This window comes from Podarcis tiliguerta, assembly GCF_965153285.1.
Source record: "Podarcis tiliguerta genome assembly, chromosome: 13".
Taxonomy (NCBI): Eukaryota; Metazoa; Chordata; class Lepidosauria; order Squamata; family Lacertidae; genus Podarcis; species Podarcis tiliguerta.
The window spans coordinates 49,758,423-49,829,335 of record NC_139546.1 but is presented as its reverse complement, the minus strand read 5'-3'; the positions used below and the strand labels follow the sequence as shown (position 1 = coordinate 49,829,335).

At 50.3% G+C, this 70,913-nt stretch overlaps 1 protein-coding gene across 1 annotated transcript; it reads left to right on the top strand.

The window, feature by feature from the left end:
• The first annotated feature begins 20,399 nt into the window (after positions 1–20,399).
• On the top strand, positions 20,400–52,032 carry EFNB3 (ephrin B3). The gene is made up of 5 exons (XM_083410796.1): positions 20,400–20,659; positions 26,313–26,605; positions 40,221–40,313; positions 43,421–43,525; positions 48,516–52,032. The coding sequence occupies exons 2-5, from the start codon at positions 26,521–26,523 to the stop codon at positions 48,914–48,916; spliced, it is 684 nt and encodes a 227-aa protein (XP_083266922.1). The 5' UTR covers positions 20,400–20,659; positions 26,313–26,520; the 3' UTR covers positions 48,917–52,032.
• Positions 52,033–70,913: the final 18,881 nt, after the last annotated feature.

Sequence of the window (70,913 nt, the reverse complement as noted above, 5' to 3'; positions counted from 1 at the left end):
TGATTGATGTTTTATCGTGTTTTTAATATCCTGTTGGAAGCCACCCAGAGCGGCTGGGGAGGCCTGGCCAGATGGGCGGGGTTACAAGTAAATAATAATAATAATAATAATTAGTGCTATTTTGTTTTATTCATCAAATGTGTATTCTGCCTTTCCACCAAATGGTGATCAAGGCAGCAGACAGCAATTAAGGTGCATGCAAGGAAAGAGTGACATAATGCAAAAGGGCGTTTGTATCCAGCATTAAAGGTAAAGGGTAAAGGTCCAGTCGTGGCCGACTCTGGGGTTGTGGTGCTCATCTTGCTTTATTGGCCAAGGGAGCCGGCGTACAGCCTCCGGGTCATGTGGCCAGCAGGACTAAGCCGCTTCTGGCGAACCAGACCAGTGCACTGAAACGCCATTGACCTTCCCGCCGGAGTGGTACCTATCTATCTACTTGCACTTTGACGTGCTTTCGAACTGCTAGGTGGGCAGGAGCAGGGACCGAGCAACAGGAGCTCACCCCGTCGCGGGGATTCGATCCGCCGACCTTCAGATCGGCAAGTCCTAGGCTCTGTGGTTTAACCCACAGCGCCACCCGCGTCCCTTGTATCCAGCATTGGCCCTGTGCAAAACAGACCCACTGAAGTTAACAGACTTGACTGTTGCAGGCTCATTCATTTCGGTGGGCTTACTCAGAGTAGGACTTCGCTGAATACAACCAAAAATTGGGGGGGGGGGGGGGAGGCGCAAGATTCTTCCTGGCCCTCAAGGTCCTCAAGATGGCAAATCATATTAATTCTTAAGCTTCTACGATGCAAGAAAGGGAGTGGGATTTATTTATTTTGGTTTCTGTTCCAGGACCAGACTGGTGGCCTGATTCGAATCCGCCTCCCCAATGACCCGTGTGGGCTAGTTTATGATGGTATGATGGCAAAGCAGAATTTGGGGGGGGGGGGTGAGAGAGACAGAGTCGGGACAGGACTGCAGACATTGGAATTCACCAACCCGCTCTTTTAAACCGAGCTCTGAATTCGGATTACAGATTTGAAACGGTCCATTTATTTCCACTCTGAAAGGCATCTCGCTCGCGCTCCGCCACCCCCCGCAACCTATCTTAAATGGGCAGGCGGTAACCAATAATTTTCCTGCGGAATCGATAGGGATCTGCGCTCTCGGTTACCTCCGATGGCAGCCCCATTTTGGCAAATGTGTTTGCAGAGGGGGCGGGTGGTTGGCGGGTGAAGAGAAATTACCTTTTCTAGGTTACCAAAAAAAAAAAATAGGAGGAGGAGGAGGGACGAGAGAAGAGTACGTCTACGGTAGCCCTCGGTTTTTGTTCCAGGGCTGAACCGGCATTCCTCCACCCTGGAATTTGGCAGAGTTTGAATAGTTCAGAAGATCTCAGGAGGAAGAAGGAGGTTTGTGCGCAGCCGGGAGGGAGAGTCTGAGGAGGAATGACTGCTGTATTTTGTTATATATCTAGTAAGCATCTCCCTTCCAGAAGCCAGCTAATTAATAAGTCGATACAGCAATAAGAGACGCCGCAGAAATCACTAAGAACACAATTTTAAAATACAAATCGGAGCAATTCCAGCTGTAAACCTAAGTAGCAGGGTAACAGCAGGTTTAAAAACTTTCCAGCCTCTTTTGTGCAATAAACACAGACTTGAAGGTGTCTGTCAGAGGCCTCTTTGGCACCATGCATTTATTTATTTTTTTTCAAATAAATTTTTATTGTTTTCAACATGTAATACTTTTCCCAACAATCCTTATTGTCAGATTATAATCCCTTTGACTCTGCCGAGTCCTGACTTCACCCCCCGACCGCTGGTATATACCTCACATATTTTTTGCGTATATTATTGTCATAACTCTACTGTTTTACGTTGGAGGTGTTATTCCAGTCCTGCTAGTGTCTTAATATTTTTGTTGTTCTCCTTTTTATATTCAATAAATTTATTCCAATTGTTATTGTATCTCTGGTCCTCTTGGTCCCGGATCCTTCCTGTCAATTTGGCAAGTTCCGCAAAATCTATCATCTTCACCTGCCACTCCTGGATGGTTAGTAAATCTAGAAGGTTTTCCATCTTTGGGCCAGTAAAGTTCTTGCGGCGGCTGTGGCATACATGAACAAGTTCTGATCTTTTATTTTAATTTCTTTTCCCACCAGACCTAGCAAAAATGCCTCTGGTCTTTTAGGAAAAGTATACTTAAATATCTTTTTAAGTTCATCATAGATTAACTCCCAGAATCTTTTTACCTTGTCTTTGGCACCATGCATTTCATAGAATCATAGAATCGGAAGAGACCACAAGGGCCATCGAGTCCAACCCCCTGCCAAGCAGGAAACACCACCAGAGCACTCCTGACATATGGTTGTCAAGCCTCTGCTTAAAGACCTCCAAAGAAGGAGACTCCACCACACTCCTTGGCAGCAAATTCCACTGTCGAACAGCTCTTACTGTCAGGAAGTTCTTCCTAAGGTTTAGGTGGAATCTTCTTTCTTGTAGTTTGGATCCATTGCTCCGTGTCCGCTTCTCTGGAGCAGCAGAAAACAACCTTTCTCCCTCCTCTATGTGACATCCTTTTATATATTTGAACATGGCTATCCTATCACCCCTTAACCTCCTCTTCTCCAGGCTGAACATGCCCAGCTCCCTTAGCCGTTCCTCATAAGGCATCGTTTCCAGGCCTTTGACCATTTTGGTTGCCCTCCTCTGGACACGTTCCAGTTTGTCAGTGTCCTTCTTGAACTGTGGTGCCCAGAACTGGCATTTAAAGCGCTATGAAACCACATGAGACAGTTGCGGCAGCCCCCCCCCCCCAAAAAATCTGGGTGCTGTAGTTTAGGGTGCTGACAGTTGTTTGTTTAGGGTGCTGAGACCCCCTTGAGCTATAGTTCCCAGAATGGTTTAACAATCCAGCCCCTCTTCACGGGGAACTCTGGGAATTGTAGTTCTGGGAGGGGAACACGGGGGTCTCTGAGTGACCCCTGGCACCCTAACAAAACTACAGCTCCCAGAATCCTTTGGGGGAAGCTCACAGGTGGGAACTGGGTTCTGCTACTTCCCATCTATGGAGACGAATACCAAAGCTGAGCACATGAGAAGAAAAAGGATTGCGAAGAATGGAAGCCACTAAGAATGGTCCCTGGGAATCCTCATAGAACTATATTTCACCCTCAGAAATCGATAGAAGGGACATGTTTGGTCAGACATGATTGCACAACGTCGCTGCGGAAGATGACCTAGATGGTGTATGTGCAAAAAGCTGGCGCAAATGGCGCGTGCTCAGGATTCTGCAGGCGAGCATATTCTACAACGTTGATTTCATCCGGTGATGAAATAAGAATGTGTAATAATAAACGCGAGCAAGGCGCAACCTAGGACTAAGCAAAGCTTAGCTTTTGTGTGCTCTGCGATACGCTCGCTTTCTAAGTTAAGTGCGTAGGATCGGGGCTGTGATTTGCGTTGACTACCATTTTGTGAAATAGAAGCAATCGGAGAGACAATGAATCAATAGCTCACAGTATAATAAGGCAATTTCCTCACTGATTTGTGACTTGTAGTCTGGGAATATGTGGAAATTTGTGAAAAGCTGAAATCGGCCCCTGTTCGAAACTTGATAATGGTTGTGCCGCTGATAATGGTAGTTTGTGTTGGTTGGCTTCATTTTTATTATGTATTTTGTGTTCTCATTTTGTACTTTTATGTCGCGAACCGCCCTGCGATGAAGGGTGCTATACAAATTTAATAAGATAAATAAGTGGCTGTTTAAAGGGCTGTCAAAACGCTTTGAGTGTGTGGCGCAGACGTGGCCTGCGACGGACCCCCTCAAGTCTGCGTTTATTGCAAATAGGCTGGAATGTGAACATGGCCGTCGATCGTCCTTTGTGAATTGCCAACTTGCCACTCCTAGAGAGAGGCGGCCAGCTGCCCAGCTCTAAACACGTTTCTGGGTTTGGGGCCGGTTCTGCCATTAGACAGGTGGCTGCCTCAGGCGGCCACATTCTGGGAGGCGGTGGTGCCCTTTAGCTCTTCCTCCTGAGCTCCCCGACCCTCTCCTTGCAGAAGAGAGCTGTGTCTCACACCCTTAGTCCTCCACATTTATAGCTAACATGGATTTGCCACGTTATCTAGAATGGGTACGTGTGTTTGTCCCATCGTTTGTCCTTTGCCTCAGGCAGCAAAATGCGTTGGGCTGGCCTTGACTTTCTTTGCACAGCACCTTGTCGGGTCTGGTAACGGGCGCAGAATTAGCAATTATTTCGCACCCAGAGACTCTTCCTCTCCACCCACTCCCCCCCCCCTTTTAAAACGAGTTTCTAGACATTTTCGCTCGCAGGGATGGCCTTGAGGACTTGCAAATATATGCAACGGGGGGAGCGTTCACGTTCCGTTAAATGCTAAATTCAGCTTTCGGTTCGGAATCTAGATATCTTAGTGGAGCGTTTTAGCCGCCTGCCAGTCTGCTGGGCATTTCGTGGTGGCATACGTCGCCACGCTCCGTGCCACGTTCTGATTCCCAAGGGAGAAACGCCGTGGGTGATTTCACTGCGATTCCTGCCAGGGTTGGACTAGACGATTCTGCGATTTGCTGGTTTTAGTAGCAAGCGGACTTACATCCTTATTTATTTCTCAAAGGAAAACTCTGATGCCCCGGAGAGTTACTGGAAAATTAGCTATTTTTATTTTTATTAAGGAGAAACCTTCCATTATTCTGCGCTCAGCTACATTTTGGGAGCCGGCCTGAAGTTTCCTCCAAGTGTTTTTGAGCTTTTCTGCTTTGCAAAGTGTCATTTCTGCCTCTGGGCAATGTTACCCCATTTTCCTTCTCTCCCGACTCCCCCGCCCAGTTGCCGGGAGAACTAACTGCCTTATTTTTTTCCTCCCCTCCCAGCCTGACACTATCTGTACGTTTTGCAAAGTGTTATCATCGCATCTCGGCCCCTGAGATGTGCTTGCTGCTACTGCTGCTGCTGCTGCTGCTCACAAGACCCGGCTTGCCTGCCTTCCCACCCCCAGTCTTGCCTCCGCAAAGGCCTTCATCATCGCTTTTAACCTCTTAAGGGCTTAAAACCACACAGAAAGTGAGGAATGGTGCAGGCAGGGCTTGCCACCCAAGCAGCCTCCAGCCACCTCCATCTTAGGTTTGGTCCCTGGGGCTCAAAATTGCCAGAATTTTTATTTTTATTTTTATTATTTTCGCAAGGGGGAAATCTCCGAAACCTGAATCTGGGCCCATTTTTGTTCAGCAAAGATTTCCCTCAAGCCGCCCTGATTGCTTCCTGCCGCCTGGCGCCTCTCCCAGCTGCTTGTCCGAAGGCTCCTTTGCCTTTCCTTTCAATTGGGACCCAGGCCAAGACACCTCAGTGCTTTCTGGCTTTTATTTATTTACTGCCTTGGTATAGGCTGCCCTCCATCCCTTGTGCGCACCGGGCAGGGCTCGCGGGAATTGAAAGAGCAAGTTGCCACGTCGAAACACAAAATGGAACACAATTGCAGAGTGAAATCTTCAACCCCTCACAGCAAGAGATAAAAACCCACGGCAGGTGTTCAAACACTCCGATTTTGAGACTGCAAATTATTGGGAGGATAGAAAGGTCTTTCACCTGCTTGCTACAAAGGCCAGGCGAGCCTATTTGGGGAGCCTATTCCATCATTCGGGAGCCACCACTAAAAGGGCCCTTTCTTTAGTTGCTACCGGCGTTGTTTCACTGGACAAAAGGCATGCAGAGCAAAGACTTAGAAGGTTTGCACAGGGTAGGCATTTATGTGAGAAGGCAATAATAATAATAATAATAATACAGTGGTACCTTGGTTTATGAACTTAATCCGTTCCAGAAGTCCGTTCTTAAACCAAAACCATTCTTAAACCGAGGCGTGCTTTCCCTAATGAGGACTTCCACCGTTCGGCTTCCGTTCTTAGACCAAGGTAAAGTTCGCAAACCAGGACACTCTTTCTGACTCGTTCGTAAACAGGACTGTTCTTAAACCGAGATACCACACCACCCCGTCTATCTGGCTGAGTTGCCCCAGCCACCGTGGGTAGCTTCCAACAAAATATAAAAAACACAGTAACACGTCAAATGTTAAAAAAACCTCCCTATACAGGGCTGCCTTCAGATGTCTTCTGAATGTTGTAGAGTGGTACCTCTGGATACAAACAGGATCCGTTCCGGAGCCCCTTCGCATCCTGAAGTAAACGCAACCCGCATCTGCGTCACGATTTGTCACTTCTGCACATGCGTGTGACGTCTGCGCATGCCCGAGCGGTGAAACGCATTACTTTTGGGTCACCACGGAGCGCAACCCGAAAGTGCTCAACCTGAAGCAACTTCAACCTGAGGTGTGACCGTATAGCCATTTAGCTCCTTGACATCTGATGGGAAGGCCTGTTTCACAGGGCAGGAGCCACTACTGAGAAGGCCCTCTGCCTGGTTCCCTGTAACTTCACTGCCCAGAATCTGGGCAGGGCTCACAAGAATTATAAGAACAACCGTACCATATTCAGGGGAAGCCCCATGCACCGCAGTAGCCCAGATCTGGCAGTAATTGGAGCACGGGGAACGGTATCCAATCTGGCCTATTGGCTGAAGCTGCCAGAAGGTTCATCGAGGCTCAGAGACCACCTGAGCCTCTGTCGCGTGTGCTGGATCAATAATACTGGTGATACTGGTCTCGCCTCGGTAGACAGACCACCCGACAACTGTACCTCTGTTTTATTTTATTTTTAGAAAATAAATGTGAGGCTCAGTTTTATTACCCCTCACCTGGTCCAGTGCCATGCCCAGGCTCTGAGTCAGGACACCCATAGCCGCGTCTGGAGAGCAACAGCTGCCAGCCAGTGTCGACAATACTGCGCCGTCAGAGTGCCAGCAGTCAGACTTGGTGCCAGGCCGATTCCTGATGCCCCGGTGGACGTTGTGCCCGCAAGAATTCTGGCCAGCCTGCTGCCTTTGATGATAATAATAATAATAAATTTTATTTATACCCCGCCCTCCCCAGCCAAGGCCGGGCTCAGGGCGGCTAACAAGCAATAATAAAAACAAGTTTAATGAATACAACTTAAAACCAAGATTAAAATACAACATGGAAACATTTGAGCAGGTGCCAGTCTCTTCGCCATCCCTACCTACACCTTGGGGCCGGATCCAGGCCACGCCCGCCTTCGTTAAATAATGCACCTTGCCCTGCCGGAGTTTTACAGATGTTGAATAATGCTTGCCAAAGAGTTTGCGCTTCCGAGATGGGGCAGAGGGTGCGTATCTGTGGGGAATATGCAAGGACAAGTCCCGCGCGGCTTCCAGACGCACCCTTGTTTTGGGTTGGGTGGTCCGGCGATTTTTCTTTTTTTCCCTTTTCCCAGAGCGCCGAAGGGAGAAGGCTGAGGAGACCTTGGGAAGCTGCCTAGCTGGGTGTGTTTCGCATGCTTTGGAGAAGAAAGTGCAACCGGGGTGTAAGAGGGGAGGGTGGCAGCGATGGTGGAGGCGTGGGTTGAGGGGAGGGGGAAAAAACTTTGCGCTGCTGTGCGCCAGAGCAGGACGCACCAGCTAAGCGCATCTGCCTTTCCCATCCGAAGGCTCTGTGGAATAAGGGAACTGCACATCAGAAATGTTGGGAATGTAGCCCGAGGAGTCGGGAGCGGAGGTGGGGAAGGCAAGTTCGGGCTAGGGAAATCCCAGGGATTTAGCGCAGGTGTGAACGTTGGTGCGTGTGTGAGAGAGAGACACAGAGGATATGAAAATATGCAAAAGAACAAAGCAAGAAAGGGGGTGATGCTATCTTGCTATACGCCACCCCCCCCTCTTTATTCACTGGCCTGCGCAAGAAAAGTTGGCAACGAAACTGCTGAAGTGTCATGTTTCCGACTTCATAACGAGTCCTCTAAGTGCAGATTATATACCGTGTATATTTTTTTCCCAGTCAGTGCTTCTGAATTTATTTGGAATTGTTTTTTTAAATCTATGCAATCGGGGTTTTCTTTACAAAAAATAAATCTGTAGCTTTTGAAATCTGTGCAATTGTTTTTTATGGGTGCCATCGCTGTAGCTGTACAGTGGTACCTCGGGTTACATACGCTTCAGGTTACATACGCTTCAGGTTACAGACTCCCCTAACCCAGAAATATTACCTCAGGTTAAGAACTTTGCTTCAGGATGAGAACAGAAATCGGGACTTCCGGAGGCGGCGCGAAACCGTGATGGCGGACCTCTTCGAGCTCTGAAGAGGGGCACCGCAGAAAAGGGTTGTTTCGCTACGGCGCAGCGGCAACCCATCAAGAAAAACCACGGACAGAGAGAGTCCGTGGCCGTGGGACTCGGCGGGCACCTGGAGCGACCCCAAATTCGCGGAAGGGACCCCGTAAGGGGCTCCGGAGTGAAGGAGGGGGAGCGGTGCTGTGAGTTCATCGCTCTATCTGCGGAGGCGAAGCCGCGCGGCTGTCACGGATGAGCGCTGACCTTTCTTCCAAAAAATACTACTCTGAAACAGCAAACCCGTGAGTAAGGACTTAAGATTTGTTACAATAACTTGAAGAAATTTGGCTGAAACCGGGAGACGAGAAAGAGGAAGTCCGTCTTCCGGCACTGCTTATAAGATCAAAGCAGACTGTTTAAAGAGCGGAAAGCGCTGTGAACAGGGAAGCTTTAAGGCTTTAAAGTGGGACTTTCGTGCACACTTGAAATTCTATTCTTAAAGGAAGAAAAAATACAGTTTAAATTGGACTTGGAGCGGTCCCCCATGGGGCGAGGGAAGACTCTAACCCCAAATCTTCGGGTGGCCGGGTGAAGTTGCTTGACTGCGGAACTGTTACAAACTTCCAGATACTTTTGTAACTGAAGTGCAACTTTTGGGCTTACTTAGTTTGAGTGGATACAATTGCAGGCACCTTGTTGGAACATTGTTAAACGTTTTAAAGTGCTCTGCAGGACTTTTTTCTTAGTGTTTTGGAACTAACTTGCTTTTAAAATTGTTTTTGAAAACGGAAACTTTAATGGCGGAAAAGTTACCTTCTTCTTACTAACTTTTGGTGGCACTCCCCCTAGAGGACATTGGATAACAAAGGCCTGGGAAAAGTTTTTTTGCTTACTTTCTTTCTCCAGACTGTTTATAAATTTGGACTTGTCTTTCCCATGGGATTACAACATCTGACCTTGAACATTGACTGATGAGTGGTACAGGAAAGACAAGAGCAGCCAAAGCTAAGGAAGCTAAGGAAAAAGAAAAAGCAAAAAAGCAGGCACAGCTTTTGCAAACAACTTTAACTCAGGGACGTAGACTATCAGTGCCTGCTGTGCTTGCAACACAAAAAGTAGAAAGTGAAAAGCCTGAAAAATCTGAAGAGGAAGATATGGCATCAGGAGGAGCAGAGGCAGCACTGAAACAAGTTTTGGAACAATTGTCAACATTAAATCAAAAAATTGATAACCAATCAACAAAAATTGACCAAGCTACATCCTCGATCCAGAAATTGACAGATCAGGTTTCCCAACACACCCAAGCAATTGAAAAATTGCAAGGAGCAACGGAAGAGAACCGTAAATTGGCAGGGGAAGCCGTTGAAATTGCAACATCAGCTAAAAAAGAGGTTGAGGAAGTTAAAGCAGAAGTCAAGCCTCTGCATAAACAGATAGGGGACCAACAAACCTATCTCTCTTTGGTGGAACTGAAAAACCGGGAGACTAATCTTAGGCTTAGGGCGGTCCCAGAAATCGAACAAGAAGATTTGATTGGATTTTTGACAACAGAATTTTCAAAGTTCTGGGGCTTAAAAGAAGAAAGTGATTTTAAAATAGTATCGGCTTTTCGACTGGGAAGATTGGTAAGAAAAGATAGATCTAGAGACTGTCTAATAGCTTTGAGATCAAGAGAGGAGAGAGACAAAATATTAGGCCTACACTTCAAAAACTCAATTGAGATACAAGAGAAAAGGGTGGAAATCTACCGAGATATTCCTAAACAGCTATTGGATCTGAGAGCCACCTATTCAGAATTGGCTAAGTTGTTGAGACTTAACTCAATCCCTTATAGGTGGGAGTTCCCACAAGGACTATCATTTACTTACAAACAGAAGAAGGTTAAAATAAGATTACCAGAGGATCTACAAAAGTTCCAGCACGACCACGGAGAAGATCTCCAAAAAGAAGCAGCAGCCCTTTGGCCTATACTTAAACCAGGACCCACTCTGCCAGCAGGCGGAGGGACGCCTAAACCCTCGGAATTAGAGGAAAAAGAAGATACACCGCTCTAGGTGTAACAGAATAGTTCAGGATGTCTCTGCAGCTACTCAGTTGGAATATAAATGGCGGAAATTCCCCGGAGAAAAGAAGGAAACTGTTTCATATATTGAAGAAAGAACAATTGGATATTATTTGTTTACAAGAAACCCATGTGACCAGGCTCCACAGGAAAGTTTTGGTCAACAAAAGACTAGGCCAAGAGTTTATTTCCTCAGACAAGGTAAAGAAAAGAGGAGTGGTGATTTATGCTAAGGAGAGCCTGATACCTAAATTTTTATTCAAAGATGAATATGGAAGAATTCTGGCAATTGAAATCCAGACCCAAGGAGAAAAAATATTGATACTAGGAATTTATGCTCCAAACGACGGGAAATCAGAATTTTTCAAGAAGCTGCATGAGACGCTGCTGGACTATCTGGACTATGCTAACATCATAATGATGGGAGACATGAATGGAGTGGTGTCTACACATATGGATAAGTCTTATAACCAAAATCTAACATCAGACGGCAGACTGCCTAAAACTTTTTTTGAAATGACTGACAATCTGGATTTGATTGATATATGGAGGACAAAGAACCCCCTAGGTAAAGAAGGAACTTTCTTCTCTGAGGCCCACCTGTCCTGGTCAAGGATCGACCAAATCTGGACCTCCAGGGGGCTGGCACCCAAGACTAAAAAGGTGGAAATCTGCCCAAAAACATGCTCCGACCACAACGCTCTGAAATTAGATCTCAGACTTACTCAAACCGGTTCCTTCAGATGGAGAATGAATGACACTCTTTTAAGAGATCAAGAGATTGTGAAAAAGGCCCAAAAAACATTAAAGGACTATTTTGAGATAAATTTGAATACTACAGTAGAAAAAAGAACGATCTGGGACGCAAGCAAAGCTGTCATGAGGGGGTTTCTGATACAACAGAATACAATTAAGAAGAAGCTCTGGAATGGAAAGAAAGATAAAATACTGGAGAAAATACATCAAGGAGAGAAAAAATTGAGAACTAAACCAAAGTCAAAGGATCTGTTGAGAGAAATTAAATTCCATCAAGCAGAATATTCAAAATTGATTAATCAGGAGATTGAATGGAAAATAAAACAGATGAAGCAAAGATCCTTTGAATCAGCAAATAAATGTGGAAAGCTGCTAGCTTGGCAGCTGAAAAAAAGACAAAAGTTGAATACAGTTACAAATCTAGAGATTGAAGGAAGAACGGTGCAGAAACCAGAGGAAATTAGGAAGTGCTTCCACAGATATTTTAAAGAACTTTATGTACAGGGGCCTCAGAAAGAATCAGAGATAGATCATTTTTTAAAGACAAATGGACTATCAAAAATAACTCAAGATAAAAGATCAATCTTGAACTCTACAATAACCACCCAGGAAATTGAAAGTGCCATTCAGAACATGCAACTAGGCAAATCTCCAGGCCCGGATGGGCTTACCTCCAAATACTACAAGACTTTGAAAGACTATTTAACACAACCCTTGTTGGAGGTATGCAACCAGATCATGGATGGGAAGAGGGCACCAGAAACGTGGAAAGAAGCGTTCATCACATTGATACCTAAGATAGAATCTGAAAAGACTCAACTCAAGAACTACCGCCCCATCTCACTCCTGAATGTGGATTACAAAATATTTGCAGACATTTTGGCAAGTAGACTTAAAAAAGTTTTAATTGAAGTAATTCACAAAGACCAAACAGGCTTTCTCCCTGGTAGACATTTATATGAGAATACCAGAAACATCATCGATATTTTGGAACTTTTACAAACTAACAGGAACACAAGGGCGGTGTTAATTTTTGTTGATGCGGAGAAAGCATTTGACAATATATCTTGGATGTTCATGAAGAAAAACTTGGAAGGGATGGGAGTGGGGCGGGGGTTTGAAAATGGGTTACGAGCAATTTATTCAGAGCAAAAGGCCAAATTAATAGTGAACAATGTGGTGACGGAGGAGTTCAAAATTGAAAAAGGGACACGACAAGGGTGCCCTCTATCCCCTCTTTTATTCATTTCAGTCCTGGAGGTGCTATTGAACATGATAAGGGAGGACCGGCTGGTACAAGGGATAGAGGTCGGAGTGAAACAATATAAACTTAAAGCTTTTGCAGATGACCTAGTTTTGACATTGCAGGAGCCAGAATCCAGTACAAAAAGAGTTCTTGAACTTATATCTGAGTTTGGTCAGGTGGCGGGGTTTAAGTTGAACAAACAAAAAACCAAGGTTTTGACCAAGAATTTGACACTTACAGAAACAGAGGGGTTTCAGAGAGAAACAGAATTAAATGTGGTAAAGAAAGTGAAATACCTAGGGATCTATTTGTCTTCCAAAAATTTGAATTTATTTAAGGACAATTATGAAAAATGCTGGTTGGAAGTAAAGAAGGATTTAGAAATTTGGTCAAGATTGAAACTTTCCTTGTTGGGAAGGATTGCAGCAATTAAAATGAATGTATTGCCGAAAATGTTATTCTTGTTTCAAACCCTACAGATCGTGGACAGAGAGGAATGTTTTGGAAAATGGCAGAAGGATATATCTAAGTTTGTCTGGCAGGGCAAAAAGCCCCGAATAAAGTATAAAATATTAACTGATTCAAAAGAAAGAGGGGGGTTTGCCCTGCCGGATTTGAGGTTGTACTATGAAGCTGCAGCCTTCTGCTGGCTGAAAGATTGGTTTTTGCTAGAAAACACCGACGTCCTAGATCTGGAAGGTTTTGATAATGCATTTGGTTGGCATGCATATCTATGGTATGACAAGGTTAAAGTTCACAAATTGTTTAAAAGCCATATTGTCAGAAAAGCGATTTTTGCAGTCTGGATGAAATATAAAGACTTATTAGAGAGTAAAACACCGAGGTGGCTATCACCGGTGGAGGCCAAAGCTCGAAAAAGACCCAATATGGAGGCCTATTGGCCGAAATATTGGGAATTAATTGAAAAAATTGGAGACGGTTGGAAGTTGCAGAGCCAGGACAAATTAAAAAACAAGGTGCGAGATTGGTTACATTATGCTCAAATTCAAGAGGTTTTTAAAATGGATAAAAAGGTTGGTTTCCAGGAGGGGAAATCGAAACTAGAGACAGAATTGTTAGAACCAAAGACCAAGATTTTATCTAGAATGTATAACTTGCTGCTTATGTGGAACACACAGGATGAGACAGTTAAATCTGCTATGATAAAATGGGCACAGGATGTTGGACATAATATTATGTTTGAAGACTGGGAAAGGTTATGGAACACCGGAATGAAATTCACGGCATCTAGTGCCTTGAAGGAAAACATTATGAAAATGATATACCGGTGGTACATGACCCCAGTCAGGCTAGCCAAGATGCATCACCTGTCTGACAACAAATGTTGGAAGTGTAAGGAAGCAGAGGGGACTTTCTTCCATCTCTGGTGGACCTGCCCAAAAGTGAAGGCCTTCTGGGAAATGATTTATAATGAATTGAAAAAGGTATTTAGGTATACCTTTCCTAAGAAACCAGAGGCCTTCCTGTTGGGCATGGTGGACCAGAAAATGTCAAAGAAAGATAGAACTTTGTTTATGTACGCTAGCACAGCAGCAAGAATACTCATTGCAAAGAGTTGGAAGACACAAGATTTGCCCACGCTGGAGGACTGGCAGACGCAGTTGATGGACTACATGGAGATAGCTGAACTGACCGGCAGAATCCGAGATTTGGATAAAGAAACAATTGAGGAGGACTGGGGAAAATTTAAAGATTATTTGAAAAAATATTATAAGCTGTATGAATCCTAAGAAAGTGCATGATTAGGAAACGTTAAGCTTCTGCGAATATGATTAAGTAAATGGTAAAATTAGTGACAAAAGAGAAAAGGAGACAATTTAAATTGAATATGTTATGTTTATTTTAAAGGTATTGAAATTGAGATATAATATATTGTATTTGGATACATAACATTCGAAAGTTACAACAAGGTATGAAATAAGGTAACAAAATGCTGACATTGTTAATGCAAAGAACGCAGAATCGGAAGGGGTGGGGAAGTCCAAGTTTTATTTTGTTTTTGTTGTTAAAAAAGAGAAAATTTGTTTCTTGTAACTACTTTATTTGTTTATAAACCTATAAAATTATGGAAAGAAACGCAATAAAAAAAATTTATAAAAAATAATAAAAAAATAAAAAATAAAAAAATAAAAAAAAAAAAAGAGAACAGAAATCGTGCTCTGGCGGCGCGGCGGCAGCAGGAGGCCCCATTAGCTAAAGTGGTGCTTCAGGTTAAGAACAGTTTCAGGTTAAGAACGGACCTCCGGAACGAATTAAGTACTTAACCCGAGGTACCACTGTATATATATATATATATATATATATATATATATATATATTATATACACGCACACACAAGAGTCTTTCCATTGTATTGTGAAATCGCTTTGAGACGCTTCATAGGAAGCGATCCATAAATAATAATTGGAAGAGGAAGCACAGTGTGCGGCCTAGAGAATTAAGCCAGGCTGGGGGAGGCAGGAGGTTCATGCCAAGAATTTTAGGGTTCTCTGTGACAGCCATTGGGATTTGCCTGTGTCTTGAGGGTCCCGGCGGCTTCCAGGGGTTATTTATTGCTTCTTCCTTCATCCACCCTGCCTTTCCTCATTTTCTCCTTACAACAAACTTGTGAGGCAGGTTAGGCTGAGAGGGAGAATTTGAACGCAAGACTCGTCGCTCATAGCCCTGGTGCAATCGCTAACCACGACAGGGAATAATGCAGACGAGTTCTCAAGCAGAGTGGCACCAATACTGGGTTTATGCTGGGGAAAAGGCCAAGATTCTTGTTACAGCGCTTTTAAGACAGCTTGCAGTTAACTTGGGGGTTCCTTTGGGACGTTGGTTCCTGCCTTTCAGGTGCGAAGAGATGCATATATTCCCTTTTGTCCCTTGGATTAAAAACAGGGAGTCCTCCCTCTTCTCCTCTCTCTCCCCACATTCAGCCCAGACGCTTGTCAATTCTTCTCCTCCCACCCAGGGAAAAAGGAGGGCCAAGGACCCGGGTCTTTCTCTGCCTTCCCACCCCCACCAACCCCGTTAATTATTGCCAGAAGATGCAAACCTCACCAAGGCCCAAAGTCAGTGGCTTGGAAGAGAGTTGAAAGCAGCTTGGAGAAAACTCCAGCTCCGAGGACCCAGGAGTCCTGGAAAAAATGCACACATACACACTCACACGGCCACCCTCCCTTCCCTCCTTTTTCAAACACTTATGTGCTCCTCTCCAGAGGCAGCTGTAGCAGAGCCTCCGGCAAGGAATCACATATCCTCAGCTGCCCGCCTTCAGGACTCTTACCAAATTTTAACTGTCTTTTAACTGCCTTTGCCCACGACTTCCAGCCTCTTCCTTTGTCCGCTCCCACCCCTGCTGGCGATTGTAAGCGCCTGGCAGCAGAGACCTGACTTTTTTTTACCTATCGGGCTCTGCAAACCCGGCCACGCACATGGATGGCGCTGTATAAACACACCTGTGGTGTCAGCAAATAGCTGCCTTCGCAAGCCTATCTGTCGGCATCCGAAGCCACTCTATTGAGCCCTGGGAACATTAATAATAATAATAATAATAATAATAATAATAATAATAATAATAAATTTTATTTATACCCTGCCTTCCCCAGTCAAGACCGGGCTCAGGGCGGCTAACATCCGATATAAAAACAAATGGATTGAAATACAATTTAAAAACAAGATTAAAATACAAGCAGTAAGGGTGCCTCTGAGCACGTGCAGTGTGCCCTCTGGCTCACAGCAACCAGCCCACACACATCTCGGACAGCGTTCCGGGGAAAAGACTGCTGGTTCCTCCAGACTTTCTTTTGTGCTGTGCTTCTAGGCATAGGTCTGACCTTTAAATTGCTGCGTTTGACCACTTTAAAATTTTTTTGAAAAAATTGCCCCTGCGAAAACCCGCTCTTTCACGCTGAATCGGAACAAGTGGCAGTTCAGGTTTTCAAAATAGCGAAAGCTCTTCTCCGCCTTTCCCCAGAAGCGGCTGCAATCTCAGGGTCTGCACATCACCAACTGTTCCACCCCAGAGGCAGCTGCAACTTTTTGCGGGTGCCTCCGCTTTGTGGCAGCTGTGTATCCCCTCTGAACAAGGGGGGCTCTGTGTGTGATGTGGGTCTTTTTCTGTATTGGGGCAGGGGAGGTCAGGAGGAGTTAATTATTTCATTAAGGGCAAGGTGGCTGAGGCAATCAGGGTTGGCCACCCCCTCAACCCCACAGCCGATAGGAATCAGAAAGCTTCTCCCTCCAACGAGCTGGAACAGGGCATGCAGTGTAAGCCGCAGGGGTCACACAGGCAGAGAAGGAGAGCGGAGAGCAGTGGGGTCTCTAATATTTAACCAGGAGTACAGAGATTACATTCCTGCTTGACGAAGAAACAAGGAGCGGGGCTGAAGAGGGGCATGCTGGGTGATGGGGCACCATACATTGAAAGCAGATTCCAAAACCCCCCCAAAAAATATATCCTGGGAACTGTAGTTTGTTAATGGCTCTTTGCATTGTAGGGCACAAACTGCCTTTCCCAAGATTCTTTGGGGTGGTGTGGAGAATGCGCTTTTAAATATATGATGTGTACACAGCCCTGGGCTCTCTTGAATTAAAGGTAAAGGTAAAGGTACCCCTGCCCGTACAGGCCAGTCTTGACAGACTCTAGGGTTGTGCGCCCATCTCACTCAAGAGGCCGGGGGCCAGCGCTGTCCGAAGACACTTCTGGGTCACGTGGCCAGTGTGACATCGCTGCTCTGGCGAGCCAGAGCCGCACACGGAAACGCCGTTTACCTTCCCGCTAGTAAGCGGTCCCTATTTATCTACTTGCACCCAGGTTGCTTTCGAACTGCTAGGTTGGCAGGCGCTGGGACCGAACAGCGGGAGCGCACCCCGCCGCGGGGATTCGAACCGCCGACCTTTCAATCGGCAAGCCCTAGGCGCTGAGGCTTTTACCCACAGCGCCACCCGCCTCTCTTGAATTGGGGGTTCCCAATTGGAGCAGCCAAGCAAGAAGGGGAGAGTTGGTTTCTGCAAAGGGTGGGGTGGGAGAAAGAGATTATTGCCTAATAGTTGGGAGCCAAGAATCCTGGGTTTTCTGGAAACTGGATCATAATGAGTTTGACCAGGAAGAGGTTGGGGAAAAGGGAGACTTTATAGCCTAGACTGCTGTGAGCCAGAACTCCTGGGTTCCCTCCAGTGGCGGAGGGGGGGAGGGGAGGCCCGGTGGGTCAACGCAGACATGGAATTATATTCCAGGACTCCTGAGTTCCCAGCGATGGGTGGAGGATCTCCTCTCTCTCTCCCTTTCGCTCCCTCCCTCTCTTTCTCCCCCTTTTTTCCATTTTCTCGTTAGCTCCTTTCCTGAGCTGTCACTTTCCATTTCATCTCCTCGCCCTCGCCCTCCCCAATTCCAGCTGAGCCCATGACCCCGTTACAGGAGGGGAGGAGGGGCAGCGGGAAAGGGGAGGGGGGTGCGAGGAGAAGGGGGGGCAAGAAGAAGCAACAGGTCCTGCTGCCCCCCCCAAAATGGTTCCAGACCCATTTCCATGGGCGAGGCAGAGAGAGACCCGCTAAGTTTTGCTCTGCACCACAAAAGAGTGACATCTGGTTGGAAAGAATAAGGAGCCCCCCCCCCCAAAAAAAATTAATGCATGCACACTCATGGACACACACACACAAACACACACACACACACACTTTGCCCCCTCTTGTGACCCCAGAGAGGTACCCACCCGCTTCCTGCTAGGCCCCTCCATCACCAGTTGGCATGCGTTGCCGCGGCAACGGTAGCCATTGTACCCTTCCTACCAGGAACATCCCTGGGGGAAAAGGATTGGGGCTTGGTTTTTGCATGGGGGGGGGGATCTAGGATGAGGGGCACATGGCCGCCGTTCTTGGGCTCCCTGAGTGGAGCATCTTGCACTGGGGGCCCCAATGCCTGAGCTTGTTTTTCAAGGGATGGGGGGCACCTCTGGAAAAGAGTTGGGCGATGTGGCCTACCATAGGCCGCTGTTGTTGTTTTGGAGGTGTGGGGCAGGAAAGGATCCCTCTTGGATCCTCTGGGGCGGGGGGCGGATTAGGCCTGTGCTTGGGGCAGGCCTCGCAGCCAGGACTTAGGGGTTCTGTGTTCGGGAGGGCGAAGGGGACGGCACTTTTTGTGTCAGGACGCCTGGGTTCCTTCGGAAGCGATTGCGGCTGAGCCAGGTTCATTCTCTTAGGGAGCTGGTTTCCCTGGGGTGTGGGAGAGAGGGGGCTGAGGAGGGCCCGGATGCCTGGGTCCCACTCTGGGTGAGGGCGGAGCGGGGTGTGTGTGTGTGCTGCGTTTGTTTTTGTGTCCTTGTTTCTTTAACGTTTTGGAACAGAAAGTACTCGGGCGCCAGGAATGAGAGCCAGGTTTCCCCCTAATGAAGTCATCCGTACACCCCCCTTCAGTTCTATAAAAGGAAAACAAGGTGTGTACTGATTGTAGCCCCAGAGCTAGGACTCCCGGGTTCTCTCCTCTCCAGCTCCGTTGCCCTGTGCCAAGTCAAATCCTGGAGCCATCTAACCCCATAATGTCTACACTGACTGGCAGAGGCTCGCCGGGATTTCAGGCAGGGCTTCCGGCCATACCTGGAGCTGCTGGGTTTTGAACCCGGGAACTTTTGCATGCAGAGAGCAGCTGCTCTGCTCTTGCCCTCCAGGAACAAGGCGGCTGGGGTAAGAGGCTGGTATGCAGGGCTGCTAGATCAGCTGTTTCCGAAGTTTGCCTTTCTCTGTGCGATGGACTTGTGCGTTTTGAGTATCCGTTTGGTCAAAGGTCCAAGTGTGTGTGGTTATACTGGCAGGTCAGGGTGTGTCTGTTAACACGTGTAAGTGACTTTGCGATATCCCTGTTTTGTCATTTTTCCCGTCAAGGCCCCTATTTCATCGTGTGTTTCCCGGCGACTTTCCGCGCAGCGAAATAAAATGACTTTTATTTTTAGTGCTCTGTCGGCGCTAGATCGAGGCAACCCATCCCCAAGCGAGAAAAATAAATGAGCTTTGAAAGAACTACTTTAAAAAAAAGAAAAGCTTTCTCCAACCTAGGTTGTTTTGGACTACAATTCCCATCAGCGGGTCCAAAGAGCAGCCCGGGTTGGAGAAGGCTGACTTTAAAGTACAGTGGTACCTCGGGTTACATACGCTTCAGGTTACAGACTCCGCTAACCCAGAAATAGTGCTTCAGGTTAAGAACTTTGCTTCAGGGTGAGAACAGAAATCGTGCAGCGGCAGCAGGAGGCCCCATTAGCTAAAGTGGTGCTTCAGGTTAAGAACAGTTTCAGGTTAAGAATGGACCTCCGGAACGAATTAAGTACTTAACCTGAGGTACCACTGTATGGGAGAAGGAAAAGTTGTGGGCATTGTTGATACAGAAAGGGCAGCCGTGCGGGTATTTCCTGTTGATTCGTTCCAAAAGTTGTGTGAGGAGTGCTATGCTTTTGAGGAAGCAAAAACAAAATTGAAGCAACGCGGTGGCATTGGCACTGGCCAGTAGGTGCCAGCCCCATACAATTCACGAACTGCATTCTGCATTATTTGGGGAAATCACATTTTTCTAGGAGGGAGAATATGATTTTTCTTTCCAGGGGAATGCTTGGAAACTCGGGAAACCGCCTTGGTCCATCTAGCTCTGTATTTTCCACAGTATTTACTCTAGTTGCATTGCTCTGTTCAGCTTGTGGAATTGAAGATGGGGGATTAGTGGAACTGACTGGGCTCTGTAGACGTATGTTTGATTTGGGATGTTGGGGGAACGGAGTCAGGGGGCTTTAAATAATGCCATCCCTTAAGCAAGCCTGAGAAGGCCTGTACTGTAACTGCTGCCTGTGAGCTACATGGCAACACAACCCCGAGGCCTTGTGTGATGTAGCCCTTCTCAGTGTGAATTACCGTATTTTTCGCTCTATAAGACGCACCAGACCACAAGACGCACCTAGTTTTTGGAGGAGGAAAACAAGAAACAAAATATTCTGAATCTCAGAAGCCAGAACAGCAAGAGGGATCGCTGCGCAGTGAAAGCAGCAATCCCTCTTGCTGTTCTGGCTTCTGGGATAGCTGCGCAGCCTGCATTCGCTCCGTAAGACGCACACACATTTCCCCTTACTTTTTAGGAGGGAAAAAGTGAGTCTTACAGAGCAAAAAATACGGTATACCCAGCTGCAAGCCAACTTTGGCTCTTGCCTTACTGCTGTTTTGCGGCAGTTATCCTGCCCCTCTTAAAGCACTGCTGCCCAGTTAATATTCACAGTTTTTTTGCAGATTTTGGTGAAGCTCTGGCTCAGACTGAGCTGCCCGTGTCCCAGGTCACCCCTCGGCCGAGGCTTTTGCAGGGCCAAATGACTTAAGGCTACAGGATAGACCCCAGGAATCCCCACGACCTCCACTCCCCTCCTTTTCTGAGCAAGGGGTAGGGCCCAGGAGTCTTTTATCCGCTGCTCTGCTAACCACACCACCACCCCTGGCCAGGCCTCAGTCATGCCTCTCCTTCTCCTGGGCTATTATCTCATTTGGCAGCTGATCTGTCCCTGGGGGCTGGGGACAGGCGGCTCTGGGGTCAAATGTCAACAGGTTTGAATACAGGGTTGGAATTCTTTGTCGGTTCTCTGATGGTTCCTTGCATGGGTTTGGGGGGCGGCGCATGATGCTCCCAGGGCATGTGGGACCAACTGATGGAGCAGGGAGAGTGGGGGGGTGCCCTGCTTTTTTCGGGAAGGATGGCGCGGGGGAGACCAAGAAACGCAAATTAAAGACAGATGCAAAGAACTTCACCCGGGAGGTGGAAGAACACAGAACTTCTGGGCTTTATATTTTGGGGTCTTTGAGGCAACTTCAATCAGTTGCTTTTTAAATAGGATTTTGCGTGATTATTAATAATATTATTATTATTTAAAGGGATGTGCTAAACGCCTCCAAATGTCAGGACATTTATAAGTAGGGCTGCCAACCCAGTTGAAGAAACCTTCGTTTTTCAATCGCGGGAGTTTTTGTCAGTTAATCAGTTGATTAAATTTGCATAATTTGCATATGGGCAAAAACAGCCGTTCTGAAGCGAGGAAACACGGTCTCTTGTCTGTGTTTTACGATTCCTGCATTTTGTATTTTAATATTCTGCTGAAAGCTGCCCAGAGTGGCTGGGGAAACCCAGCCAGATGGGCGGGGTATAAATAATAAATTATTATTATATTATTATTATTATTGTCATAGCAGACATTATCTTAGAGACTTCTGGTCATAGAATCATAGAATCATAGAGTTGGAAGAGACCACAAGGGCCATCGAGTCCAACCCCCTGCCAAGCAGGAAACACCATCAGAGCACTCCTGACATATGGTTGTCAAGCCTCTGCTTAAAGACCTCCAAAGAAGGAGACTCCACCACACTCCTTGGCAGCAAATTCCACTCTCGAACAGCTCTTACTGTCAGGAAGTTCTTCCTAATGTTTAGGTGGAATCTTCTTTCTTGTAGTTTGGATCCATTGCTCCGTGTCCGCTTCTCTGGAGCAGCAGAAAACAACCTTTCTCCCCCCTCTATGTGACATCCTTTTATATATTGGAACATGGCTATCATCTCACCCCTTAACCTCCTCTTCTCCAGGCTAAACATGCCCAGCTCCCTTAGCCGTTCCTCATAAGGCATCGTTTCCAGGCCTTTGACCATTTTGGTTGCCCTCCTCTGGACACGTTCCAGTTTGTCAGTGTCCTTCTTGAACTGTGGTGCCCAGAACTGGACACAGGACTCCAGGTCTGATACCTGAAATGTCTGGTGGTAGTTGCCTTTGTAGAGAAGGTGCTCACTATCCACAGTTTTTGTCTGATTTTGGCAGGTGAGCCAAAATGACTTGTCAAATATGGGCGTTATTTTCAGTTGATTGCAAAATACAAACAGTTTTGGCAGGCGGGGGCAATCTAGGAAGACGTGGCAAAAGGTTACAACACTCCAAACTACACCAAAAACAACAAAAAGCTCTCGTGATGACTTTTAGTCAAAATGCTACGCATATTTAATTTTTTTTTCCACCACCAGCAACCCTAAAGCAGCCCAGCTCCTTACACTTTCACTAGGGACGAATGGTTCCCTCATGTTGTGGAGACGTTCTTCCCGGGCAAACTTTTAAAAGGCTTCTGAAATTGATTAGCCGAACCAATCAGTGAATTAAAATTTGCAGCCCTGATTTATAAACCTAGAAGGAGATTTGCAAAAACACAATGTGGGCCAGGGTCGGAGGTCCTCGTGGTGTATTCACCGGTCGTGCCTGTTTCTCTGGTGAACGGAGTCAGTATAGGGCTCTTGTTCTTTTGAGAAAGAGCACCTGTTTGTCCTGGGGTGAGAGTGAAGCAAAAAGTATTGTGTGTGTGTGTAGACCTGCCTCCCAAAACCTGGGACCAACTGCGAGTTGTAGTACAAAGCACCTGGAAGGTGCCGACGTCTGCAAATGTTGCATAAGGTAAAGGTAAAGGGACCCCTGACCATTAGGTCCACTCGTGGCCGACTCTGGGATTGCGGCGCTCATCTCGCTTTATTGGCCGAGGGAGCCGGTGTACAGCTTCCGGGTCATGTGGCCAGCAGGACTAAGCCGCTTCTGGCGAACCAGAGCAGCGCACGGAAACGCCGTTTACCTTCCTGCCGGAGTGGTACCTATTTATCTACTTGCAATTTGATGTGCTTTTGAACTGCTAGGTTGGCAGGAGCAGGGACCGAGCAACGGGAGCTCACCCCGTCATTGCGGGGATTCGAACCGCCGACCTTCTGATCGGCAAGTCCTAGGCTCTGTGGTTTAACCCACAGCACCACCCGCGTCCCTCTCAAATGTTGCATACACCAATATAAACAATGCTTCTCTCAAGCCCCATTTTAGCATCGCAAAAGCCCTGTGAGGTAGGATAGGCCAAGAGACACGGTTCATCCAGCAAGCTCCATATGGCTGGATGGGGTCTGGAGCCCTAGTCTTTCCCAGTTGCTAGTCCAAGACTCTTAACCATCTCACCCCACTGCTTGCCATGAGAGGCTGTTTGCAGCTGGGCGTGTGATGGGGAAACTGACATGTTTCCAATGATATTGGAAGGTGTCCACCAAATTTCCGGTTACAGAGAGCCTTAAATCTTCCTGGCTTAATTTAATACCAGTAGTTTCTTCCAAGGGACACGGGTGGCGCTGTGGGCAAAACCTCAGTGCCTAGGGCTTGCCGATTGCATGGTCGGCGGTTCGAATCCCCGCGGTGGGATGAGCTCCCGTTGCTCGGTCCCTGCTCCTGCCAACCTAGCAGTTCGAAAGCACCCCTAAGTGCAAGTAGATAAATAGGTACCGCTTTATAGCGGGAAGGTAAACGGCGTTCCATGTGCTGCGCTGGTGCTGGCTCGCCAGAGCAGCTTCGTCACGCTGGCCACGTGACCCGGAAGTGTCTCCGGACAGCGCTGGCCCCCGGCCTCTTGGGTGAGATGGGCGCACAACCCTAGAGTCGGACATGACTGGCCCGTACGGGCAGGGGTACCTTTACCTCTAGTTTCTTCCAACGTCTGGGCTCAGCCCGTTGAGCGTTAAAAGGCTGGTGTCTCTGAGCATCTGCAGAAAGCCTTTCTGCAGAGAAATGTCCCTTCCACAAACCAGCCCCGACACAACTGTGTTTTCAACCTTGCTCCTCACTGCTATCAACACCTGTTGCTTTGGTTTCGTAATTACACCAATAACTCAGGCCAATATAAGTTTCAATACTGAGAGTGGTCTCTAATCACAAATCAGTAGCCAGTTGTAACAAAAACTAACCCATTCAAAAGTATGTATTCTGACAAGGATTACAAACTCAAACGGAGATTACAAACTCATAAGGAACCATAACACAATAATTCGTTACAGAATTATAGATAAGAGTTTATGAGTAGAGATAAGTTCATCTTAGTCCTTAGTTAGATTTGACGTGAAGGTCTTAGTTTCAATCATTTGAGCAGAAGTCAGTGATTTGAGTTTGTAATCTTTGTCAGAATACATACTTTTGAATGGATTAGTTTTTCATAGAATCATAGAATCATAGAGTTGGAAGAGACCACCAGGGCCATTGAGTCCAACCCCCTGCCAAGCAGGAAACACCATCAGAGCACTCCTGACATATGGTTGTCAAGCCTCTGCTTAAAGACCTCCAAAGAAGGAGACTCCACCACACTCCTTGGCAGCAAATTCCACTGTCGAACAGCTCTTACTGTCAGGAAGTTCTTCCTAATGTTGAGGTGGAATCTTCTTTCTTGTAGTTGACTTCTAGATCCTTTTCACATGTACTGCTCTCAAGCCAGGTGTCACCCATCTTGTATTTGTGCCTCTCATTTTTTTTGCCCAAGTGCAGTACTTTACATTTCTCCCTGTTAAAATTCATCTTCTTTGTTTTTGCCCAGTTCTCTAATCTGTCAAAGTCGTTTTGAAGTGTGATCCTGTCCTCTGGGGTGTTAGCCACCCCTCCCAGTTTGGTGTCATCTGCAAATTTGATCAGGATGCCCTTGAGTCCTTCATCCAATTGACTATTGATTTGCGAGTAGGGACCACTCCCACTACTGAAACTTATATTGGCCTGAGTTCTTGGTGTGCTTTTTTCTTGGTATATTTAATAACAAGAACTCCAACTTATTTAACGTTGGTTTCGTAATTAAGCACCGCGGGGTCCCCTTCTGCCTAGGGCACCCTGGTTCTTTGCATCCTTTCACCCAGGGTGCTAGGCCACTCTTTTACTAGAGAACAAGCTCCCAGGTGCTTTGAGGGGAACCTGGCTGGACCTTCGAACCGTCCTGGAAATGGACATCAAGCAAACTTCCCCAGGCGCTGGGGCCGCTGGGTTTTGTTGTTATGAGGGAGGCTGGTTGAAAGAATGCAGGGTCCTATGTATGGGACAAGTGGCAAAACTTGCTGGAAATGTAAGGAAAAGGATGGCGATTTTTACCATGAGTTTTGGGAATCGATCTATAATGAGTTAAAAAAGATGTTTAAATATACTTTTCCAAAAAAGTCGGAAGAATTTTTGCTAGGCTTGGTGGGAGAAGATATTAAGAAGACAGACCAAAGATTACTGTATTTTTTGCTCTATAAGATTCACTTTTTCCCTCCTAAAAAGTAAGGGGAAATGTGTGTGCGTCTTATGGAGCAAATGCAGGCTGCGCAGCTATCCCAGAAGCCAGAACAGCAAGAGGGATCACTGCTTTCACTGCGCAGCGATCCCTCTTGCTGTTCTGGCTTCTGAGATTCAGAATATTTTTTTTTTTTCTTGTTTTCCTCCTCCAAACACTAGGTGCATCTTATGGTCTGGTGCGTCTTATAGGGCAAAAAATACGGTATATTTGTATGCAACAACAGCAGCTAGAGTTTTGATAGCCCAAAAGTGGAAGTCACAGGAGATTCCGACTGTAAGGGAATGGCAGATAAAGTTGGTTGAATACGCTGAAATGGCAAAATTGACACACAGAATTCGCAATCAGGAGGAGACGAAGTACCAAAAAGAATGGAGTAAATTCATGGTTTATATAAGTGAGAATTGTAGAAATATGAAAACGTTGGCAGGATTGAATTAATTCTTACGTCATGGTGTAATTTTTAATCAGTGAAACTGTGAATTATAGACTGGAATAAGAAAACTTGCGGAAGGGAAGGAGGGAAGTCAACGGCTCTATGGAGCATAAAGTAGGGTGTATGTAACAAGATTTGATGTTTTTGTTGGTTGGTGGTGGTGTTCTTAAATCTCAATAAAAAGCGCCGTATTTTTCGCTCTATAAGACGCACCAGACCACAAGACGCACCTAGTTTTTGGAGGAGAAAAACAAGGAAAAAAATATTCTGAATCTCAGAAGCCAGAACAGCAAGAGGGATCTGGCTTCTGGGATAGCCTCTTGCTTTTCTGGCTTCTGGGATAGCTGCGCAGCCTGCATTCGCTCCATAAGACGCACACACATTCCCCCTTACTTTCTAGGAGGGAAAAAGTGAGTCTTGTAGAGCAAAAAATACGGTACTTGAACTAGAAAGAAAGAATGCAGAGTCCTGGCTCCCAGGTGCGCTCCGCTGAGCTGATTTTATCCGTTGCTCCCCTGCAGGTTCCAGAACGAGGAGGGCTACGTCTTGTACCCCCAGATTGGCGACCGCCTGGACCTCATCTGCCCCCGCTCTGTGCCGCTGGGCCCCTTTTCCACAGAGGACTATGAATATTACAAGCTGTACTTGGTCCAGACGGAGCAGGCCGAGCGCTGCGAGATCCTCCGCACCCCCAACCTGCTGCTCACCTGCGACCGGCCCGAGCAAGACATGCGCTTCACAATCAAGTTCCAGGAGTACAGCCCCAACCTCTGGGGCCACGAGTTCAAGACCAACCAAGACTATTACATCATCAGTAAGTTTTAACACCCTGGGGAAGGGGGGGGGGATTTCCTTTTCTTTCTGCACGTCCCCTCCGCAGACCAAATCCCGCGCTTGCACAGAACTGCAAGGCCTTGAGATGTCTGTAGGTGCCGCCGCCAGTCTGGCAGGCTGTAGATGCGGCTGAAGGAACAGGAAATCGTGGTTAAAACCCATGCACCACACAGGATATTGAGAAAGAGAGAGAGAGAGTGTAAGAGATCCTTAAAAAATAATGTTCAGATCAGAGGTAGCTGAGATGGATTGCGGCTGCATACACATTGTGCCTTTAAAGCAAGGTTTCGCAAACTTGGGTCCCTAGCTGTTCTTGGACTACAACTCCCATCATCCCCAGTTAGTAGGACCAGTGGTTAGGGATGATGGGAACTGTAGTCCAAAAACAGCTGGAGGCCCAATTTTGGGAAACCCTGCTTTAAAGCATATCCGGAGCATATTATTTACCGAAAGGAATTAATTCTGGGCACTGTAGTTTGAGGGTTGCTAGGGATTGGAACTCTTGAGGCATAAACTATAATCCCCAGAATCCTTTGAGGGTAAGAATGTGTTTCCAATGTTCTTTAAGGGTATACCTGTGGGAGCAGGGCTTGTGTGCTTCTACCTAATGCGTAGTATATAGGTAAAGGGACCTCTGACCGTTGGGTCCAGTCACGGACGACTCTGGGGTTGCGGTGCTCATCTCGCTTTATTGGCTGAGGGAACCGGCGTCCAGCTTCCGGGTCATGTGACCAGCATGACTAAGCCGCTTCTGGCGAACCAGAGCAGTGCGTGGAAACGCCGTTTACCTCCCCGCCGGAGCGGTACCAATTTATCTACTTGCACTTCATGCTTTCGAATTGCTAGGTTGGCAGGAGCAGGGACTGAGCAACGGGAGCTCACCCCGTTGCGGGGATTTGAACCGCCAACCTTCTGATCGGCAAGCCCTAGTCTCTGTGGTTTAACCCACAGCGCCACCCGCACCCCCCGCGTAGTATATGGAATGCACCTATTCATCATTGCAACTTTCCAATAGACTAAAGAGGAAGGCAGTCAGCAAAAATTAAAAACAATCAGAATGAAACAAGAAAACCAAATTAAAGCACAACATGGGTGCCTGTTTAAAAACAACACTAAAGAGATTGATGTTGTTGCATCTTGTGGCATCTTTGTATTTGCACTGCTGCTGGTGGAAAGATGGGATACAAATCAACCAGAGATAGATCTCAGTTATACGGGGAGACAAGAGATGGTGACCATCCTTCAGATATTCTTGTCCCTGGCCACATAGGGCTGTTTTTAGGGCACAACCAGTCCGTTGAATTGCACCCAGAAGTCAATGACGTTGGTGGCTAGGGATGAATGAGCAGCCCTTTATTTGTTCCGAAAGGGCCTCAATTCCTTTGCATGTATGCCCTAAGAACAGATGGGGAATAATAATAATAATAATAATAACAACAACAACAACAACAACTTTTATTTATATCCCGCCTTCCCCAGCCGAAGCCGGGCTCAGGGCGGCTAACAACAATCAAATAATAAAACAATCAAATAATCCAACATTCTAAAAACATTTCATTATAAAATTAATTAAAATCAAATTAATGGCAACCGTTAAGCAAAATTCTGTGCAGGTTGCCAGAGGAGGGAGTCAGGCTGTGCCCTGACCAAAGGCCTGGTGGAACAACTCTGTCTTGCAAGCCCTGTGGAAAGATGTCAAGTCCTGCAGGGCCCTAGTCTCTTGTGACAGAGCATTCCACCAGATTGGAGCCGCAGCCGAGAAAGCCCTGGCTCTAGTTGAGGCCAGCCTAACCTCTCTGAGGCCTGGGACCTTCAGGATGTTTTTATTTGCAGACCGTAGGTTCCTCTGTGGGGCATACCAGGAGAGGCGGTCCCGTAGGTACGAGGGTCCTAGGCCGTATAGGGCTTTAAAGGTTAAAACCAGCACCTTAAACCTGATCCTATACTCCACCGGGAGCCAGTGCAGCTGGTATAGTACCGGATGAATGTGATCTCGCAGTGAAGACTGGATTGCATTCGAAAGTGAATTTACTTACCATATTTTTTTGCTCTATAAGACTCACTTTTTCCCTCCTAAAAAGTAAGGGGAAATGTGTGTGCGTCTTATGGAGCGAATGCAGGCTGCGCAGCTATCCCAGAAGCCAGAACAGCAAGAGGGATTGCTGCTTTCACTGCGCAGCGATCCCTCTTGCTGTTCTGGCTTCTGAGATTCAGAATATTTTTTTTTCTTGTTTTCCTCCTCCAAAAACTAGGTGCGTCTTATGGTCTGGTGCGTCTTATAGAACGAAAAACACGGTAATTCACACTGCCCGGGCCAATAAGCAAACCCAAACATCCTTAAAAGCTGTGCACGTCTCTGGATGTCGCGACGCTGTTCTCCAGCCACCCAAAAATGTGCTCCAAAGTCTTAGAAGAAGAAAAAAGGTGTACCAAAATGGAGATGTATCGGGAAATGTGAAAACGCAGATATTTGTGTGAACCATTTGCAAAGAAAAATGTACAAATGGGGGGAGAAATTGGATGCATTGAATACAAGGTTGGAAAACGGGGGGGAACAGCACTGAGACATTCTTCCATCTCGACAGGATCAATGTTTTTGCACAAGGTCCAAGTGGCACGTCCACAAAACACAGCTGGGGGTGCTTTAACTGCCTGCTTCCCGTGGCCCCCCAGGCATACCTGGGGCAGGAGAAGTGGGAGGCAGGAAAAGCGGGAACGTGTGCTTCTTGGCCAAGGAAGGCGGAAGGCGCCTATTCCCTGGCACAGCGGTGGAGAGCAGAACATTAAATGCGCCCATTGCTGCCAAGGAGCGCCCACACCTCCTCCGTGAATAATCAGTCACCTTTTCCTCAACGACTTGCAACATCCGTAGCTGCTGCTGCCGCTGTTGGTGATCTGATGTAGCGCCATCCGTGTACGCGGCGAATTACAAAGAAGGAAAGCTCGGGTCTCTGCCCCCAAGGGGAGACAAACAGAAGGGAAACAAAGGGAGAGAGGTGGGCAGGGGAAATAGCAGGGTGAGGGCACAGAAGGATGTTTGTGTTTGTTTCGGATACTGGGTTTCGTTGCGGCTGGTTGGGACCGACGGGAGTTGTAGTTCGAAACGCCTGGAGGGCACCTATTGGGCACAGAGGCGAGCTGATTCTGTTGGTGGCTTCGCAGAAAGGCCAGGCTTTGCGCCTCTGCCAAGAAAGTAGGGAAATGTGGCAACCACAGTAGTTTCACCGCCATACAGTGGTGCCCCGCAAGACGAATGCCTCGCAAGACGGAAAACCCGCAAGACGAAAGGGTTTTCCGTCTGCAGAGGCGCTTCGCAATACGAATTTCCCTATGGGCTTACTTCGCAAGACGAAAATTGGCGAAAAATGTTGAGGTTTTTTTTTTTTGCTCCAAAACCCCTTATTCTGAATCGCTAAGCTGCTAAAAGCATTTTAGCAGCAAAACCGCTAATCCCCCACCCCTTAAAAAGCCGTTTTTAGCCCTTAAAGTGCTAATAGCGCTAATCTGCTAATGGGCTTGCTTCGCAAGACGAAAAAACCGCAAGACGAAAAGACTCCCGGAACGGATTCTTTTCGTCTTGCGAGGCACCACTGTATTTTTTTTCTTTTCATGGGCAGCCCCACCTGCAATGCGTGGCCGTTGCCCAGGGTTTATCTTGTTGGAAACCAATGATACCGTGTGAGGGAGGCTGGGAGTTCGGCATTGAAAGGGACTAGGCCTTTGGAGGGAATTTGAGGCTGACTAGGCCGTCCTAAGGCCTATTCTAGCCCATCTCAGTCCTCGGGGCAAAGGGAGAGGGATACATTTTGGGGCACGGCTGGTGAGCGTCCCCTGATCTTTTAAGGAAGAGGAGAGGGACCAAGTCCTTTAACCACCCCCTCCCCTTTCCTCTCCCCACCCTTCAGCATCCCTGTCTCATCAGCTCCGGCTGCCTGGGGTGGCCCTTCAGCCATCGCCATGGCAACTGTCTCCTGGCAAACCTGTATGAGCCAGCCACTTGGCTGTACCACAGCAGCCACTTTGGGGTAACCAGCCAATCTCCACCTCCCAGCCCGGACACACACACACACACACACACCAATTTGTCTGCTCTTTCCATGGTGTGTGTGTGGGGGGGGCTAACTCAACTCCCCCCTTCCTCTTGCGAGCATAAAGCGCCCTCCCCACTCCTGTGTCAACCATTTCTGAGATGCTACTGTTTCTGAAGGGGGGGGGGGTGTGCACCAGGGACCCCGTTTAATGCAAAGTCCCTTTTCCCGCCCCAGGGCGTGCAAGTGATATCTGTGGGGTTGTTGTTTAGGGCCACGCGGGCCCAGATATACGGGGTTTGCGTGGCTGCCAAGGGTGGTGGATAGCAGTTTTCCGTTCCCTCTCCTCTCAAAGACACACACACACAATCTATATAGATACAGATATATATATATATATCTTCCTCTTTCTGCCTTTTCTTCCCTTCTCTCTGCTTTGCAGCCTGGGTTGCGCCCCTGGGCAAGCAGACGAACGTTGAAAGAAACCCACTTGTGACCACCCTGTGTCTCCCCCTCCTCTTCCGCCCAACCAGGGGGGGGCAAGCGAGGGAATCCAGATCTCTACAGTCGCCGTCGTTTTCACCTTATTTTTTATATTTATATATTTACAAATCAAGGTCATTGCTCTACCCACCGGGCAAGACAGCCACCAGCTTTTCCACCACTTTCCCCCACCCCAGACACTGACACTTCCCGCCGCCCCCCTCCCTCAAAGCCAGGTGATGGGAGCATCAGGGCGGACATAGTGGGGGTTTTTTTTTTCCGGTGGTGGTGGCAAGGCGTCGTTGACCCAGTTTTTCCTCCCCCTTCAAATGAATTTATGCCCAGCCAAGCATGAGGTAGAGCGCGAGACAGCTGAGTGGAAGGAGGGAAGGGAAGAAGGAAATCGGCTGGCTGGGGGCAGGGGAGGTGGTGGCACCATCTAGGACAGGAAGTGATGGAAGAGGAAACGGCAAGCCACTCATTTAAAGCCCCCCCACCCAAAAAGTGGCTGCATCTCAGCATGTTTTGCCTGCCTTAATTGGCACCACAAAGCCCAGCCACCGTAGAATCACAGAGCTGGAAGGGACCCCAGGGGTCATCAAGACCAACCCCCCCAAAATGCAGGAGCCTCGACATTTTTTCCATCTCCCTAGAAAGCTTGGGCAGAAATAATCAAACGGTGATGGCCGCGTTTCCAGTGCCATGAGGAAATGGGGCGCATCGCTATCGCGGGTGCCGGGGGGGGGGGCTGCCACAAATCTCCTCCCTCTGAGGACTAACAAGTCCGAGGGCACAGCTTCAGGTTGGTGCCAGCCCCCAGCCCCCTCCACCCCGGGCAGCCCTTGTAAATCATTCCATTCGCTCAGATATTATATCCCTGGCGAGTATCGGGGAAAGCAATTTAATATTTTTAAATGCATATCCAAGCTGGCCACACATCCAATATACCTAAGGTTAGATAACGGCTTGTCTTTTTAGTTATTTCTTTTTTGAAACTTTTAATTTCGGAGAGTGCAGCTGTAAAAAGTCAAAACGATGTTGTTGTTGTTTAGTTGTTTAGTCATGTCCGACTCTTCGTGACCCCCTGGACCAGAGCATGCCAGGCACTCCTGTCTTCCACTGCCTCCCACAGTTTGGTCAAACTCATGCTGGTAGCTTTGAGAACACTGTCCAACCATCTCGTCCTCCGTTGTCCCCTTCTCCTTGTGCCCTCCATCTTTCCCAACATCAGGGTCTTTTCCAGGGAATCTTCTCATGAGATGGCCAAAGTCTTGGAGCCTCAGCTTCAGGATCTGTCCTTCCAGTGAGCACTCAGGGCTGGTTTCCTTCAGAATGGAGAGGTTTGATCTTCTTGCAGTCCATGGGACTCTCAAGAGTCTCCTCCAGCACCATAATTCAAAAGCATCAATTCTTCGGCGATCAGCCTTCTTTATTAAAACTTCTTTATTAAAACTCATGGACAAAGACAACAAAACGGTGTGTTGTCCTTTTAAAGAAATCGCAGGATGCCCTCAATTGCCAGGAGCCCGTGGACTAGCTTGTGTCTCCCTCCGGAGAGGGGCTTGGGCAAGCATGCAGGCCCCGGCCTTTTGGCGGGGAGGTGGGCACCGAGAGGGGGGTGGGCACGGCCGTCTCTCATGCCTGCCCTGCGTCTGCAGCCTCGCAAAGGGTGGCCCCCCACCGGCCAGGCATGTTCTTTGTGAGGGCTCAGCCGAGCGAGTCTAAACTGAACCGACGGGCCCAGCTTCCCAGAGCCCCCGGCAGCTGCCAGCGAGAGAGAGTCCCGCGCCGTGTGCTGCACGCGAACCCCCCCCCCCCAAATCTCTCTCTTTTAAAAAATCCATTAGGGTCCCCCGTTTCCCTCGCAGAAGTGGAACGAAAGAACCCAAAGGCTTCGGGATGCCGCGTGGCATCGCCAGCTTGGAACCTTCCGGAAAAGCACCCGCTGGACGAAGGGGGTCAGAGTCCCCGCTTCAGCAGGTCTCAGTAGGGTGGGCAAAGTCCCACCCTGTGAACACGTGAGGGTGCCCAGTCCAGGAGTAACGGATCAGCGTGTGGCGGACTTGAGCCTGTGGCCTTATAGCAGTTGCTGGAAACCGCAGGACTGGGGAAGAGAGCATAATGTGGCGCAATAGAGCGCCGGACTAGGGCCTGAGAGAGCAGGGTTCGAATGAAGCGCCCTGAGTGACCTTGGCATTGCCGGATTTACGTACAGTGGTACCTGGGGTTACATACACTTCAGGTTACAGACTCCGCTAACCCAGAAATATTACCTCAGGTTAAGAACTTTGCTTCAGGATAAGAACAGAAATCGTGCTCCGGCGGCACGGCAGCAGCAGGAGGCCCCATTAGCTAAAGTGGTGCTTCAGGTTCAGAACAGTTTCAGGTTAAGTACGGACCTCCAAAACGAATTAAATACTAAACCCGAGGTACCACTGTATAAGCTAAACAAGCTGTATCTTAGGGCCCCACTCTCTTGGGCCCCCCCAAAAAAATTAAACGGAAAAAACCTTGGATATGCAGGTGAATCTCGAAAAATTCGAATATCGTGGAAAAGTTCCTTTATTTCACTAATTCAACTTCAAAGGTGAAACTAATATATGAGATAGATTCGTGACATGCAAAGCGAGATATGTCAAGCCTTGATTTGTTCTACAGGTGAAACTCGAAACATTAGAATCTCGTAGAAAAGTTCCTTTATTTTCATAATTCAGCTTGAAAGGTGAAACTGATATATGAGATAACTCGCGACATGCAAAGCAAGATATGTCAAGCCTTGATTTGTTATCGTTGCGATGATCATGGCGTTCCGGCTTATGGAAACCCCAAATTAACAATCTCAGAAAATTAGAATATTCAAGGAAATCAGCAAAACAAGGATTGCAAATCGAGCAAGATTGGACCTCTGAGAAGTAGAAGCATATCTCACTTTGCATGTCATGAGTCAATCTCATATATTAGTTTCACCTTTGAAGTTGAATTCCTGAAATTCCACGATATTCTAATTTTTCGAGTTTCACCTGTACATTTCCAAAATATAAGATACAAAACAAATGAAATATAACCTACCTACAGCAATAGTGTTTTGTGTTGTGTTGTGTAGGCTCCTAGGATGTAAGTCACGGGCCCCGCCTGCTAGCCTGCTCCCTAAAATGTCACAGGTTTGCTCCTTTCAATATATAGGGTGCCTACATTCTGCATGGACTGGTTGCCTGGCAACAGGGGCAAATGGCTTGAGATACCTATGAGGTCCACAAATGACCATATAACATATATTCATCACAACAAACAGCGACAATTTGTTGTTGACAAAGGACAGCTGGACATATAAAGGGCCCCAATACCTTGCTTAGGGCCTTATCAAACCTAAATCCAACCCTGGACCTTGTAGTCAGTCACCATCTCTTAGCTTAAATGGGAAGAACCTTGGAAGGCAAAGGTGATCTAGAAATGTAACAAACAAATTTTTTATTATTATTATTTTGCCGGCCCCAACATCCAAAGCGTGACATCTTTTGTGCGACTGATGTGCGCCCCCCCCCCCCCCGCAGCCAGGGGCCACTGAGACAGCCGCCTTGCTACACTTTTAAATTTCATTTTTGTTGCTGCAGGTAGCACCAGGTAACAGGGCTGTGGGGGTCTCCTAGCTCCAGCCACCATTTTACTTTCCCGCAGGGCTTTGGAGTGATGCTCTGTTGGGGTCATGTTGGGAAATCAAAATGGCGGCTCCTGGGCCCAACTATTATTTGTACCCAGCCACTCCGGGCGGCTTCCAGCACATACCGTAAAACCTTAAACACCGTAAAACTTTAAACCTTAAAAAACCTCCCTATACGGGGCTGCCTTCAGACGTTTACTAAATGTTATATTATTTAAAAAGGTAAAGGGACCCCTGACCATTAGGTCCAGTCATGGCCAACTCTGGGGTTGCGGTGCTCATCTCGCTTTATTGACCGAGGGAGCCAGTGTACAGCTTCCGGGTCATAGAATCATAGAATCATAGAATCATAGAGTTGGAAGAGACCACAAGGGCCATCGAGTCCAACCCCCTGCCAAGCAGGAAACACCATCAGAGCACTCCTGACATATGGTTGTCAAGCCTCTGCTTAAAGACCTCCAAAGAAGGAGACTCCACCACACTCCTTGGCAGCAAATTCCACTGTCAAACAGCTCTTACTGTCAGGAAGTTCTTCCTAAGGTTTAGGTGGAATCTTCTTTCTTGTAGTTTGGATCCATTGCTCCGTGTCCGCTTCTCTGGAGCAGCAGAAAACAACCTTTCTCCCTCCTCCATGTGACATCCCTTCATATATTTGAACATGGCTATCATATCACCCCTTAACCTCCTCTTCTCCAGGCTAAACATGCCCAGCTCCCTTAGCCGTTCCTCATAAGGCATCGTTTCCAGGCCTTTGACCATTTTGGTTGCCCTCCTCTGGACACGTTCCAGTTTGTCAGTGTCCTTCTTGAACTGTGGTGCCCAGAACTGGACACAGTACTCCAGGTGAGGTCTGACCAGAGCAGAATACAGTGGCACTATTACTTCCCTTGATCTAGATGCTATACTCCTATTGATGCAGCCCAGAATTGCATTGGCTTTTTTAGCTGCCGCGTCACACTGTTGGCTCATGTCAAGTTTGTGGTCAACCAAGACTCCTAGATCCTTTTCACATGTACTGCTCTCAAGCCAGGTGTCACCCATCTTGTATTTGTGCCTCTCAATTTTTTTGCCCAAGTGCAATACTTTACATTTCTCCCTGTTAAAATTCATCTTGTTTGTTTTGGCCCAGTTCTCTAATCTGTCAAGGTCGTTTTGAAGTGTGATCCTGTCCTCTGGGGTGTTAGCCACCCCTCCCAGTTTGGTGTCATCTGCAAATTTGATCAGGATGCCCTTGAGTCCATCCTCCAAGTCGTTGATAAAGATGTTGAATAAGACCGGGCCCAAGACAGAACCCTGTGGCACCCCATGTGGGGTGGTCATGTGGCCAGCGGGACTAAGCCGCTTCTGGCGAACCAGAGCAGCGCACGGAAACACCGTTTACCTTTCCGCTGGAGCGGTACCTATTTATCTACTTGTACTTTGACGTGCTTTCAAACTGCTAGGTTGGCAGGAGCAGGGACCGAGCAACGGGAGCTCACCCCGTCGCGGGGATTTGAACCACCGACCTTCCGATCAGCAAGTCCTAGGCTCTGTGGTTTAACCCACAGCGCCACCTGCATCATGGGGAGGCATTCCACAGGGTAGGGGCCACTACCGAGAACGCCCTGTTGTTGTTGTTGTTGATAATATTTGCATATCATCCTTCATCCGTAGATCTCAGGGCTGTTCACAGCATTAAAACACAAGCTAAAAAACACAAAATACATAATGAAAACTCGAACAGCCCTCCACCCGTACCAACGACACGTTTAAAACGGTATCGGATGTCAATCAGCCCAAGGCCTGGTTGAAAAGGAATGTTTTTGCACGGCACCTAAAGGTGTATAATGAAGGTGCTAGCCGAACCTCCCTGGGGGGAGCACTCCACAAATGGAGGGAGCCATTGGTCAACCCTAGCCACACATTGCATAGGGGCCCAAGACATTTTGCCGCCTGAGGCAGAGGGCAAGATGGCGTCTTCCCCCATCCCAGGCATTGAGGCTGCGGCAGCTGCTCCATTCTGCCCAGTGCTTGAGCCGGCCCTCCTGTGCCATAATTTGGATTAAACCGCCTGATCAGAGCGGGTAAGGGTGGGGCTGATAGGTGCTCCGACCCTCAGCCAGGGGTCGATCTAAATCAGCGTTCCCCAACCTGGCGCCCTCTATATATTTTGGACCACAACTCTCATGGCAAGTGGCCCTGCCGGCTGTGGCTGGTGGGAGTTTTAGTCTGAAATATCTGGGGAAGCTGATCTAGGCGGCCTCTGGGTTTTTCTCCCGTGCTTGCAATTCTGTGAAAGGAAAGCTGTGAGGAATTCACCTAGTACAACAACAACAACAGCAGTATGATTTAACCTCACGATAATTTAGTTAGGTTTCAGCTGCCAGTCCTTCTCACAGTTTATCTTGCTAACACAGGCACCCTTGACTGGTATTTTTCACAGAGCAGCGAGTTTGTGGGCTGAGTTTCAAGCGGAGGACTTCGCATCTAATTCTATTTTTATTTTTTAAAAAACCGTTCCTGAGATTTCTTCTCTGCCTTTCAGGGGCTTATGCCCCACTTGAGGCGGCTTACGTAAATTAAAATCGCCATCGCAGGGGGGGAAAAAAACATTTTCATAAAATGCACACAAAAGGCAAGCCTGGAAGATTAAAAGCAATCCTCAACGCAGACTTAAGAACAAGACGATGCTCTTCTCCAATTGGGACAGATCTGGGTCGGTTGCGAGGAGAGACGGATGGATATGTCCGTTCCGGTTCTCTCAGTTTCTCATTCTTCCAATCGTATATCTGGTTCTCCACGTTTCTGCAGCAATTTGCCAATTTTTTTTTTTTTTAAGAAAACGTAATGAAAATCCACCAGCATTTTTGTGCGAATTTCTCCTAATAAACCCATGCAGTTTTGACTAATTTTGCAAGCAATAAAGCACATTTGTGTGTGTTGTTTTTCTGTCAATATGTGTATTTTTACTCAGAGAGTCGGACTCGGAAAATGTAAAGATTAAAAAAGATCCAATATTTCAAGATATAAGGAAACACAGTTATATTAAGATATTAAAATTATGACAAAATCAAATTAAGACAGAGGGAAGGAATTTGCTGATAGAATATATGATCTGGAATACAGGGAAGGAAGGTCTGGGGAGGTCGGAGAAATAAGTTAATGCCAAGAATATAATGAGGATAAAAATTGTTTTTGGTTTTTATTTTTCTTTATTTGTATTTTTTGCTGTTTTGTGTTTGTGTGTGGTTGTATTTTTTATTTTTTTTGCTTTTGTTGTGCTGTGGTTTATTTTTTCTTGCTTTTGTCACCTTATACTTACTTTAAAACTTAATAAAAATAATTTTTTTTAAAAAAAGAGAGAGTCGGACTCGGGCCTGGGAGAGTCTCGGGTTCAAATTCCCCCACTTGGCCACAAAACTCACTTGGTGACCTGGGGGGGGGGGCTGCCTCTCTCAGCCCAACCTACCTCACAGGGTTGTTGTGGGGAGTAAATAAGGAAGGCGAGAGCCATGTGCGCTCCTTGGAGGAAAAAAGGGTGGGATATAAATGTAATAAACAATAATCGGCGCGTTTTTGTCAACATTGGATGGAGAATTTGGAGAGGTTTGCGAGGTTTGCCTTGGATCGCGAGCAGAATTTAATTTCTCCTTGTGCTACTCCGGGCAAGCCTGATCTGTGGGTTTGGCTGCCCCATGCCAGTGGTTGTGGGGCACCCAGGGAGGCTGCCCACTTGCCAAGATGGCTGCTCTCCCTCTCTGTCTCTCTCTTTCTCTCTCTCTCCTTTTCTCTGCATCTCCATTAGTCTTTGGCAGAGCAGGTGTGTCAAAACGCCCCCCTCGCCTCCGCAGCCTCTGGCTTATTAACGGATCACGAGGGGAACTTTTGTCTGTGCAAACATTAAACATCTTGTTTAAATATTAAGTGACCCCGCAGAGCATCCTTTGGAAAGGCAGGGCTGCGTCGGGTTTGTCTGGGAGGGGGCTGCAGGGTTAGGGGTCTGAGTTGCTGGGTAGGAAGGTTGGGGAGTGGCCGCCGAGACCACATAACACCTGAAAGACCTACACTGGCTCCCAGTATGTTTCCGAGCACAATTCAAAGTGTTGGTGCTGAACTTTAAAGCCCTAAACAGCCTCAAAGGCCCAGTAGACCTGAAGGAGCGTCTCCACCCCCATCGTTCTGCCCAGACACTGAGGTCCAGCTCCGAGGGCCTTCTGGCAGTTCCCTCGCTGCAAGAAGCCAAGTTACAGAGAACCAGGCAGATGGCCTTCTCGGTGGTGGCACCCGCCCTGTGGAACGCCCTCCCACCAGATGTCAAAGAGAACAACAACTGCCAGACTTTTAGAAGACATCTGAAGGCAGCCCTGTTTAGGGAAGCTTTTAATGTTTGATGCATTACTGTATTTTATTATTTTGTTGAAATCCACCCAGAGTGGCTGGGGAAGCCCAGCCAGATGGGCAGGTTATAAATAATAAATAATAATTATTATAATTATTATAATTATAATTATAATAATTAATTGGGGGACACCACTGGGCCCCCCAGGGACATGGGTGGTGCTGTGGGTTAACCACAGAGCCTAGGGCTTGCCGATCAGAAGGTTGGCGTTTCGAATGGGGTGAGCTCCCGTTGCTCAGTCCCTGCTCCTGCCAACCTAGCAGTTCGAAAGCACGTCAAGTGCAAGTAGATAAATAGGTACCGCTCCGGCGGGAAGGTAAACGGCGTTTCCGTGCGCTGCTCTGGTTCGCCAGAAGCGGCTTAGTCCTGCTGGCCACATGACCTGGAAGCTGTAGGCCGGCTCCCTCGGCCAATAAAGCGAGATGAGCGCCGCAACCCCAGAGTCGGCCACGACTGGACCTAACGGTCAGGGGTCCCTTTACCTTTACCTTTTACTGGACCCCCCACATCAGCTCTTTAATACCACAAAGTCTTGGGCGATGAAAGGAATTCAAAATGGCTCTTTTTGAAGCCTTGGCCCTGTCCCTGCACCCCAGTCAGGAGAAGTCTCCCATCTTTCACCTCCTCCGGTCTCTGTCCAAGGCCTCCTGAGCTTTCCCTTGCAGCTGGCCCATGAATTTATTATTTAACACCCATGCCACCAATCAGTATTCTCTGGGCGCCTCGCGGGAGGAAAACAGAAGCAGGCATCGTCATAAGTTGATAGCAAAACTCGGAAGGGAATAAAATGGCAGGGAAAAAACAACTGCAACCTGGCAGCCATCACCGCCGTTTCTAGCAATTAAAGACTTGGGGAAATGAATTTTTTAGAAAGGTATATTTGCCTGGCTCTGAAGAGATAGCCGAGTTAGAGATGCCCGGAAGCCCCGCAAGTGAGATGTTTCTGAGCAGTCTCCAAGGGCAGCCCCGCACACTGTACATTACAGCAGTCTGGCTGTAACCCATAACTACGGCTAATTTCTTTCTCTCTCTCTCTCCTGCCCCACAGCAACTTCAGATGGTACCAAGGAAGGGCTCGAGAACATGAAGGGCGGTGCCTGCCTCTCCAAAGGCATGAAAGTCGTCTTGAAAGTCGGGCAGCGTAAGTCGTCGGGGGGCGGGGAGAGAGAAGAATCCAGAAAGTGTATCTTTGTGGGAGAAGATCTGGGTGTGGGGAGGTGACCCCGATGGCCCTGGGAGGGGAATGGGGGTCCGTTGCACGAGAGCAGAGCATTCTGGGAGCCAGAACCTCTTCAGGAAGAGAGCGGGTTAGAATGGGGAATCCTGGGAATGAGGAGACACCGCCCCCCGTTCCCCGGGAGAAGGGTGGGGGAGAGTGCCAGGGCCAGCATTCGCCAATCTGGTGCCCTCCAGATGTTTTGGACCGCACGCTAGCTGGATGAATAACCATAGTTTAAAGGTCCCGAGCCCTAAGGAAGTCAGATTATCCTCCACCAGGGCCAGGGCCTTCTCAGTGATGGCTCCAACCTGGTGGAATGCTCTGTCCCAGGAGACCAGGGCCCTGCAGGATTTAACTTCTTTCTGCAGGGCCTGTAAGACAAAGCTATTCCGCCTGGCCTTTAATTTGAACTTAGCCTGATCTTTTATTCCCCTTCCTTCCCTCCCCCTCCCCTTTTATGAAGATTACCCGCTCTGGGATCCCACAGCTAATTCTCCCCTGGTCTCCTCGCTGGCCCAAATAGGACTAATTTAGCCAGCTAGCCCTGGTGGTCATCTAATGTTTATTGGACAGATTTTCCCCCTAAATTGATTTTTGAATTCTGAATTTATCGTTATTCACATTTTACACTGTTTTTTGTTGCATCGCTTAAGTGTTTTAAATTTGTTGTTAGCCGCCCTGAGCCAGGTTTTTGAACCGGGAAGGGCAGGGTATAAATAAAAAAATATTATTATTATTATTAATTATTAAAACATCTGAGCAGTGGCAGGTTGGCAAAGACTGACCTAGTGGCTGGCTTGTGCCCACCCCATTCAGTGCCACCGCTGCAACAGCCAGGACTCCTGGGGACTTGGGCCCGTTCCCTCTGCAAAACCCCTGGATTTCGGAACATGGCACTGGGCAGGCCCACAGCCCCTGCTGGAACTAGGATGAGCTCGTGACCCCCCCAGTAAATGGGAATGTGGGGTGGGGGCAGGAGTAGATTGGGGTGGGAGCAAGGAGGGGGAGTCAATTCTATGATCCTGAATGTCAGCCCCTCTTGCGTTCCCCTTCTTTTCTCCCAGCCCTGACTGTTTCTCACCCCCTGTCCTACCTGGGCAAATGTGCCCCTTGATGCCCACTTGTCGCTCAGCCCGCTTCTCACGGATCCTGCCCCTCAGATCGCACAAACGAGCAGAATAAATGTGAGGATTCCAGGGCGGCAGAAGGAGGATTTTGGAGCCCGGAGTCCTAACTTTGAACACCTCTTTGGCCACCAAGCTACCTGCCTGTGGCCTGGGGCTAAGCTTTCCTCTCTCTCTCAGCCCCTAAGCACGCCTCGCAGGGCCGTTGTGAGATCAAAAACAGAGAAGCGAAATGAATTTGGGGGCGAGGTTTTCTCAAGCAAACACACACACCCCCCAAATCTGGGAGGGTTTCGTTTGCTCGTTAACTTGATGTTTTAAACCACATCTTCCATTGCTCTCCAGCTGCTTAATAAAAATCTGAATTTTAAAATACCACAGTTCAGAAATTTGGTTTCGGGTTTATTCAGAAAAATAAATGCTGCCAGGCAACTCGTCAGCCCGCTCCCAAAAGGGAAAGAAGCTTAGATGAATAGGTTAAACTGCCCTCGTTTCTGAAGTTGTGGCGGGAAAGTGATTTAAATGTAGATTAAATTAAATCGGTGGGGATGCCCGAGACAGAACGTTGCCATGTACCAAGACTGGGATGCAGGGGAAGGCAGAACTAAAACAAAATTAGGTTGGGATGGGATTGGAAAGAATCTTCACTTTTGGAGGGAGAGGGAAGATAGAGGTCAGGGTCCGTCCTGTAGCCACGGAGGTTCCCGTAATGTCTGTCCACCTAGCACAGGTGGTTTTTTAAAAAGCCTTGTTATTGGCAAAAAAACCACAGGTGTGCTGGCTGTTTCTGGCAGCGGCTAGGCAGGTACTTCCACCTGGCTGCCTTCCTCGCCAGGTGTGAGCTCAGACTCCGCCCACAGGTGACCTCACCTGCTGCTGCGCATCAGTGTTGAGAGCACAACCTAGTGGTTCCTGTGTGGTACTGCAGGCTCCTTATTCCACACACACCCACGCCCTCCTGCTTTGCAAGATTAAAACCCCCAAGAGAATGTGAAGCCCTCCCCCCCACTTACTTTTAACTCTGGCAATTTGTAAATTATTTTTTTTTTGAGCTGCAGAGGCATGCAGGCACCCGAAGCACACAGAACTCCCTATGCTCCTTTTCCGCCTGGTTGCGGAATTCTGTGTGGCTCGGAAGCTGGCCTGCTTATTTATATATTTTATTTATTTGCTCAGTTTGTATACCGCCCTATACCCATCGATATCGGGGCAGTTCACAAAATAAAACTGCAATATTAAAAACACAACATACATAATCAAAACAAAGACAGCCCTAAAATCCGCCCCCCTTCTGCCCCAGAGTGGTGCCATAAAAGGAACCGAGCCTCAATTGTGTTTCCTAATTGCCACGCGAAAAGGGCAGGGAGGTGGCTGACATCTGACGAAATTGTTTCACTGTTTTTGGAGTCCGTGGGGATCGTTTCCTTGTTGTCGTTCATTTCATTCTTCTTGAGTTTGTGTGTTTTTGCTCTGTTTTTACCACGCCGCACTGCTAAAGAGCGCGTCGATTTTATTATTTTATTCTTGGGTTTGTGCGCTTGTGCTCTGTTTTTGCCGCTTCGCCCCCATAAATTGGGGGACTGAATGTGTCTGCCCCTACCTGGGTCTCTGCCCCACCCTCCCCCAGCTCCCACCCCCACTTGCCATCTCTCGGCCCTTCAGAACGTAAAAAGAGCTTGCTGGATCAGACCAGGGGCCCATCTGCTGGTACCCATTGCTGCCCCCCAAGTGCGGAGGACAGAGCATAGTCAATGTGGCTAGGAGCCATCGAGAGCCCTCTCCGCCCCCATGAATTTGCCTAGTCCTCTTTCCAGTCCTCATTCCAAGATGGCGGCTGCCGCCGCCTCTCCCCCCCGCGGGAACTGGGTTCCGTAGTTTTAACTGTGCGCCCTTGCCGCCCCCCAGATCCCAACACGGGCTCCAAAACCCCGAAGTCCGTTCCAGACACGCCTACCGAGAAGGAGAGAGGGACGTCTGGGGCAGCCGAGCCCAGCAAGGAGGTGAACCCAGGTATGCCCCGACCTTACAACTCCCTCTCTGCCCCCCAAGCGCAGCCACGAGAGGAGGGAGCCCCCCTGCACCAAAACCCTGGCTCACACACCCCACACGCCGCCCCATGTTTTCCCTCCACGTTTCTCACTCCCTAACCCCTCCCTCCCTCTTGCCCCAAGGCACAATAGCCCCAGTGCCCTCCTTTCCCAAGAGGCTCCCATGGACTTGAGGGTCCGGGGACCGAGATTTGGGGCAGCATCCTGCACTCCACAAATGCCTTCTCCCTTTGGTGTGTAGGATCCTGAGGCCTGGGCAGAGAAGGGCCTTTGCCCCAGAGTCCATTGTTAAGGGAAGAGAAGCCTGCAGCCTCCTGGCGACTAGGCGCAGGACCCAGGCGTCCGAGTTCCCAGAATCCCCTGCTTTAAGGCATTAGGCACCCTCCTCCCCCCACAAAAATCCAGCTCAAGATGGCAGGCGTCGTTGGCTGGGATGAGTTGTGGTCCAAAGCATGCGGGGGAAACCATTATTATTATTATTATTATTATTATTATTATTATTATTATTTTCATGGACTGGCTTACACAGATTGAAAGAAGGCAGAAAAAATGCAGAAATAAAAGATGAGGCATGACCCCCGATTCTGCTGCAATGGAATGAGATGGCTTCTCGTACCCCATTTCCGAGAGAACCCCGGAGTCCTGGCTCCCCAGAGTCCTGGCTCCTCCTCTTCCAACCTCTCCTGGCTCCCAGCTCTGCTCACATCTTCGAGGGGAGGGGGGAAGGAGACCAGGACAGGGGCCCCGTGGGTTAGCAGCGTTTGGGGCGGACCTCCTTCTCTGCTTCCCCCTTCTCCCCGGGATCAGTCCACGTCCGGCCCTGACAGGCCCAGACAGGGGGGTGGGGTGGGGGGACGACTGAAGACGAGGCTTTGCGGCGGGGGGGACTAGCTCCTTGCAAAGTGTCTTGTTCTGCCTGTCTTCCGTGTCGGGGACAGAACTGGGAGCCGGGAGAGGGGGCCCCCCGGGCTTGAGGTTTATTGATAGTGATGGCTGAAATGAACCCTGCCGAGCCGGGCTGGGGGGAGGTATCGAGGAGGCAATTAGCTCCATTAACCAGAGTCGACAGACACTAACGAGGACCTTGCCTCTCCAGGCAGGGCCCGCTTTGCTATTTGAGCGCCTCTCCGCCAACCAACAGGTTTCCAGTTATTCCTCCGCTCTCCGTATACCGAATCGGAGCATTATTATTATTATTGAAGAAGGTCCATTTCGGAAGTTGCAGGCTACTGCTTGAGCCAGGCAGAGTGGGGTAGCCACCCCCTGGATGGGTCATGCCAGCTAGGCCTGCCCCCTTGGTGCCCACTGTCCGTACAGCACAGATGCCCATGCGAGGGAGGCATAGCTGCATCCAGGAAGACCTCATTGAGAGCTAGAATCTTGTGCAGCCCAGAAGCCTTCCTGCATGCATGGTGCAGCTCTGCGCATGAAGGCTCTGGCCATCTTGTGTGGCCGCCAGGGAGGCGCATGGCTGCTTGGCGAGCCCTCGCCCCCTGCTCACACACCAGCCTTCCCCCACGCAAGTATAACCTCTGAATGGGGAAAGGAACAGGTCTGCCTTTCTTCCTAGAGCTGTAGAACCAGAAGCATAGCTGTCAACGTGTCCCTTTTTTTAAGGGAAATTCCCTTGTTCCGAATAGGATTCCTCGCAAGAAAAGGGAAAGGTTGACAGCTCTGACCAGAAGGGACCCGAAGAGTCATTCAGTCCAACCCCCTGCAATAACAACAACAACAATAATTTTATTGTGTTAATGCTTGGAAACGTACGTTTCCGGGCACAATTCAAAGTGTTGGTGCGGACCTTGAAAGCCCTAAACGGCCTCAAAGGCCCAGTAGACCTGAAGGAGCGTCTCCACCCCCATCGTTCTGCCCAGACACTGAGGTCCAGCTCCGAGGGCCTCCTGGCGGTTCCCTCATTGCGAGAAGTGAGGTTGCAGGGAACCAGGCAGAGGGCCTTCTTGGTGGTGGTGCCCGCCCTGTGGAACGCCCTCCCAGCAGATGTCAAGGAAATAAACAACTACAGTGGTACCTCGGGTTACATATACTTCAGGTTACACACTCTGCTAACCCAGAAATAGTGCTTCAGGTTAAGAACTTTGCTTCAGGATGAGAACAGAAATCGGGCTCCGGCGGCGCAGCAGCCCCATTAGCTAAAGTGGTGCTTCAGGTTAAGAACAGTTTCAGGTTAAGAACGGACCTCCGGAACGAATTAGGTACTTAACCTGAGGTACCACTGTATCTGAGTTTTAGAAGACATCTGAATGCAGCCCTGTTTAGGGAAGTTTTGAATGTTTTATTGTGTTTTTAATATCCTGTTGGAAGCCGCCCAGAGTGGCTGAGGAAACCCAGCCAGATGGGCAGGGTATAAATATATTATTATTATTATTATTATTATTATTATTATTGGACGTGGGTGGCGCTGGGGGTTAAAGCCTCAGCGCCTAGGGCTTGCCGATCGAAAGGTCGGCGGTTCGAATCCCCGCGGCGGGGTGCGCTCCCGTTGTTCGGTCCCAGCGCCTGCCAACCTAGCAGTTCGAAAGCACTCTCAGGTGCGAGTAGATAAATAGGGACCGCTTACTAGCGGGAAGGTAAACGGCGTTCCGTGTGCGGCTCTGGCTCGCCAGAGCAGCGATGTCACGCTGGCCACGTGACCCGGAAGTGTCTTCGGACAGCGCTGGCCCTTGGCCTCCTTAAGTGAGATGGGCGCACAACCCTAGAGTCTGGCAAGACTGGCCCGTACGGGCAGGGGTACCTTTACCTTTTATTATTATTATTATTATTATTATTATTATTATTAAGCAGGAATCGCATTCTGTGAGCGGCCCAAGATTTTCCAAAGGCTGCATGCGCCCCCCGCATTTAAGGCACATGACCTCCACCCAGGAGTCCTGGGCCCCGCTGTTCCCCTCTAGCAGAACTACAATTCCCAGCGCCAGTAGCAAACTACAGTTCCCAGGGTTCTTTGCGGGAACCCATGTCTTGTGCAAACATATGGGGTGTGCGCAGTCCAAGCTCCACCACACCCCCCCGCGCGGAGATCTTTTCACTGGGGCCAGGGGGGTGAACTTGGGGGAGAAGCCAGCCAGGCTGAGTCTCTCCCCCCCCCCCCCCCACGGCCTGGTTCACACCGAAGCGAGAGAAGCAGAGCTCCTTCTGCCTGTCTCGGCTGCAGGCAGGAAGTGGCTTAGGAAACATAACCCAAAAGAAACACTTTGGGTGAAACCGGCGAGGGGGGAAAGGCAAACAGTGTAACTCAAATCTCCTTTTCACAGGGGAAGAAAACGCCAGTTCGGAGGAGGAAATCAAGGGCTTTTTCCTGGATTGAACATGTCAGGGTGGGGTGGGGGTGAGCGAGGTGCTTGCTCGGCTCCCCCGCGGCGCTGGATCCTGTCCCTGCCCGAAATAGACTAAAAAGCTAGCTTGTCAGGAAAACAGGTCAGCCCAGACATCTCCTTGTCTTGCTAGATTTCTGCAAGCAGGGAGACTTCCCCCACGGAGGGGACCCGTCACCCTCCACTGTCAGCCTGACATGATATAATCCAGAGCACAGCTGGGGAATATGGGACGCGGGTGGCGCTGTGGGTTAAAGCCTCAGCGCCTAGGGCTTGCTGATCGAAAGGTCGGCGGTTTGAATCCCCGTGGCGGGGTGCGCTCCCGTTGTTCAGTCCCAGCGCCTGCCAACCTAGCAGTTCGAAAGCACTCCCGGGGGCAAGTAGATAAATAGGGACCGCTTACTAGCGGGAAGGTAAACGGCGTTTCCGTGTGCGGCTGTGGCTCGCCAGAGCAGCTTCGTCACGCTGGCCACGTGACCCGGAAGTGTCTTTGGACAGCGCTGGCCCCCGGCCTCTTTGAGTGAGATGGGCGCACAACCCTAGAGTCTGTCAAGACTGGCCCATACGGGCAGGGGTACCTTTACCTTTACCTTACAGCTGGGGAATATTTTCTTTTCTTTCTTTTTTTACAGATTTCCTTCTGGGTAGCCACCCATTGGCCACTTCCAGTGGTGGGCGGGGCCAGGGACAAAAGTAGGCGGAGCCATGGGTGCAGATGTTGTCTTTGCGCACTAGGCCAGCTTGCACAACTGCTCCGGCCCCATCTCTCCCCCCTGCTCAGATGAGCAAGGGGCATTTGCAGAGACCCAAAGACTCCTTCTGCAGGGTTGTGACCTAGAAACAACCTTTCACCCTCTTCTCTCGAATGTTTTACCTGCCTTATAAAAAAAAATAAGTAAAACTCTCACAATGTAAATTAAATTAAATTAAACCTTCCTGCATCGCAGCGGGTTGGACTAGATGACTCTCGCGGTCCCTTTCAACTTCTGTGATTCTAATTATAAAACCATCCGAACAGAATAGGCCTGTACAAATTCAGCTCCAGGGTCCCACGACCGGAAACACCTTAGCGGTCACAAAAGTAGATTTAGGGAAACGCGATCCGTTTGCCCACATTGGGCGCTGAGCCGAGGGAGCACAGATGTAGAACGGAAGAGGGAGGGGTGCTGAATTTTAGCGCCACGGAAATCTGAAAGCCCGAAGCCCGTCGGTGTCAGTCAGAGGAGAGACTCGAGAGTTGTGTCAACGCACCTCTGTCGGAAGGGAGGTCTGTGGTTTTGGGGCCGTCACAGAGAAGGCCCTCGACTGCAGGGATCGGTGCTGGCCACCCTTAATGTCAGTGAGGCCTCAGTCTGTGGGGCAGGCGATGCCATGGGCAAGCAGGGAGCCGTTTGCTTATACCAGGCAACCCCGAACTCGGCCCTCCAGCTGTTTTGGGACTACAACTCACATCATCCCTAGCTAACAGGACCAGTGGTCAGGGATGATGGGAATTGTAGTCCCAAAACAGCTGGAGGGCCGAGTTTGGGGGTGCCTGGCTTATACTGACACTTGGTTAACAAGCATCTCCCTAGAAACTCTTCTTCTTTTTCCCTCCTCCCCCCTCCCCCAAAAAACCAGGACCCCCAACCGGAAACGCCACCGGGAAGGTGGGAGGCGAGAACGGCCCGCTGCCCCAATCCAGCGTCCCGATCATCGCGGGGGCCGCCGGAGGGGCCGCCTTCGTCCTGCTGGTGGCGGCCGCCGTGACGGGCGCCCTCTGCTACCGGCGGCGCCGGGCCAAGCACAGCGAGTCCCACCACCCTCCGCTCTCGCTCAGCACCCTGACCAGCCCCAAGCGGGGGGGCGGCGGGGGCAACAACAACGGCTCGGAGCCCAGCGACATCATCATCCCGCTCCGGACTTCAGACAGCGCCTTCTGCCCCCACTACGAGAAGGTCAGCGGGGACTACGGCCACCCGGTCTACATCGTTCAGGAGATGCCCCCCCAGAGCCCTGCCAACATCTACTACAAAGTATGAGCGGGGGTGGGCACCACGGCTCCCTCCTGGCGGAGGCTGCGCCCCCCGGCCATCACCACCACACCCCCCAACGGCGGGGAGGAACCTCGGCACGGACCGGGGGGACGTTGCCGCCCCTCTCGACCGGCCTGGATACTGGGGTCCGTGCATAGCTGCGGGGACCCCCCTCTACGGCATTCAAGGGGGATTCCCGGGATTTGCACTTGGCCAGAGGGAAGGACCCTCCACCTTGCTCTCTCCTCCTCCTTCTCCTCCTCTCTCTCCGTGGATTTGGGCCTGGCACAGATGGACAGGCCGAGAGAATCGACCCCCTTTCCGCCAGGCGCCAGCGAGCTTAACAGAGACAAGACTCCCTCTCGCCCCACTTCTGGGTGCGAGGGGGGACGGACTGGGCTCGCACGTCGGCTGATTTCTTTCCAGATAGGGACACACACTCGCTCTCTCACACACAGACACACATCCCTCCGTTTCTCTCCTGCGGTGTGCCCCACAGTCCAGTTTCAATGGATCTCTCAACCCGTTCAACAAATAAAGGTGACTTAGGGCCCAATCGCACTTCCGTTTGCCCGGGGAAACCCAATCTTTGGCGCTGAATCAGAACAAACGGCAACCGGGTTTTCCGCAGGTGGCTGTTTGTTCCGATTTAGCAATAAAGCACGTTTTTTTTTCGGGGGAATGCAGTGAGGGAACGGCTTTTTAGGCAAAAGACGAGTGGAATTGTGGACGAGCCCTTACTTATAAACATCCACCCATCGGCCAAAATGAATGAAAAGTGGGGTGGTGTTTCTCTTTTTTTAAAAAAAAAAATCACGCACAAATTTCCTTGCACAATTTCAAATTCTTTTTGACAACATACTCAACGGTCGCTCTGTTGTGGTCAGATGGTTTTGGGGGAAGCAGCAACGGGTTAAGCATAATGTTGTTGCTGTCCCCCCCCCCCCCCCCCAGGGAAGACACCCTACCGAGACTTAATAGCTACCTTGCCATTCCCACCCCGGATATGTCCCTCAAAACTGACATTTCAAGTATTAAATCTGAGAATCTTGAAGGTTTGCAGGGTTTCGTCTGCCAAGTTACCTTTTGGCTCTGCAGAACCTGCCCTGTTCTTCTCGGCTTCTGTGAGGAGATAATTCAGCCGCAAACTCCATTACCCAACTGTCTCCCCGCCCAAGAAAAGCACGAGGCCAGGGCAGCGTTAGGGGAGCCATTGTGCCTATCCCATTTTGTTTTCCCCCATTTTAGGTTCTGCTAGGGAAAGAGTTGAGGCCCCCTTTCCCAGCCCGTATATGTTTTGGACTACAATTTCAGCCCATAAATAATAATAATAATAATTTATTATTTATACCCCGCTCATCTGGCTGGGCTTCCCCAGCCACTCTGGGCGGCTTCCAGCAAAATATTAAAATACAGTAATGCATCAAACATTAAAAGCTTCCCTAAACAGGGCTGCCTTCAGATGTCTTCTAAAAGTCTGGTAGTTGTTTATTTCTTTGACATCTGACAGGAGGGCGTTCCACAGGGCGGGTGCCACCACCGAGAAGGCCCTCTGCCTGGTTCCCTGTAACTTGGCTTCTCACAGCGAGGGAACCACCAGGAGGCCCTCGGAGCTGGACCTCAGTGTCCGGGCTGAACGATGGCAGTGGGTATCCTTCAGGGATACTGGGCCGTTTAGGACTTTCAAGGTCAGCACCAACACTTTGAATTGTGATCGGAAACGTACTGGGAGCCAATGTAGGTCTTTCAAGACCAGTGTTATGTGGTCCCGGCGGCCGCTCCCTGTCCCCAGTCTGGCTGCCACATTCTGGATTAATTGCAGTTTCCAGATCACCTTCAAAGGTAGCCCCACGTAGAGCGCATTGCAGTAGTCCAAGCGGGAGATAACCAGGGCATGCACCACTCTGGCAAGACAGTCTGTGGGCAGGGAGGGTCTCATCCTGCGTACCAGATGGAGCTGGCAGACAGCTGCCCTGGACACAGAATTGACCTGTGCTCAGCGGTGAGTCCAAAATGACTCCCAGGCTGCGTACCTGGTCCTTCAGGGGCACAGTTGCCCCATTCAGGACCAGGGAGTCCCCCACACCCGCCTGCCTCCTTGCAGCTGAGTCAGGCCAGTACCCCTTCTAGCCCAGCTTCCTATCTTCACAGGGACCAACCGGGGGCCTCAAGTGGGAGCCGAGTTCAAGAGCAGACCTCTCCCCTCCTGTAGTTTCCCGCAACTGATACCCAGAAGCACTGCTGAGAGCACAGCCATCCTGGCTAGGAGCCAACAATAATAGCCTTACACCTCCATGAATTTGCCTAAAGCTCTTTTAAAGCCATCTAGGTTGGTTGCTGTCACTGCCTCCTGTGGCAGGGAGTTCCACAGTTCGACCGTGTCTGAAGAAGGGACTGAAGCAGGGAACCTTCCTTCCCTTTCTGACACACACCCCTCACATACATCTCCCCCCCCCCACCCAAAAGAAACCCCATGCTCATCCCCTTGGCCATTAACCCCATACACTTCTGCAGATCACAAAAAAATGAAGGAGGCCATTTCTCTGCCGGGGGTCAGAGAGACGCTGGCGGAATCCACGGATCGGACTGGGGATTACTCGGAAAGTGGACCGGTTGCTTAGCCGTCCGGCGGCCGTTTTGTTAAGCTTTTTCGTTGTTTAGTTGTTAGAAGAAGAAAAGTCACACAAAATGGCCACCCTTCCCCATCTGAGATGACGACTGGGCAGGGCGGCGGTTGGGGGGGGGGGAAGGTTGGGGGGCTGTTCTCTGAGGGTCTTCGCCGTTGCCCCCATTTGGGGAGGAGACTGAAAGACTGGTCCCCCCCCTAACCCTCCACGGCCAACATCTGGCTGGCCTTCAGAACCCGCGTATTTTGTGTGTGTGGAGATTTTTTCACGGGGCTCCGAGAGAGGAGGGACTTTTGTGTGTGTTGGACTTGGGGATTGTGGTCGGGGCCTTTCCTGCCCTTGGCAGGGGAACGGAACGAAACAAAAAAAAGAAAAATGTGGTCTTTTTTCAGCTTTAACAGAGGTGGTTGTTTTTTTTATCTGAGAGTTTCTTAGCTTTGTCGGTGGAATTTTACTGTTGGACATTGTTGATTATAGAAGTTCTTGTGCAGCTGGGCTTTTGGACTCTTCTGTGCTTATTTCCGTCCGAAACACCCAGAGAAACCCACCCCCCAAAAAAGCCAGACGATTGCTGGAGGTTGCATGTCGACAGCCATAACATCGGGGCGTTAAAGGGGGGGGCGTGACATATTTCTGGAGGTGTCAACGGTTGGGGGGAGGAAATGGATTGTGACTAATGTGCCACACGAGGGGCACAAAAAAACCCACACGGCTGCCCACCCTGCTATCGGCAATCCTGCATCTCGCAGCCACCCGAAATATGGTCATCGGCACGTCGTGGTTTCACGTGTTTTCCGCAGGGGGTTCATACGTGCCCCGAATCCACCCAGTGGGAGGAAAAAGCCCCCCACAACCCAAAATGCGGAGAAAACAGGGCGGGTTTTCAGTTATCTGACGTCACTCTGTACGCGCTCAGAGGCCAAGGGCCAGAAAGCAGCCTTCCTAGCAGGCTCGGGGCTAGGAAAAGGTAAAGGGACCCCTGACCATTAGGTCCAGTCGTGACCGACTATGGGGTTGCGGCGCTCATCTTGCTTTACTGGCCGAGGGAGCCGGTGTACAGCTTCCGGGTCATGTGGCCAGCATGACTAAGCCGCTTCTGGCGAACCAGAGCAGCGCATGAAAACGCCGTTTACCTTCCCGCCAGAGTGATACCTATTTATCTACTTGCACTTTTGACGTGCTTTGGAACTGCTAGGTTGGCAGGAGCAGGGACCGAGCAACGGGAGCTCACCCCATCACGGGGATTCGAACCGCCGACCTTCTGATCAGCAAGTCTGAGGCTCTGTGGTTTAACCCGCAGCTCCACCCGCGTCCCATCGCTCGGGGCTAGTGGGGGAATAAATTCTCAAGGCAGAAGACTTCCAGTGAAGTAAACTGGGGGTAGGAGTTGGCCTCGTATCCTGTTAACCCCCCGCCGTACCCCAAAACTGGCTCATCCTATAAATGGGAGCCAGCCGTTCTTTGAGCTTGGGGTGCAGGCAGGATCAGAGGCTCTGTCCTTTAGCCGTCTCCTCCTGCTGTCCTAGAAGGGGGCCGGAGCCTGCCAGCGCTGTGCCCCCCACACCTGACCTTGCGTAACCCCCTCCCCAACAACATCCCCATTTCGGGCAGTTGCATCAGCAAACCTCGCTTTTCTCCCTGATGTAGTCTGACAGCGTGCAGCACCCCCAGGGCTGTGTCTGTCCCATGTACCAGAGATCTAATTGAGGACTCTTCCCGCAACACACACACACAGTCCTTAAGTAAACAGCACCCAAAGGGAGCTCAAAACAGGGCGAGAGTTTCCGTGAGGGTCGGGGCAGGAGATTTGCCACGTAAGCAGGCAGCTCTGCAAAGTGGGGCGCAACTCTCCCTCCCTCCCGACACTCATCTTCGCTCAGATCACAGCGGGCCGCCGCGTTCTACACCAGTGACAGGTCCCCCCCCCCTGCAATCTGCCTCCCTCCCTCTCTCTCTTGCGCCCACCCCCCCAAAAAAAACAAAACCTCAGACCTATGCGTCCTGGCCTGCCTCCTGCCACATCCAGACACCTTGTCAGTTTGTTCAGAGAAGACAGCGGCTGGCGTAGGTTGTTTCGGGACTGGCAGCGAGAATCGGGGCAGAGCAAACCGGAGCGACGCCAGCCCTGACTTGCCCCGACACGGACGGATGGACGGGGGGTGGGGGTAGGGGGAGAGCGGCCTGGAAGCGTGGGGGCAGCAGGGGGCACTGGTGGCGTCTTGAGAAGCTGAGCCCAATCGCTGGGTGCGTCCCGGCGCATTGCAGAGAGCCGTGGAACCTATTTGAAAGCGCATCTTTTGCTTTGGGAAAGGAAGTGTGGGAAAGGCACTTCTGCCAGCGGCCACAAGGGCGGCGCTCTGAGGAAACTGCCCTGCTGCATCTTCTGGTACGCTCCAACTATAGTTTATTATTAGCCCTCCCACAGGCTGTATTGGAGGCTAAGAAATTCTCGGTCAAGTTCCTGGAAGATGGCAGACTCTCTTTCCTTGGAGATTTTAAAGCAGAGGTTGCGTGGCCATGCGTCAGGGATCTTGCCTTGCAGAGGGTTGGACTAGGGCTCCCTCGCGACTCTGCCACGGTTCATGTTCACACCATACATCCAAAGCACTCTGAACGCACATTGCTTGCCCCCAAAGGATCCTGGGAGCCGTAGTTTGCCATGGGCTGCTTGGAATGGGTGAACTACGGTTCCCAGCATCCTCCAGGAGAAGCCCAGCGCTTTAAGCATGAATCAAATGTGCTTTCAAAACAGGGTGTGGACTCCAGCTTTCGCCTTCTTTCACACACACTTAATTTTTTAATCAAGCCGCGGATCGCACCGCATTTAAAAATAAAGGTGCGTCGAGTCGACGTTATCACTTCAAAGCCTGAAACGAAGCTGAAGATTTGTTCCGAGCTGCAGGCTGCCGGTGCTAAATTGGTGTTTGGGAATTAAGAATAGCAGCCTTGGAAGTTTGACTTCGCAGTGGGCCTTTGGCGGGGTCTGTGGCCTTTCCAAAATGCGGGTTTGCAAAACCGTGGGCCTCGCTGCCAAATGCCGAGGTCTTCGTTGCTGGCAGGAAAACCGCTCCGGGGTCAGTGAAAGGGTCTGGGGGTGGCGAGATGGAGGGGGCTTCCATGGCTCCCCCTCTTCCAGCTCCCAGCCCGCCGTGGGAAGGCCTCTTGTGCCCAAATCCTGTGCCGGGCGCCAAGGAGGAGTGTGGGGGGGGGGGCCCACACTGTTCGGTGGGGCAGGAGAGGAGGGGGAGAGGCCCATTAGCTCAGCGAGCTGAGCCGCTTGGCTGGGAGCCAGAGGTCGCCTGGGGTCACTCCCCAATTAGGTCACATTTTTCCTCCTGTCTCCACTCCTGGAACGAGCCGCCGCTAACGAGGCCGGCTGCGTTTGCGGGGTTCCCGTCTTGGGGTGGGGGGGTGGGGTGGGATCGACTGGATTAAATGTGCGCTTGGGGAGGTGGGAGAGACCTGGGGGGGGAGAGAACGACGCTCTCCATCCTAGCCTGGCGGAACGGGCAGCGTGGCCTACTAGGTTGCCGGCAAGGGGGGGGGACACACAGATGGGCTTCCCCCTTGCTTGTCTCAGAGTTTACCTTGCTGAGGCCCAGAGGAAGGGCAAGGGGGGAGAGCCGTTTTCCCGGCAACAAAAGGGAATTAATCAAAGAGGCCCCCTTCACTAGAATCCCTCCAGTTTGGGGAGGTCTGAGAGTCGCACCGGACCCCTGGAAGGAGGGATATCAAAGGAGGCAAAGCGGCCTCACTTGAATCTCTTGTGTTTTCCTTTTCTATAACAGAAAAAAAGCATCTCTTGGTTACGCTTCGGGTTTCGAAGCAAAAATGGTAGAAAGCAGCCTGCGCCAGCTGGGTGCTGGAGTTCAGCAACATCTGGCGAACCCAAGCATGGGAGCGATGGAGACTTTTAGGTGCCCCAGGTTGCGCCGGAGGTCAGGGCCCGATCGGAGCGCAGGCCTGGGCGCAGCCATCAGCTTTGGGGTCCAGCCCTGCGCCGCGCTAGGGGAGTGCCGCAGTACCCCCAAGCATATGCAAAGCGCCCTTACCTTGCTGCCGAGTAGCAGAAGCCCACGCCGCGCTTCTCAAATTAAGGTCAGAGAATTGCGCTCCCGGGCGGCTGTCAGTTCTCAGCCGGTGAGCGTGAGCGACAAGTCAGGCAGCAACCCAGAACCTGCGCCGTAGTGTGTGCTTAAAAAAACACACACACAAAGCTTCTTGGCGGAACTTGGCACACAAGGATGGGGGCACCACTCCATCGCTGTTGCTGCCAGCCCTCCATGGCAAATGCCCCCGCAGGATGGGCAGATTAATTTACAGGTTTGTTAGAGCATTTTTACCCAGAAAGGCTCCCAGAGGAGCCTGGCATACGGTTCATTGCTTGAGGGCTTGCAATCTCGGGAGACACGGCACAAGAGGGAAAAGGGAGGGGAGGGAAGAGGAAAGAAGAGAAGAGAAGAAGCCCTAAATTTGTCAGAAGCAAACAACAATGCAGGTGTTGGTTAGTGGTCAGAGCAATCCCTGCTACGATGCTGCCTCTCAAAATCTCTTCCCCTCAACCCCGGCCCTATTAGTGGAAACGGGAAACAATAAGGCCTGAATAGGGGAAGGTTCAATCCTGGGTTGGGGACGCGGGTGGCGCTGTGGGTTAAACCACAGAGCCTAGGACTTGCCAACCAGAAGGTCAGCGGTTCGAATCCCCGCGACGGGGTGAGCTCCCATTGCTCGGTCCCTGCTCCTGCCAACCTAGCAGTTCAAGAGCTCATCGAAGTGCAAGTAGATCAATAGGTACCGCTCCAGCGGGAAGGTAAACGGCGTTTCCGTGTGCTGCTCTGGTTTGCCAGAAGCGGCTTAGTCCTGCTGGCCAAATGACCTGGAACCTATACGCCGGCTCCCTCGGCCAATAAAGCGAGATGAGCACCGCAACCCCAGAGTCGGCCACGACTGGACCTAATGGTCAGGGGTCCCTTTACCTTTACAACCCTGGGTTCAATCCTGAGCTCCGTGCACAACTTTCGACCTGAGCTCCATGCACCTCGCTGGCCAGCTGCCGCATGGCTCTCTCCCATACCTTTAGGGGAGAAAATGGATTTGGCAGGTGCAGCTTGTCAGCGTTGCAGGGTGAGAGAAGCTGTCTCTGCCAGAATTCTCTCCTCTGCAGCTGGACCTCCGAGGCGGTTGGCTGGAGAGAGAAGAGGGGAGGGGGAGAAGAGGGGCTGGGGAAATGGAGGAAGGGGGCCAGGACGCCTGGGTCCTCTGGTGGTGGCCTTACGGCCTAAAGCCTGAAGCTGAGTGACAACCCCAACTCCAGATGGGGAACACCAGGCAGCCAGGACTCCTGAGTTCTTTTCTGGACATTGACAAGGTCGAATGTGTGCAGAGGAAGGCGGCCAAGATGATAGAAGGGTCTAGGAACCAAGCCTTACAAGGAACAGTGAGTTCATAGAATCATAGAGTTGGAAGAGACCACCAGGGCCATCGAGTCCAACCCCCTGCCAAGCAGGAAACACCATCAGAGCACTCCTGACATATGGTTGTCAAGCCTCTGCTTAAAGACCTCCAAAGAAGGAGACTCCACCACACTCCTTGGCAGCAAATTCCACTGTCAAACAGCTCTTACTGTCAGGAAGTTCTTCCTAATGTTTAGGTGGAATCTTCTTTCTTGTAGTTTGGATCCATTGCTCCGTGTCCGCTTCTCTGGAGCAGCAGAAAACAACCTTTCTCCCTCCTCTAGGTGACATCCTTTTATATATTTGAACATGGCTATCATCTCACCCCTTAACCTCCTCTTCTCCAGGCTAAACATGCCCAGCTCCCTTAGCCGTTCCTCATAAGGCATCGTTTCCAGGCCTTTGACCATTTTGGTTGCCCTCCTCTGGACATGTTTCAGTTTGTCAGTGTCCTTCTTGAACTGTGGAGCCCAGAACTGGACACAGTACTCCAGGTGAGGTCTGACCAGAGCAGAATACAGTGACACTATTACTTCCCTTGATCTAGATGCTATACTCCTATTGATGCAGCCCAAATTGCATTGGCTTTTTTAGCTGCCGCGTCACACTGTTGGCTCATGTCCAGTTTGTGGTCAACCAAGGCTCCTAGATCTTTTTCACATGTACTGCTCTCAAGCCAGGTGTCACCCATCTTGTATTTGTGCCTCTCATATTTTTCCCCCCCAAGTGCAATACTTTACATTTCTCCCTGTTAAAATTCATCTTGTTTGTTTTGACCCAGTTCTCTAATCTGTCAAGGTTGTTTTGAAGTGTGATCCTGTCCTCTGTGTGCCACCCCTCCCAGATTGGTGTCATCTGCAAATTTGATCAGGATGCCCTTGAGCCCATCATCCAAGTCGTTGATAAAGATGTTGAATAAGACCGGGCCCAAGACAGAACCCTGTGGCACCCCACTAGTCACTCTTCTCCAGGATGAAGAGGAACCATTGATGAGCACCCTTTGGGTCCGGTCAGTCAGCCAGTTACAAATCCACTGGGTGGTAGCATAGTCAAGATCGCATTTTACCAGCTTCTTTACAAGAATATCATGGGGCACCTTGTCAAATGCCTTGCTGAAATCAAGGGAGTCAGGTATGTTTAGCCTGGAGAAGAGGTGAGGGAGAGGTTTCATGATGGCTATCTGCAAATATTTCCACGTGGAAGATGGAGCGAGTGCTAAAGGAGAGGACCTGAACCAGTGGACTCCAGATACAGAGGTACCTCAGGTTACATACGCTTCAGGTTACAGACTCCGCTAACCCAGAAATAGTGCTTCAGGTTAAAAACTTTGCTTCACGTTGAGAACAGAAATCGTGCTCCGGTGGCACAGCAGCAGCAGGAGGCCCCATTAGCTAAAGTGGTGCTTCAGGTTAAGAACGGTTTCAGGTTAAGTACGGACCTCCGGAACGAATTAAGTACTCAACCCGAGGTACCACTGTACAAGAAGGCCAATCCAACTAAATATTGGGAAGAATTGTCTGAGAGTAGAAGCCACACAACAGTGGAACAGGTTCCCTCGGAAGGTGGATTCTCCTACAATGGCGGTTTTGAAACGGAGATCTGATGGCCATCTGCCAATGGTTCTTCAACTGGGATTCCTGCTGAATCTGCTGACTTTGGCTGTGATTGCAAGGGGGTTGGACTAGATGCTCTCGGGGGTCCCTTCCAATGCTATGATTCTGCAAACTTCGGGGTTGTATACGTCTGGGGGAGCCTGAGAGTAATGGATAGGAAAGCAAGCACCACCCAAGTCCTCTCCTTCCCCAAATTGGATCCCTTTTATCCTAAACCGACGGCCAATTTCAGAGGAAAGGCTGGCCTGTCACACTCCAGCAAAAAGCCCAACGCCTGGAAGGCTTGTGCCGTTGGCGGGCGACTGGATTCCTGAGCCTGCCCCAGACAGGTACGGGTCACGGCGCCCGAGCCGGCCCTTTGCAGCGGCCACGTGGCACTGCCCTGGCGTGGGCGGAGGGCCTCGCCTGCCCTTTGTCCCTGACAAGGCGCAGGGCCTGTCGGAGGAACAAGGCAGGCAGGAGGGCAAGACGGGACGGAGCGAGGCCCTGTCACTCTCCTCCCACGCAGGCCCCGCAGGGCGGAGATGAGACGGCACCCGGCTGCCAGCGCCGCGCCCAAAAGCTGCTTCGCTGCCGCGGTGCAACCCTGCCTTCGCCCTAGTGACGGGTTGGGTGCTCTCCTGGCAGGCGTTTGCCAGATTGTGTAACAGCAGCAGCAAAAAAGAGGCTCCCTCACAACGCCATGCCACAATTTTGGCTCTTGGGACCTCTCGCAATCCAAGGCCTCGATTCCTCCTTGCGTGGGCCATGGAGCCGCCATTTTGTTTCTGGCCCTGACCTCTTTGGGGCCTGTTTCTAGCAAAAACAAACCCCAAAGTAGATCCCAAAGGCCTGTCTGCTGTGTGGGGCGATGGACCCCACCCGTTGCCAGAGGCCTACACTTGGGCTCAAAGGAAAAATGCTATATATATATATATATATATGCTGGCAGCTCTCCTCTTTCTGTTGACCGCTCCATCTGTCCATTTTCCTAGCACAACTGTCCTCCTCTGTGCATTTTGCCTCACTCATTTGTGAAAATTATTTACACACCGCCCTTTGCTGAAGATTGATTCCAGGGCGGCCTTCTCCTAATGCAGCCATTAAGAGATTCATCCTCTCTAATTTAGTGGGTTTCAGACTGATCCGATCCGGACTAATCCTGGGGGTGGGCTGTCATAGAGCTTATGAAGGGCCCCCCACAACAAGATCCGCCCTAGCAGACCGAATCTCCCAAAAGGCAACAGCTGGCTCCTGACCAAGGACGGACCCCCTTTGCAAGGTTGGACTGGTGGTGGATTCTGTGGGACCCAGGAGGCATCTAGTCCACCCCCTGCAAAGCAGGAATCGCGTATCTAGAATCCTAGAGGTGGAAGGGACCGCAGTCGTCATCCCGTCCAACCCCCTTGCAATGCAGGAATCTTGGCCCGTGGTCCCCCATCCAATTTGAAACCACCTCGGACCCCGCTTAGCTTTGCAAATGTGCCGGCGGTTTTATTGCTGCATCACAGCTGAGGAAGCCCTTACAGACGGCCATCCGTTTAAAAACTCCCCGTGATGGCGCATCTATGGCAGTCAGTGAGAATCTCTCAAGTGGGTCACGGATGCCATCGCCCTCCCAAGCTCCTGGGAGACGGGCCGCCTCTCATCCTGGAGGAAGCATTGAGACATCACGGCTAGTAGCTGTCAATAATAACCTTATCCTCCGTGAAAATGAGCGAACGAACCTCTTTCAATGCTTCCTAAGTCTTCTCAGGGGTCCCACAGCTGATTTCCTTGCGGATCAAACGAGGGTGCTGCCGCTTTCCCTGCCCCCCCCCCCCCATTTCACCCAGTTCCCTCTCATTTTTTACGGGACAAGACGCTGTCGCCCAGGAGTCCCCTGCCCTCAAAGCAGCTCACCTGGAAAACGTCTCTAAATTCAAGAGCGCAATCAAGTATAATATCACCATAAGGTAAAGGTAAAGGGACCCCTGACCATTAGGTCCAGTTGTGGCCGACTCTGGGGTTGCGGCGCTCATCTCGCTTTATTGGCCAAGGGAGCCGGCGTACAGCTTCCGGGTCATGTGGCCAGCATGACTAAGCCGCTTCTGGCGAACCAGAGCAGCACACGGAAACGCCGTTTACCTTCCCGCCAGAGTGGTACCTCTTTATCTACTTGCACTTTGACGTGCTTTCGAACTGCTAGGTTGGCAGGAGCAGGGACCGAGCAACGGGAGCTCACCCCGTCATGGGGATTCGAACCGCCGACCTTCTGATCGGCAAGCCCTAGGCTCTGTGGTTTAACCCACAGCTCCACCCACGTCTCTTATATCACCATAGTACACCCCTAAACAAATTAAATATCACCACAGTACACCCCTAAACAAACTAAAACCACAGTTGAGCATATGTAGGCATTGCAGGTTCTTAAAATATCCGCCACGCTTATAGGGCTGGGGGGGTCACCCAGAAAGGGGGCTGTGCTCCCCCCACACTCCTCTGCCTTCTTTCTTCACCCCCTGCCTTGTCTTATACCCATGCGCCTCTGAAAGCTTAAGAGTCGCTTTGCTGGAGCATCTTTGCTCGTGGTGGGTCTCTGCGGCCCATCGCTCGCCTCTCCTCAGCCTCCTTCCTCCTCCTGTCAACTTTCCTGTTCCCATCGCCTCCCAGTCCCTCCCATCGCCTCCCAGTCCTCTCAAACGCATGATGGGGGGTTGGGGAGGGGGTCCCCTCCTGTCCTGACAGACGGGGGGCTCCTCTCTCGAAAGGAACATGCGGCAGCTGCCGGGCCGGCGCTGTCAGGGGGGAGAAAGGACCCTCATCAATCAACGTCCCCCTCCGCCTTGCTCCTGCCCCACTGCAGCTGGGGAGGGTCAGGGCTGCTTTTGAGGCAGAGGAACAATAGGGCCCACCCCCAAACCAGAGAATGGGACAGGGAGGTTGGAGGATGCAAGGAGGAGAGAGGGAGAGGGATGGGCCAGGGTAGGCCTGAAGCAGCCAAGGGGGGGCGGGATTGCCCCACGCTTCTTCCTCTGCAATGCCCCCCCCCTTTCCCAAAAGACTCTCCCCACAACAACCACCCCAAACTCTAAAGCCTGGGATGAACACACCGCCCTCTGGTGCCTGCTGCGGGAACTGCATGGCAATCCCCGTGACAGCGCACTGACCCCTGGTGGTTCCCTGAGGTACAACGTCAGATCTCAAAGATGGAGCGAGGCCTAAGGGTTAGAGCTGGGCGAGGTTTGCTCATTCCTGCCCCCCCCCCCCGAGGTGTGGCTGAGGCTCCGGGTTTGTTTGTTCGTTTTCCCCTTTTTTAACGAGGTGGGTTGGGGGAAAGTGGGGAATTTGTTAAGGGGCAGAAAGAGGCTTGTGAGTGTTGCACCCCCAAAAGGTATTGAGGGCACCAGGGGGTGCGGGAGAAAGCCAACAGGATAACACCACTCACAGGCACCCTGCGCCCCAACTTCACAAATTATGATATGGAACAGGGATGAAACGCAATGGAAATAATACTTATTTTTTCTTTCTTTTTTGCACGGGACTTTTAGACAAAGGGGTGGGAGAGACACATGCAGACAAAGAGGCAGAGAGAGAGTCTGGTGAGGAAATGCTGGTTGGTTGGAAATGTGGAAGGGTGGGGGAAAGAGACAATTTTTTTCTCCCACAATAAAGTCCTGAATATATTAATTCCTCCCTGGCCTCTCTGCAAACACCGGTCTCCCTTTGTACACATCAGAATGTCAAGATGGGTTCATTTTAGATATTATTTCTGAGCCTGGAAGCTATAACCCTGGCTCGAGGTGGAGAGCCAAGCAAATATTTAATTTTTTATTATTATTTATATAGCCACCACCATTGGGTTACCCCCCTGGGGAAAGTGGGGGTGGGGTGGCGTTGAGAGACCAAAGAAAAGGGAGCGTTTTTTTCCCCTCACATGCTTCCATCTCTTCCCACCCCCCTTAAGAAATTTTACATCTCCATTCACCACCACCCCACCCCACGGGGAGGTGTTCCTATTGCTGGCCATCGCCCTGGGCAACAGCAACTGTAACCATGGCAACCTGTTGCCCAGCGACAGGAAGCACACTGTGCCAAGCAAGATGCCCTGACCCCCAGGCTCCCTCTTGGAGAGGAAGAGGGTGGCTGCATTTTTCCTAGCTGCCTCCCTCCACAACTCACACCCTCCCAGCCGCTGGGGAGGATCACGGCTGCCCTCTTCGAGGGAGCGCCAGGAAGGTGTTGACTGGCAGCCCGGACGCCTGGGTTCCCTAGGCAAGAAAGCGGGCTTAAGAATCCACAGCCCATCAGGGGAGGGGAGAGGGAAACAGATACCCTTGTGCAAAGGTTTTATTCCTGGATCTGGGATAGGGGGGGAAACCTGCAATGAGCGATGGACGGAGAAGATCAGGAGAACTGGGGAAATCCTTTGGGAATGTGTGATTTTGGAGTGTGATGTGCCTTCATGGGGTATGGGGAAGACAGTCTGTTGAAGTCAATCTGGGTCAAAGCCATCCATTCAGCCACCCATCTATCTAAGTACATCAGAACAGACCCGCCGGATCAGGCCTAGTCCGGCCTCCTGATCTCGCAGCAGTTTGCTGTCTCCGACTGTGACAGCAGAACATAACTGTCATGGCTAGTAGCTCTTGATAGCTCTCTCCTCCATGTGTCCAAGGACTCCTGACCATTAGGTCCAGTCATGGCCGACTCTGGGGTTGTGGCGCTCATCTCGCTTTACAGGCCAAGGGAGCCGGCGTACCAGAGCAGTGCACGGAAACGCCGTTTACCTTCCTGCCTGAGCGGTACCTATTTATCTACTTGCACTGGTGTGCTTTCGAACTGCTAGGTTGGCAGGAGCAGGGACCGAGCCGCAGGAGCTCACTCAGTCGCGGGGATTCGAACCGCCGACCTTCTGATCGGCAAGCCCTAGGCTCTGTGGTTTAACCCACAGCGCCACCCACGTCCCATGTGTCCAAACACATCGGGAATCCTGTTTCTGGTTCTGGGCACCACAATTTAAGACGGGTATTGAGAAGCTGGAAGGTGCGCAGAGGAGACGGCCGTGATGGTCCAAGGCCTGGAAACCAAGCCTGATGAGGAACGGTTGAGGGAGCTGGGTATGCTTAGCCTGGGGAAAAGGAGACTGAGAGAGGAGATCAAACATCTTAAAGGATGTCCCATGGAAGCTTGTTTTCTCCTGCTCCGGAGGGTAGGACTCGAACCCACGGCTTCAAGTTACAATAAAGGAGATTCCGACAAAACACTAGGGAGACCTTTCTGACAGTAAGAGCTGTTTGACCGTGGAACGGACTTCATTGTGAGGTGGTGGCTTCTCCTTCCTTGGAGGTTTTTAAGCAGAAGTTGGAAGGCCATCTGTCAGGGATTATTTAGCTATGATGGTGGACTAGATGGCTTTTCGGAGTCCCTGTTCTATTAAACAGCATCCCATGTGCCAGGGAGGAGACGTCAGGGGGCTAAACCATGAGGTTTGGGGAATTTGAGAGAGAGAAAAAACTCTACAGGATGGGGGGAAACACAGTGTGCCTTGACCATTCTCAGCAGCCACAGAAAACTGTCTGCCCTGAGGAGGGGTGTGACAGGGTACACGGAATAGAGTATCCTGGAAAAGGGAAACAACTCCACGCCGGAGCATTTTTTATCCTGATGCCCCCAAGTTAAGGGGGCATTTGGAGGGGGGGGGGAAACCACCATTGTAGGTGTTTGAACAGAAATCTCACATTGTTTTATTTACAGCATCCGTTAAGTCGCTTTCCTGCAAATGTCGCCAAAGGGAAGCACAGAAAGTACCAACAAAATTAAACATTTACAGTGTTAAAGAGTCAACTGTTATTGTTGTATTAGAACGAGCTCGCGCCAGAAATACGCAGTGTTCATTCTTTGCACGTTCGTAAGAAAGAAAGAAAGAAAGAAAGAAAGAAAGAAAGAAAGGAAAGCATTAAAACTCAGGCTCCGTTGGAAAGCAAACCAAGAGAGCAGCGATCAGTCGAAAAACCGATCAATCGATCAAAGGCAAGGTCTTTCGAAAAGTAAGATCAGGAGAAGATTTTGCCCTGGTGCTTAAAAGGCCTGCTCCCTCTTTTGGGGGAAATTGTTCCAGAGATGAGGCCTAACACCCATGGCCACCCTCACCTCTCTAGGCTGGGTGGGCTTCATGGCAGCACCCGGCCTCAGGGCACCTGAGGGCCCTGGAGCCCTGATGATGGCGACTGTGGGGTCCCCACAGTCTGGCTTGGCACTCAAAGCAGCACCAGGCGGCTGGAGCGAGCCCTCTTTTTAACCTTGTTTTGCTGTGGGGCACACCTGGTGCGCACCAGCCCGTTTTGGACTTGTTATGTACTGAGTTGAATAGGATCCAAATTGCAGCAGTCCGATTGGTCCTAGAACAATAGGATCCAGAATGCAGCAGTCTGATTGGTCCTAGAACAATAGGATCCAGAATGCAGCAGTCTAATTAGTCCACAGGAGCCACCCAATCCAGCTCCAGGTGGAAGTGAATCCGCAACCTGATTGGCCTACAGGAGAATCCTGGAATTAGCCAATCACGTGTGGCCCATTGTGTAAATAAGGTATATAAAGCAGACATTCTGGGGGAACTTCCATTCCTACTATGAGCTGAATAAAGAGCATGAAACCCACACTCGACTCCGAATATATTTCAGGACTACAACTCCCCTCAGGCCCAGCCATCACAGCCGTTTAAACTATATTTTAATGATGTTTTTTGGAATGCTTTTGCTTATTTTACGATCAATTCACATGTCGTGCTCCTCGCCTTGGTACAGTATTATGAAAAGTGCGGATTGGAAATACTTCCGCCATAAATAAACGACTACATTTTGAGCTACAGCTCCCATCAGCCCCAGGTAGTGTGGCCATTGGGGACTCTCAACTCCCATCAGCCCCAGCCAGTGCGGCCATTTTGGACCATAACTCCCATTAACTTCAGCTCATGTGCTTATTGGAGACTCCAACTCCCATCAGCTCCAACCAGTGCCGCCATTTTGGACCATAACTCCCATTAACTTCAGCCCATGTGGCCAATGGGAACTCCAACTCCCATCAGCCCCAGCCAGTGCGGCCATTTTGGACCATAACTCCCATTAGCTTCAGCCCGTGTGGCCATTGGGGATTCTCAACTCCCATCAGCCCCAGCCAGTGCGGCCATTTTGAACCATAACTCCCTGTAACTTCAGCTCATGTGGCTATTGGGGACTCCAACTCCCATCAGCCCCGGCCAGTGCGGCCATTTTTGACCATAATTCTCTGTAATTTCAGCCCATGTGGCCATTGGGAACTCCAACTCCCATCAGCCCCACCCAGTGCGGCCATTTTGGACCATAACTCCCCGTAACGTCAGACCATGTGGCCCTTGGGGACTCCAACTCTCATCGGCCCCAGGCCAACATAGCTATTTTGGACTGCAACTCCCATCAGGCCAAAATGGCTGCGCTGGCTGGGGCTGATGGGAGTTGGAGTCCAAACCATCCAGAGAGCGACAGCTTGGGGAAGACTGGGGCATTGTGGGTAATTCAGAAAGACCCCATCTCAGCCCTGCTAGTTCAGCCAGATAAGCCCACCAGGGTGCAGGTACAGCACCTGGGGGTCACCATAATGCATTTCCCCCAGGGCCCCCCACCTCAGACTTGGGGGAAGTGATGTTATGGGGTACTTGTGCGAGAGCCAAGCCTGCATCTCTTTCCCCCAGCTCTGAGGCAGAGGAGGAGAGGTGGGGGGGAAATCTTGACGAATTTCTGTCATTTCAGAAGCGAGTTTGTTTCCCCAAAAGGTCAGGCAGCTGCTTGTCAGACGGATCAGAAATAACCATCTCTTATTTGGGTTTTGCTACGGTGACGGGGGAAGAGATCCAAAATACCACAGGGACTCAAAATTAGCCAAGGAAATTGCTTTGAAAAGGGCCTCGGCGGCAGGCGAAAGATGCTCTCTTTGCTTTCATGCGCCGTTGCCGCGTCGGTGGGTTGATTGATTTGAGCGCATTTCGCCAGTCCACAAAAGGCCGAGGTGAGGGGCAGGCCACCGTCAAGGACCCCCGTTGCATTACCCGCGGGATCTGTCCCCTCAAAGGGATCTGCGCCCCCCAAACCTAGTGTGCTTTGCTGCAGAAAATAGAACGAGGTGCCCGGATTTTGGCGTGTGGGAAACGGAGGCTCCTGAAGGGAACCTTCTATTGGGGTTTATACTATTTATTTTGCTACGTTTACATCCAAACTTTCCTTCTAGGAGCTTGAGGTGGCATACACAGTTCTCCCCCCCCCCCCCATTTTATCCTCGCAACAGCCCTTTGAGGTACGTTAAGCTGAGAGAGGCTATGACTGGCCCTCAAGGCCACCCAGCGAGTTTCATGGCCGAGAGAGAATTCGAACCCTGGTTCCTGAGGTTCTGGTCCCCAACACACCAACCACTACACACCACAGTTGAGATCCTCTTGCTCAGGACTCGATGGCAGCAACTCCGGTCCAGAGTGGGGGCACCCTTTTCATGCGCCCTGGTTCCCTTTGGGGTGAGAGTGGTGCTTAATGCCAGGGCGGAAGGTGCCGGAACCTGCCAGAAACCCTCACTGGGTAAGTGCTTGTGCCACTGGCAAGGAAAAACACACGAGGAAATCTATTCAGGCGGCGGCCATTTTGCACATGTCCAATTGATGCGCGGCCACCGACATGCAGGTCCTTTTGGACACAGAACAGGGCAGAATGGGGGTGGGGTGGGGCGGGCTTATGTGCGCACTGCCAACGCATAAGGGGGTCGCCACCTGTATATAGAAAGGAGATCAAAATGCTTGTCTACAAAGCTATTGTACTACCAACCTTACTATGCTTGTGAAACATGGACCACTTATAAACGCCATCTCCAACTCCTCGAAAGATTCCATCAGCGGTGTCTCCGAAAAACTTTACACATCACTTGGGAAGACAGGCGAACTAATAACAGGGTACTGGAAGAAGCAAAGATCACCAGTGTGGAAGTGATGATTCTTCAACATCAACTTCGTTGGACTGGTCATGTTGTGCGGATGCCTGATGATCGTCTTCCAAAGCAACTACTCTATTCTGAACTTAAAAATGGAAAGCGTAATGCTGGTGGTCAATAAAAGAGGTTTAAAGACTGTCTCAAGGCAAATCTAAAAAAAACTGTAGTATAAACACCGACAACTGGGAAACATTGGCCTACGAGCGCTCCAGTTGGAGAACAGCCTTTCCCAAAGGTGTTGTGGGGTTTGAAGACACTCGAACTCAGGACGCAAGGGAGAGACATGCTAAGAGGAAGGCATGCTTGGCAAATCCACACCGTGATCAACTCCCGCCTGGAAACCTATGTCCCCCACTGTGGAAGGACGTGTCGATCCGGAATTGGCCTCCACAGTCACAAGAAGATAGAAAGGAGAATTCCTGGATGCCAAGATTCAAGACTGGAGCAAGTACGCTTTGGTGAGAAGAAAAGAATGGAAATATAGGCTGCTAGATCTTTAAAATAAGCCCTTCTAAGTTACGAGACGCGGGTGGCACTGTGGGTTAAAGCCTCAGCGCCTAGGGCTTGCCGATCGAAAGGCCGGCGGTTCGAATCCCCGCGGCGGGGTGCGCTCCCGTTGTTCGGTCCCAGCGCCTGCCAACCTAGCAGTTCGAAAGCACCCCCGGGTGCAAGTAGATAAATAGGGACCGCTTACTAGCGGGAAGGTAAACGGCGTTTCCGTGTGCGGCTCTGGCTCGCCAGAGCAGCAATGTCACGCTGGCCACGTGACCCGGAAGTGTCTCCGGACAGCGCTGGCCCCCGGCCTCTTGAGTGAGATGGGCGCACAACCCTAGAGTCTGTCAAGACTGGCCCGGACGGGCAGGGGTACCTTTACCTTTACCTTTAAGTTACGAGAGATGCTCTGGGAACTGGGGTTAGAGTACCCAGGAGAGGGTCAGAGGAGTTGGGGAAATGTCTGAAGGACCCCAAGATACAGGAGGCTGTAGTCTTGGGAACGGAGAGATGGATTCAGGAGAGGAACTAGGCTGGTCCAGCCCTGTGACTTCAGATGCCCCGGACAGGGCACCCCTCCCATCCACAAGCAGCCTTGTCTTTGGGCAGGGAGCACAACTAAGGATAAGCCAGATGTTGAGTTGGCACGGACATCGTCTCTTCGGACAACCTCCATCTCCCAGGAGATACCAAGGCTGGCATGGACAGACCCTTTCAGGCCCACCAAATGGACTCTGGCCGCTTGCCGCATTCAGAGATGTCTTCACCCCACGGGAGCAGGGGGCCTGTTGCTTCTAGGGTCAACATCTTCGCTTTGGCCTAGCCATATTCCTAGTCCTCTGGCACATCATCTGAGGTGGTGCCGTCCCCGGGAAGGGCAGTCGGGGAATGCAAAGGGGCAGCCAGCATTGAGTCGCTGGAGATGTATCTTTGAAAAGCTGGTATCGCCGGATCAATTTCTTTAAATTTTCCGACTCAATTAAACTAAACAGTTTTGATCGGATTCTGAACAAATGTGCAACTGCTCATTACTGCTTGTTGTTATTTTCCTCGGCGGGTCATGCAAACTGCGATTCAGAATAAAAGTGCTTTTCATAAGGTAGGTTAGGTCCACGGTACCAAGTCGGGGGCTGAAAAAGTTTGGGAACCAGTGGAACAGAAGGTGCAGGAGGGTGTCGCTTGTGGGGAGAATGTTTTAGCTTTTGGCGGGTAGCGCTGTGGGTTAAACCACAGAGCCTAGGACTTGCTGATCAGAAGGTCGGCAGTTCGAATCCCCGCGACGGGGTGAGCTCCCGTTGCTCAGTACCCGCTCCTTCCAACCTAGCAGTTGAAAGCACTTCAAAGTGCAAGTAGATAAATAGGTACCACTCCAGCGGGAAGGTAAACAGCATTTCCGTGTGCTGCTCTGGTTCGCCAGAAGCGGCTTAGCCATGCTGACCACATGACCCGGAAGCTGTACGCCAGCTCCCTTGGCCAATAAAGCGAGATGAGCGTCGCAACCCCAGAGTCGGCCACGACTGGACCTAATGGTCAGGGGTCCCTTTACCTTTTACCAAGTCGGGGGCTGAAAAAGTTTGGGAACTGCTGGAACAGAAGGTGCAGGAGGGTGTTGCTTGTGGGGAGAATGTTTTTAGCTTTTTGCCTAGTCCTCTTGGACACCCTTTGTGACCTAAGTATTGCTCTGGTTTAAAGACCTCAGCAGACACCCAGAGTCCTCCCAGGGCTAGGAGTTCGAATCCTCCATCTGGCTGTGAGGCCCTTGGATACAGGCCCACAGCCAGTGAACCTGCCTCTCGTTTCGTCAGCGGAGGGGTTTTCTTCAGAGGAAGCGGGGGGGGGGGAGACCCCATTGTGTGCGCCGCCAGGGAATGATTGAGAAAGCTGAAAGACGACCTCGCCGTGCGTCTCTGCACACCAGTGGCGGCGCAGTCAGCGAAGCCATCCTTTGCCACCTCTTTCTCCGAGGTGTTAATTGGGACGGAGAGGGGTTGCGTCTGCCTGCCTCTCTCTGAGTAAGGACTGGAGCAGCTGGCAGGAGAACAGAAGTGAGAAATGACGCCAGGAACTGGAGGGAGGGGACCGGGTGCGGGTGACGGGGACAGCCAGCGCACAGGAAGCAGCACCTGAGCTCAGCGATGTGTTGGGGGGGGGTTGTGTGTGTGCCACAGAGTTTCTGTCAGAGGTTACCCAAAGACCATCTAACCCAGCCCCGACAATGTGTTCTGCAGGTTGCTAGTTCTCAGGACTGGAAGTGGTGGTTTAAAAAGCGTGCAGGTATATGGGGAGCTGAATGCAGGTGGCGCTGTGGGTTAAACAACAGAGCCTAGGACTTGCCGATCAGAAGGTCGGTAGTTCGAATCCCACGACGGGGTAAGCTCCCGTTGCTCGTCCCTGCTCCCGCCAACCTAGCAGTTTGAAAGCATGTCAAAGTGCAAGTAGATCAATAGGTACCACTCCAGCGGAAGGTAAACGGCGTTTCCGTGCGCTGCTCTGGTTCGCCAGAAGCGGCTTAGTCCTGCTGGCCACATGACCCGGAAGCTGTATGCTGGCTCCCTCGGCCAGTAAAGCGAGATGAGCACCGCAACCCCAGAGTCGGCCACGACTGGACCTAACGGTCAGGGAACACCGCCACCCGACCCCACCCCCTTCCATTTTCCCTCTCTCCACCCCCCCTTTTCTTTTTTCTTTTCTTCTCCCCTAATGCCTCAACAAATGAAATGGATTTGTAAAAATGTTACATGGAAAAACAACGAGGCATTACACTTACTTCTGTAAAACAAGAAAACCCTTAATAATAAAAAAATAATAATAAAAATATGGGGGGCTGGGTGGGTTTTTCTTTGATTTCCCA

What these genes read in the sequence shown, in the direction of transcription:
- EFNB3 (XM_083410796.1), top strand. Translation starts at nt 26,521, where the DNA reads ATGCGCTTCACAATCAAGTTCCAGGAGTACAGCCCCAACCTCTGGGGC. An exon ending in CGTCTTGAAAGTCGGGCAGC is followed by an intron (nt 40,314 to 43,420) that starts GTAAGTCGTCGG and finishes GCCGCCCCCCAG; the next exon opens with ATCCCAACACGGGCTCCAAA. An exon ending in CAGCAAGGAGGTGAACCCAG is followed by an intron (nt 43,526 to 48,515) that starts GTATGCCCCGAC and finishes CCAAAAAACCAG; the next exon opens with GACCCCCAACCGGAAACGCC.